Raw genomic sequence first — 60948 nt, forward strand, 5'->3', positions numbered from 1 at the left:
AAGGAAAGGGAGACGAAGATGGGAAATGACACTAGAAAACTTCAGTCCAGATAGCCAGTATCTTGGCTTTTCAGTGGGAACAGAAGTGGAGCTCTTCCCCGGAGTTCTCTCAGTAACTAAAATATCCATTCTTAGGTCTTACAGCCAGCCATACTTTCTACTTTACTAGGCTTTGCTGGTAATGATATTTAGATTTTAAAACCCCACACTCTTGGAGTCTGGACAAAAGTTGTCATGTGAAGCCTAGGAAAAGACAGCAAGACACTTGGTAATTCACCATTCTGGTAGCACTGGAAGCCTGACCCCAAATGTCCACAAAGTGGATCTTATCCCAAACCAAGGGAGCAGAAGTCTCAGAGAAGCAAAATATGAGCCTCCTAAGAACAGGCATTCCTAAGAATGCTTTTTAGCCAAAGCATTCTCCTTGTGTGGCAAACATCTGAGACAGGAAGTTGCAGCCTGTGGTTATGTGGTGGTAGAGAGAGGCCAGAGAGAAGGGCATATATACAGATGGGACAGCCAACCTGTGAGAAGAGAGGGGCTTCAGATTTGGTACCAAGGATATCCCTTAGCTCTCAGAGCCCAACACATGGAAGGGTCATGTATCTTAAGATATGATACTTCAGGACTGGAGGGATGACTGAGCAGTTAATAGCACTGGCCATTTTTCCTGAGGTTCTGAGTTCAATTCCCAACACCCACATGACAGCTCACAACTGTCTATAACTATAATTCCACGTGATCTGATGCCCTCTTCTGGTGTGCAGACATACAGACAAAATAGTCATACACAAATAAATAAGCTGTGTGTGTGTGTGTGTGTGTGTGTGTGTGTGTGTGTGTGTGTGTGTGTGTGTAGGTATACATATATAAGATACTTCTAGATTATTTATTAGAAGGAATCCCACCAAGAGCCCCCTAAGCATTCTTTTTGAGGTTTTTACTGGCATGTGTTATACATACTGATGGTTTTCATTATGACACATTCATGCATGTATAAAATGTACTGTGATCAGGTCCCCCCCCATGACCTTTTCTTGTCCACTTCCCCCTCCCTTTGCTCCCCTTCCTCAATTTGTCCCTTTCTGTTTTCCCATGTTTTTGTTTATTTTATGACAATGACACAATGTGTTTCATTAGAGCTGCTTATAGGAGTTATTTGTGGAAGCATGAACACTTTGCCATTGAAAGAAATGTCTCCCCCCTCCCCGGAAACTATCAGCTGCCTGTAGATCATCAGAGACATCGGAACTTATGAGTTCCTCCCTTCTCCATGACGGGATGTTGATGGCCCAGACACGCACAATCACAGCAGCTGTGGGTATGAGAATGCCATGGCCGGATCATGCCCAGAACACAACGCTCCTCCCCCTCCTCCAACTCTTACCTTCTTCCTACCCCATTGGCCGCAGTGTTCCCTGAGCCTTGAAGAGGGGCGCTCCAGATGTCCATTCAGGGCTGAGCATTCAACTGCCACTTATTCTCGGCATTTGGACCAATTATGAATCTCTGCGGTTTCCACTGCCCGCTGCACAAAGAAATTCCTCTGACCAAACTTGACAGGATCACCAATCTCTGGGAGTAAACTTAATAATTTATATGGCACAAATGTCAGGTGGGTCACTCAGAAGGAGAAATAAGGTGCCAGTAACAATCCTGGTTCCTAGTCAGAAGCTATTGTCACACTTCCAGGCCACCAACATGGGCAGTTAGGGCTCCTCAAGCTGATCCTGAAAGGGCACCTCTCCAGCTCCCCTTCCCTGCTGCAGACAGACGGCCCCCGCTAGCTCGCTCTCCATAAGCAGTGTCTACTGAGTCTCTTCTCCTGCCAGGAGCATTGTATGAGTCCTCCCTCAACCTAATGGAAAGGCATGATAATGATTCTACTTTTTCCATTAAGGATCAGGCGTCAAAGGGTCACCACTGTAGTGACTCAAGCTAGCATCACCAGGGCAGGATCTGAAATCAGCTCTGTCTGACTCTAGCAGACATTCTCTATCTTCCATCCGATGTAGCCACAAAAAAAACAGGTAATTATGCTTTGTTCTTCTCTTCTCTCCTCTTCCTCTCATCTCCCCTCCTCTCCTCTTCCCCTCCTCTTCTCTCCTTCTGCTCTCCCAGAGACACAGATAAGCTAGGATCACAAACTTTGATCTTGTGGGTATATGTATGTCTGCCAAAATCTGGAGTGCCCGGCGAAGCATAGCCTCCCAGGACTGCTTTTCCATCGTGACCTGCTAAGGATCACTTTGGCCTTTGCCAGAACCCTGTTTAAGAGGTGATAGTGACCTAGAGGATTCAAGTATCAACTGCAATCCCCAAAGCCAGAACGTGTAGGGCAGCAGAAAGAGAGAATTGAGAGATCTGTGACTATGTTCTTCTTAAAAAAAAAAAAAAAAAAAAAAAAAGTACATCCGGGCATTGAGCCAGAAGCAAGACAATTGTCCCCAATACCCACGCTGGGCCTCCAGGCCTAAGGAATTTCATGCTTCTGTGAAAGGGGCCAATCTGAATGAGAGATAAAACTTGGCAACTTGGTCAAAGCAATTCTCAACATGACCAGCCTCCTTTTAACTAAACTGGAACTCTTAAGAGGGCTGACTGAAAAAATACCAAGAGGCCGAAGCTGCCAAAAGCACGGTAGGGACATGTTAGCTCTGAGCTGTTCTGAAAGAATTACCTGGCAACAGGCATCATTTCTTTTCACCAGTCTGTAAGAAATTACAGACCAAGTGCACCTCCAGAGTCAGGAGAGCGCATTCGTCCGGGGACTTAAGACCCAGTTACAGTAATGTGTCAAGGCCAACAAGGACCCAACCACTTGAGGACCACCCCATGAAGAGCGGCACCAAAATGACAGCAACTGATGTGCAGGGTGGCTGGGTGCCCATGTGATGCAGGCACACGGTGGCATCTTAAAGGTCTTTGAAACGATGGACTGGAACCCAAAGCCCAGACGAGACACTGAGAACAATATGAGCTTTGACGGAAGATAACTGCATCATTGCCAAGTTAAATTTCAAAGAAATAAAGCTTGAGGAATAGCAGAAAGGCAGCATTTGGGAGTATCTACTGCTTGCATTTGAATAGAAATGTCTCCAGGGCAATCTGGCCATTTTGGAAGGAAGATTAAGAGAAGAAGAGATGGACACAGGGTGACCCCAGTGCCACCCCCGTGATAGCCTGCATTGGAATTCTGACTTCAGCATCATCTCCTAGCACCATCTCCATCGTCAAAGCGAGGCTTGTGGTTGACAGGTCACAGCTTGGGAGAGAAGCAAAGGAAACACACAGTCGTGGTCAGCAGGGATGGCAGGGGAGGCTGCAGGGAAAGAAGAAAAAACTCGCTAAACAAAGGAAGTTAAAAGACGCTTCAGTGGTAGACAGACAAGACAAGACCCAAAGGACCGAACTGCTATCAATCGGGCCCACAAATCAAAGGAACCCCTGCTGGCAGGTCCACTGTCATTTGTACCTGTGTCATTCAGCATTCAGGGGGATGGGGATGGGGCCACGATAGGACATGGCTATCGTTTATGTAACATTCTGTCAGCATAGAAGTGCATGAGTCACTAAACAAAAATACACACAAAGGTGTGTTCCTTGAGCTGAGATCTGCAAGCACTTCAGTTGCCTTCTGGCAGTCCGGTATGTGGTTTGGCCAGGGTTCGCCTACATTACTTACATATGTACAGTACTCACTCTCCAGAGGGCTCTGGTACATGTTGACCGCACCCCACAAGTAGGTCCTGGTGTCAAGAAACATCCACTGTTTCTAGTTCTCTGACTGCAGTTGAGCCCAGACTTCAGATAGACGTCCCTCTGAGTCGCTGATGAGGCTCAAGATGATAGATACCTTGTCTTCAGACAAGAGTCCTGTACACTGGGAGCTGAAAAGATTGCTCGGAGGTTAAGAGTGCTTGCCGCTCTTGCAGAGAACCCAGGTTCAATACCTAGTACTCCCATGATGGCCCCCAGCTATCTGTTGACTCCAGTTTCGGGGGATCCAACTCTCTCTTCTGACTATAGCAGGCACCAGACACACATGTGGTGCACATACACTCATGCAGGCAAAACAGTCACATGCATAAAATAAGCAGATCTAAATTTTTGATTAAAACTCTGTATATGTTTCTGTAAGAGAGAAGGATAAAGTAGAAAACCCAGGTGGCACTAAATTCAGCCATGACGACCCTGGCAAAACTCTCGAATTCTGAAGGTTTGGAGGACACCTCTAGAGCTCCGACGTCATCATTGCCAATGCCATCAGAAGTGCCCACCAAAAATTCTAACAAAAACTTTCCCCTTCACATGCATATGTCCCCAATAGCTAGCCAAAGGCATCATCCAGAGACATTGTGTTGAATGAACAGCCAAACCTCACGCTCCGTTCCAAAGGAAGTTGGAGTGGCTTTTGATGGGAACTCTGCTCTGGGTCAAGCTGATTTGACAGCAAGGCCTTTCCCCCACAGAGAGTTAACCAAAGCCTGAGAGTTGACTTAAGTTTTTTAAAGTAATTTTTATAATAATGTAGTTACATCATCTCTGTCTTTTTTTTTTTCTCCATCCAACCCCCTCAATGTACCTCCTCACCCTCTTTCAAATTCAGCCTCTTGTTCTATAATTGATGCTGGTGTGTGTGTGTGTGTGTGTGTGTGTGTGTGTGTGTGTGTGTGTGTGTGTGTGTGTGTGTATGTGTGCCTGTGTCTCTGTGTGTATGTGTGCATGTGTGTGTGCCTGTGCCTGTGCATGTGTGTGCATGTGTGTGCATGTGTGTTTGTGTGCATGTGTGTGTGTGCCTGTGCCTCTGTATGTATGTGTGCATGTGTGCATGTGTGGGTATGTGCATGTTCCTAAATTTATAAATACATTCAGCTCAGTTCCTATACTGTAATTTCCTAGCTGGCCATTTGGTGTTAGATAACCAATTGGCATCATCTTCCCTAGGGAAGACTATTTCCCCCTCTCTCTGTGTCCTTCAGTTGGAGGCTCAAGAATCACTTCAGAAGAAGGGACGAAAAGATTCCAAGACACAAAGGAACAGGATTGTGTCTCCTAGAAGTATCAGAGAAGCTGCACCCATGAAGCCTCGCTGACGTGACTGCCTAAGCATGACCCAGAACAATACCAATGGGCATCGAAGGATGGAAAGGAAAAACCTCCTCAGGTCTCAACCTTAGACAAAGAACCGACTTAATTTTTAAAGGAACTGACAAGTGAGACTTCTGGCTGTTACTGCCAGGCAGTGGCATATGACATGGCCTGTGGGCTGAGGAAAAAGAATGAGTGACAAGATGGCCGGGGCTTGGAAATGCACCCCAGAGAATTCAATGTACGTCTGACCTCCAGGGTCTCCAGCAGGCAGAATGGCAGTTACTAGGACTAAGATGTGGCTTGTGGGTTTATGATTTCAGACAGAAAGTCAAAAAAAACAGGGTAGTACAGAAACCAAGAGCAGAACCAAAGAGGGCCACGCTGCTCTGTTTATCGTTGTACCATATGCATGCCAGAAGAGGGCGTGAGATCCCCTGGAACTGGAGTTACAGACCTATGTGAGCCACTATGTGGGTGCGGGGAACTCAAGCAGACCCTCGGCAAGAATACAGCCAGGTGATCTTAACTGCTCTTAACCAGGCTTCACCCAGAATCTTTTACAATCTACACATGTCCACTTCCACCAGCGGATGCAGGGGCGCTCACTCTCATGCCTGTCCTAATTAGCTTCAGCTATCAATTTGACACAGCCTAGAGTCAACTGAGAAGGAAGTCTTGATTGAGGGAATGGTCAGATTTATTTTCGCCTATGGGCATTTCTACGGAGGAATGATTCTTAATCCTTCTCTTTCCTGCTCTATTATGTCCATGTCTAGAAATGAGCTGAATTAATGTTGAGAAAGGAAAGAAGTACCTATTCTCTCATTGATCCATTCATTGATTTAGGCAAAAGCTGATGTTTGGTTGCAGTTTGGGATTTGTTTGGTTTGGTTGGGTTTGGTTTGGTTTGGTTTGGTTTTTTTTGGTTTTTTTTTTTTTTTTAGAATGTGTTTCACTATGTAATCCAGGCTGGTCTCAAATTCATGATTTTCCTACATCTGCCTTCCAAGTACTAAGACAACATGAAGCACCATACCTGGCCCTCAAAAACTATTTACAAAGTGCCTACTGTTAACCAAGCACTTGTGGCAAGTATTGGAAAATAGGGAAGAAATAAAAGGAGTCCTGAGGCTTCCCTCTTGCTTGACTCTAAGCAAAGTATAGTATTGGACCATACAGCTCAACCAGTAGTTTATAACCAGTGGTGTTATAAACCAGCTCCTGGGCAGGATGGCTACTTTACAGCTTAAGTTGTTTTTTTTTTTTTGTTTGTTTGTTTGCTTGCTTGCTTGTTTATTATGTCTACTACTGCTGGAAGATACAGGGGAATTGCATCCTGTAAGGGAGGTTACCCATCATGCATTGCAGTAGATACAAACACTTAAGAGAACTGCTAGAGCCCCAGTCCTAGGTGTTAGGAAATGCAACCCCAGAAAAATCACATAGGTCAAGGAAACCATGAAGACTTAACAGACCAGGCTAAGTCAATCAATTCAAAGGAGCCAACTCTTCAAGCTATGCTGAATGGAGACACCACCCCTTTTTGCTCGAGTTAAATAAGACTTCATTTATATTTTAATATATGCTCATTTATAGTTAAGAAAAACATGCTAAAAGATTAAAGAGATGCTGTTTTCTCTTTATCTGATTTTTTAAGTAGGATAACAGCACACAGCACTGGCAGGAGTATGAGGAAGTGGGTCCCATCATACTTCGTTAACAAGATGTAAATTAATGCAATCCTGAGCTGTCAATCCTATACTCAGGTATAGGGCCCAGGGGCGCACAGAAGGGTGTTACAAGCCTGAGAGTTGCCTCTGGTGGCAACCTTGGCTAATCTGCAATGCATCCATGAGGGAGAGGCTTGGCGAAGCTCATTGCACTCTGAAAAGAGATGGTTAGAGGGGATTTCCGAAAATTGATTGGGTAAGATGTTGGAAGATCCTGTATTTAGGACTCTGAAATGGAGGGGAGTATAGAATTCTATTTCCACAAAAATGAAAAGAGACTTTGGCACAATTCAAGGATCTTCATGATAGGAGATATGATTGTGCAGAAAAGTGCATCCCATGATGATCAAATAGCCTTGGTCTGCAGTCTTACGGTATCTACAGAAAGATGAGCTCTGAGGGCTGCCTCACAGTCTGCAAAGTCTCTCTGGATTCCGAGGCAAATCTCATCTCCTCTCTTCTCTCCCTCCTCTCCTCTTCTTCCTCTTTTTCCTCTTCCTCCTCCTTTTCCTTCTTCCTTCTCTTCTTCTTCTTCCTTCTCTTCTTCTTCTTCCTTCTCTTCTTCTTCCTTCTCTTCTTCTTCTTCCTTCTCTTCTTCTTCTTCCTTCTTCTTCTTCCTTCTCTTCTTCTTCTTCCTTCTCTTCTTCTCCTTCTCTTCTCCCCCTCCTCCTCTTCCTCTTCCTCTTCTTCTTCTTCTTCTTCTTCTTCTTCTTCTTCTTCTTCTTCTTCTTCTTCTTCTTCTTCTTTTCTTCTTCTTCTTCTTCTTCTTCTTCTTCTTCTTCTTCTTCTTCTTCCCCCCCCCCTCTCTCCCTGTCACTCTCTGATATCAGGTTTCTCCTCCATTTGGAACTGTGGTCCTATCCTCCCCACCACTTACCTGATCATGTCCCATTGACCCAGAGCCTGGCTGCAGAGTAGATGTTTCACCTGCGTGTGTTAAATACACTAGTGAGAAATATGATGAGGTCAAGCAAAGACACTTGCATGCTAAGCCAACGAATCAGTGTCACACATTCTTAGCAATGTGAAAAAAAAATACCCAAACAGAGATGTGCCTATAAAGTCACTCTTCAGAAAAGAAAGGGCAACCCTAATTTGTTTGGTGTTCCGTTTTCTGTGGTATAAATACTCCACCATCGTGAAGCCAGCAATGTGTCTCTGAGTGAGGAGTTGGAAAGAGATGCATAAAATCATCCCTTGTGAGTCAATAGGAGGCAGCTCCCACAGTCTACTTGACCCTACTTTCCAATTTTGTAACGGTGGATTTTTTTTATGCATCAGTTTATTCTACAAATTCTATAGCTCGCAACAGATAATGCATGCTATAGATCTACCCTTGGAAAAGAAGAAAAAAGTGTGGTCGTGGTGCAGCCCACATACAGCTTTATCTCACCAGTCCTGACATGCTCTCCTAGAGCCCCAAGGTTCACGCTGGACCATGGGTCTAAGGGAATCAGGTAGGCCCTGGAAAGGGTAAAAACAGCTTGGTGCAACACCAGAAATCCTTCTCTTCCAGTGACATGTGCTCCCCTCCTGAGCCATCTCCTACACCTTCTGATGCTGCCACGGACCCCAGAAAGATATGGCTCCATGGGAGACCAGTAGCAAGCATTAGGAGGAGGAAGCCAATACAGAGAAGGAACACAATACAGATGTAGGTTTGCTTTCACACTTTAGTGGGAAAGACCTGTGTCTGGATGCTTCTCTAAGCAGGCTTTGTCACCCTCCAGGGAATAGTTCCCAATGCTGTTTTCTAGCTGTTAGCATCAACATTGCCTGGGAACTTCTTAGAAATACAAATTTTCGGGTCCCAGTCTGAACCTACCATATCAGGTTGGGACCAACAGACAGGGTTTGCACAAGTGTCCCAGGAACTTGTGACTCATGGTGAGATGTGCTGACCACTTCTTAGAGCAAGGGAACAGTCCTGCATGCAAGGATGCGAAACATCTAGAGCAAACATCCCATCTGCCTTCCAAACTTCTTGTTCTTGGGAGCGCAAGGGACTCCCCCGGTAAAATCCAGACATCAGCTCTCTAGATGGTTCTGACTTCAGTGGAGACTGAGAAGTGGTAACTTGGAGAGCAATTCTTAAGAGACAAGCAGACAGACTCCGGCCTCCTTGCAGGCTTCATTTAAGCCACAAAATTCTCCTTTCCTCTTGTGGCAAAAGAGGATTATAAAATCCTCTTTGGAAGATCCTGGGGAGATTTCTCACCTCACAGAGTGAGATTTGCTAATGGAGCCGCTTGTCCCTGAACAGTAAAAGGTTGCCAGGCCTTCTCAGCCATCCTGAGAACGAAACTTTCCCATTACTCATTTGTCTTTGGACAGTGCCTATTTATTTCACTGGTATAAATAGCAATACTCCGAGGGAGAATTAGTAATGTGTTTGCTTACAAGGTCTTTTCTCCACACCCTTGAGAAGTCTGGAGTTGCGCCCAGATATTGGGGCTCAGCAAAGAACTGCCCACCCCACCCCCGCTGTGGGGTGGGTTCTTCTACATGAATACCAGGATTACAGTGTTGATGTGGATGAATGATTGAGGTCTGGGTGGGTAGGCCACACACCTGTGGTACGTAGAGACTCATTTGACATGTCAATCATATGCAGAGAACAAACATTCTCAGCGAGGGAGGAAGCACATTACACCTCAACTCGTCTTCGGTACAGACATCTGGGAAGTTAGCATCAGGAATGGGGCTCCCACGCCTTGCAGGGTGAATATGGCACCCCGCATGCAGAGTAGAGTGGGGGCTGGGAAGAGAAGCTTTCAGACAAGATCAAGTTCTCCTAGAAGCGAGAGATAGGCCTAGAGGACCTCCTCCACAGTCTGTGGTCCACCTCAGCCAGACACTCAGGCTATAGAACCCCTTCTGCCGGTTCTCACTAGTCTCCCCAGAAGCGCTATCCCCCACCCAATGACAGGAAACCTGGGCCCTCTATATTCTTTACTAGTGTTATATGAGAGGTCCTCCCTAGACCCAGTCCTAGAAATTAGCAGTCCCTAAGGCCTGGTGACCAGATAGGAAAGACTGGACTTTTCTTCTCTGGTTTTAGAGCATTCTATTCTGGATTGCTGAACTGGCTAACTTGGGGCTTTGTGCCATTAAAGAAGGAGGCACCCCTGTAAATGTCCCACCATTAGCTCTACCACTCGCTAGGCATGTAGCCCAAAACTAGACACCTGGGGTCCCCATCTGAAAAGGCAAGTTCCAGAATAGACTATGCACTTGAACTCCTGTGAGCACAACTCAGATGAAGTGTCTTGAAACCCACACCATATACACACATGTATGCATGCATACAGGTTGAGACCTGAATTTTGGGTGAAAATGCTCCTCTTCATCCAATTTCACTTCAATACCTCTCTGTGTCTCTGTCTCTCTGTCTCTCTGTGTGTCTCTGTGTCTCTCTCTCTCTCTCTCTCTCTCTCTCTCTCTCTCTCTCTGCTTTATAGCGTAACAAGGAATTAACAAGGGATGTACACGCTCAACATATCACACATGTCCCAGGCTCCCCTCTCACCCTGCTCCTCTACTGGGTCAATGGCTAAAGAGAAAACCAAAAGGAAGATATGGGGAGAGCAGGAGACTCTCTAGGAAGCTACATCTGCACTGCTGTAAGGGGACTGACTGCTAAGGGGAAAGCAGCCAAGGGGCCCTGAGCCCTTGGTGGAAGGCAGTTGGTACACGAGTACACATCCCTCAGCCTCTAGTCCATCTGATTTGTCAGGCTGCTGCTGAGCAGAAGAACTGGGCTAGAGACCTAAGTGGCCTTTCCTAGCACTGCTTTCCTGAGATCTCTATTTGGGACTGGAGATAAGATGGCTAAGAGGCCTCTTGATAACAGTGCTGATAAAGGTGGCCTATTGCTCTTCCTGCTCGACCTCAATAAGCTTCTTCCATTTTCTTGCCACTTACCCTTCTCACAGTTCTTTGCAAGCTCGGAGTTACTCCCATAGAGACCCCTGACGAGCCTAATGCCAGACTCTGGAGCCTAATGCCACCCTGGACCTGCTGTGGCAGATGCAGATGAGCAGCCAGCAGCTCTCTGATCAGCAGTCTTCTTTCTTTGTTTTTCTCTGGCCAGGCACTGAGATATCAGCTTTTACTGAGAGAGTCCACAGGTTTGGGGCAAGGATTAATCCATCAGTTATCTGTCTTCGAAGTGGGTGTCAGTACTGAAGGCTGGACAGCCAACAGGTAGAGTTCTAGGGTAGCTGCTTGCCCAAGGCTACCTGGAGTGGAAAAAGAGTCTTCCCAGAAGAGGGACTCTTGTGACATTAAGAGCCATGATCCTAGAAAAGGGATTTGCAGATGGGTTACAAGAGGCAAATGTCCAGCCATGACAGTGGTTTTATGCCCAAAGCTTACGTTCACACACTGAGTGAACAGATTCGATACCACAAGCCACAGCACTGCCTGGTCAGAACAACTCTTCAGCAGCTATAGCGCCCCCTAGCTTATAAAACACAGGGTACTTGCATTTGAATTTTTTTTTGTTACTGCCCCCTCTTCTTAAAGATAATTCAGCTGTGTTCTTTGAGTCACCTCCAGGCTCTAACATTGCCTAAGCTGCAGTAGGACGTTTGCACAGCCCAAACACAGGGCCCTCTGGTCTCAGAGAAAGAAGCCCCAAAAGAACCTGTACAACAGTGAGGGGTAGAAGGTCAGAGAACCCATTTAGCCACTGTGGTGGTTGTTTTTCTCATTGCCATGACCAAACACCAGACAAGAACAACTTCAGCAAAGAAAGGTTTGTTTGTTCAGGGTCACAGTCCATGATGGCTAGGAAGGCGTGGGAGCAAGAACATGAGGTGACAAGTCACATGACACCCATAGCCAGGAAACACGGCAAGATGGATGCCGCTGCTCAGTTCCTTTTCTCCTTTTTATTCAGTCTGGGACTCCAGCCCAAGGTACAGGGCTGTCCAAATGCAGGATGCATCTTAATTAAACCTCAATGGAAACACACTCGCAGATGCCCCCAGGGCAATATCTCCTAGGAGATGCTAAATCCCATCAAACTGATCATCAAGATTAACCATTATGTCCTCTCACGCTTCAGAACCCAACGAGGAGCCATAAGTTCCTCAGGGGCATGAAGCAAGTTAATGACAGAGACAGGGCTGCTCTCTGGGCTCCTAACTCCTGCATATTGTTTACACAATACCATGATGAACCAATATTTCCTGCAAAAGAGCCAGGTAGCACGCCATACAGTCTCGGCACTGCAACAACTCAATTCTACCGTCACGGCCTAGAGCTGACACAGGCAATATTGAATTAAAGGCTATGGCCCTGTTCCCAGAAAACTTCATTAGCCAGAACCCACAACAGCAGCCTCTGAGAATCTGATATCATTTGTGATCCCTTGTTCTACAAAGTGCAATTAGTAAAGGTGAAAATTTCAGGTCCCTTAGAGCACAGTCTGATGTGGTGACAGAGGGTCGGGGCAGAGCATAGATACTCAGTTGTTACCCAGACAGATTCCAGAAGCTGGAACAGTGGGGTCTCTACTCCTCCCAGACACAGGCAAGACTGGAGAGACACCTGTGTGTTCTGAAATGATACACGGCTGCCCATGGGCCGCTCTTGATGCTCTTGAAGCTTAGGCTTGAAGAGTGGCTCCAAAAAGTGAACCAGCTGCCATTGCCATTGGATGGGGGTGGGGGGAATCAGAAGAGGAGCATTTGGTTGCCAATGTAGATGATCTTTAACCATCTCATTGAGCGTAAGTATTGTCACAGGGTTTGTATCCCAGCAACTGTGCAAAGCAGGTGTTGTTAGTCTGGAGGCTGAGATGTAGAGATTCACCAAACCCACACAGCTTGGGAATAGCAAGATTGGTATTCTCGCCCAGGGTTCCTCAAGCCAGAGCCACTGTTCTCTGTTGTGCCGTGTGGCTATTGTACATGTGATTCCTCACTGGAGCTAAGGAAGATAAAGTTACCTTTTTGTTCAAAAAAGCACACAACAGGGATATAAAGAACTTTCTAGCTAACCAACTGAAATCTTTGCGTTGGAATGTTAAATTTTACCAAACTCCCGAGGAGAATTGGTTGTGGCAGTGGTGGTTATTGGTGCTTTCCTTTAAGACAGGTTAGCCTTTGACTCACAATCCTCCCATCTGTCTCTCGGGTTTCGGTACTGTCTTAGTCGGGGTTTCTATTCCTGCACAAAACATCGTGACCAAGAAGCAAGCTGGGGAGGAAAGGGTGTATTCAGCTTACACTTCCACATTGCTATTCATCACTAAAGGAAGTCAGGACTGGAACTCACGCAGGGCAGGAAGCAGGAGCTGATGCAGAGACCATGGAGGGATGTTACTTGCTGGCTTGCTTCCCCTACCTTGCTCAGCTTACTCTCTTATAGAACCCAGGACTACCAGCCCAGGGATGGTACCACCCACCATGGGCCCTCCCACCCTTGATCACTAATTGAGAAAATGCCTTACAGCTGGGTATCACGGAGGCATTTCCTCAAGGGAGGCTCCTTTCTCTGTGATAACTCTATCATGTGTCAAGTTGACACACACAACCAGTCAGTACAGAGCTATAGGTCTGTTCCACCATGCCCAGCAAGAGAATTATTTTATTGCTAACAATTTTCTAGTTATAAGTTGAAAATACATAGTTTTAGTATATTATAGCTTCCTATGATACAGAAGAGAAAGAGAAACTCATTCAATATAATTTAGAGTCCACAAACCACCTCTGAGACATTGTGTCCAGCTCCTGGTCTTTCATGAAGTGTCACTCTTGGGCCAGATGAGCAATGTGGCCAACTGCCTCTCACCCCTAGAAGAGGAACTTTTCTCTGGGACACTGAATGCCAGAACCAGGACCAGACTAATGACCTTGGGGAGTATTGTGTCTTTGAAAATCATATCATCTCTTCCCTCAACCCCACTCCAGAAGGACCCCAAACACCAAATATGACCAAGTAATCATTACTTTACTGTGGCCCTGCCTATATTTCCTATAAACCAGGGCTATAGGCTTAAAGGCTTTGCTACGAGGACAGAGTTCCTCTGAGAAACTCATATGAGAAACACACTTGGAGGCTCTAGTAGGTCATCAATATTTCCCAAAGCCCACACCCAAGACCTTTTGACCCATCAATAAGAGAAACAGAATAGTCAGAATCACAGTCATCTTGGAGGTACTACCCAGACACGGAGGGCACTGGTCACTAGTTTATAGCAGGAAGCACATTCCAGGCCCTGGCCTGTGGAGCTTGGTTTTGTGTTTTTAAAACTTTAATAGGCATCTGGGTGGTCAGACAAGTCTTGGCGAGTTGCACTGACACCAGTGTAGAGACAAAGGGCTGGCTGGATTAGACAATATATTCTAGAGGAAAGGAGCCCAAAGAAGTCCCCCAAATGGGCTAGAAGCCTGGGACTCCCAGCCTATCAAGGACTCCCATGTAATTGTTCCTGCTCAGCTCTCAGCTACAACCTAAGGGATCTTCTCGCCCTGAGCCAAAATGAAAGGGTCCTCTTTAGTTTTTGTTTTGTGTTGTTGGTTTTTTTCTTCTTTTTCTTTTGAGAGAGCTATATTTCCAGGGACGTTTCAGCATCTTGGAGAAAATATCTCCATTCTTAGGAAACCAAAGGACAACGAAGGGGAAATATTTACTACCCTGAAATAATAACCCTCATGTGCTCGGAGAAATCATAAAGAGCTTAGAGACATGTTGGGCTTGGCCTAGAATCATTTGGCTCCCATTCTGCCCTGCTGGTTGCCTGTCCGTGAATATATCTTTCCTTCCCTCTGGGTCTTAGACTGCTCGTCTGTGAGATGGGAGAGGCTAGACACAATGGTCTGCCTGGAAGGCTCCTTCTGGTCTGGAGTCTGGGGCAGCTCAGAGCAAAAGCACTCTCTGTGGTTGTGAGAACATTCAGCTTCTGCACTGTGCCAATCAGTAGTGCTTGGGACAGGGAACACACAGCCACATGGGTGCTACTGAAAGAGAGGGGCCGATTTCTCCCTCTGTTTATTTAATTTTACATAGTTAAAAATTAAATGAGGCATGAGCAAGGTAGAGCTAGCAAACTGGACAAAACAGGTCAGGGTTCTAGAACCAAAGCTTTGGTGTATTCTATTATATAAGTGTCTTGAGCCAATCACGACAGAAGAAAGTTTGAGAGAGAAAGAGTCCTGGTTTGTGTGCAGTCACGACAAAATCCAACACAACAGATGCCCCTCTCCCTCAGCGCTGCAGCAAACGAAACTTTATCCATTTACCAACCAAGACCCGGCAGCATATTTGTGTCTCTGCCGTCAGACTAATGGCCTTATCTGCCAGGCAAGCATGCAGGATCATGTCTGGAGAGCCCCCAGGCCTCTATGGGAGCCAGGTTACATTTCATGATTTCTTGGCAAGGCTGGAGAACAGATACTTAATAAAAACTTCACTCAGCTCATTAAAGAAGACCTGTGTGTTCCGAGAGCAAGATCTCGTCTCTTTCCTCCTTCACCTGCCATGGGCAGTTCATTGCCAGCACGAGTCCCTCACAGGGCCTCTCACATTGAGCCCTTCCATTTTTTCCAGGGTTGCTTTGACTGCCTTCCTGAGGACCCTCTCAGTTTCTCCAAAGACAGATAGTGTATGACCCTGACTCTCAGCCATCCTGTCTATTCTCTTGGGTGAAAGGGTCTACAACACCACTCTAGTTAGGTCATCCTTGGGCCCAGATCCTGTAGCAGAGCTCTCAGGTTCTCTATGGACTCCTAAGAACCCCCACCCCACGGCCCATGGCTTCCTCCCTTTGAGTTATTTCTATCACCCAGGAACCTGCTGCTCCATCTAGCGGTCCTCCCAAATGGGAGCACTGCCTCTCTGAAGACCCCACGCTCAAATCCATGCCCTGTAGCTCCTGTTCCCCCAGCCCATCCCTAACATCATGGGGCAACAAGAAACCTTTTGGTACCCCCAGCCTACTTTCTCCCATCCCCAGCCTACTTCCCTCCAATCTGTACCAGTGTTTACTCCTTCCAGGTGGGAATTTGCATGGTGCTTGAAACAATGATGACCTACAGCTAGGCTTGGGTTCAAAACTTTTCCCTTGCCTGTAATCCTGGACAATAGATCTACTCCTATTCTGTGCCCTGACTTCCTGTGTCTAAAATGAACACAATGCCAATGCTTTATGAGGTTGTCATGGGAACTGCACCTGTTCGCTTACAGAGGATGCTCAGCAAATCAGGGCAGACGCATGCATAGTAAGTGCTTCGTAAGAGGCAGCACCAAGCCTGGTAATGTCGATGCAGGCATGTAATCTCAGCTACTGAGGAGACTGAACTAGGAGGATGACAAGTTCAAGGCCACCCTGAGCAATATAGTGAGACTTTGCTAAAAGGATTTTTGAAAGAAGGGGGTGGGGCTGGAGATGCATATAGTTCAACAACGGAGCACTTGCCTAAGATGCATGAAACCTTCCATGCAATCGCCAATGGAGCCAAAAAACAAGCGAGGTGGCATTCACTGTTGATGATTCTGCAATCACTCAGTCTCTGCTGAAGGGGTGGGGCTTCCCATGCTCTAATCTTAGCTCCCCACTCCAATTTTAAGTGTCTAGATGGTGAGGAGTACTTGCTTTTTTTTTTTTCTGGCATCCTCCACACCCAACTCTGGTTTGCAAACACTGAATACTCTGAATGTGAATTAATCAAACAGCTCCTAGTAATGGTGGGACTTGAGTTGGTCTTTAACCCCTCTGACCCTTGGTTTCCCAATTAGAAAGTAGAGGAAATAATGGTATCTTGTTTAGAGGTGTTGGTTGGTTGGTTGGTTGGTTGGTTGGTTGGTTTGGTTTGGTTTGGGGTTGCTTGTTTTGCAAGATTAGGTGAGATAAAAAGCAGTATTGGAGATCATCCTTTGGCATAACCAACTTCTAACACAGACCCAACACCCAGCAGCACTCCCTGAAAAACTATTGGATATATGATCATACCGTGCCAGCGAGGTGTGGCTAAAACTGTGCCAGTGAGGTGGATGAGGAGGTAAGTTTATTAGGATATCATTCTCAATTGCAGTTGTTTGACCTTGTTTTCTGGCATGACCATCTACCTCCCTTCTCTCTTTATTCTTTTATTACTTGGCTCTGGAGTGATTTCCTGGATTAAACAGATTTATAGCATTGTTTAGTAAATACCCGTTTGGGTCTTCTGAAACAGCAGGCGGAAGAGATAGCTCAGTGGTTAGGAGCACGTGCTGCCCTTCCAGGGGACCTGGGATGGGTTTCTAATACCTACATGGTGATTCCCAACCATCTATAATTCTAGTTCTATGAGGGAATCCAACATCTTCTGGCTCCCACAGGCAGCAGGCATGGTTGTGGTGCACTTACATACGAGGTAGGCAAAACACTTAACACACATAAAAATAACTGATATTTTTAAAAATAAGAGGCATAAGAATACAAAATACGGGCACTCTCTTCCTGAACCCAAATGAAGAGAGTTGGCTCGTGAACGCACCATCATGAGAAACAAAGAAATACGAACTTGCAGAGCCACTGAATTAAGCTTTATTTGCAGTTTAGCCAAAAACCCGTGCACTCTGAGAAAGCAGAGACAACCAGAAACGGCACCAAAGAGAACCTTCTGCCCAGGGAAACAGAGGAGGTAGCGTTGAAGCAATGTAACATCAGAACACGTTGCTAGTGTCCAGTTCCTGGTTCTGGTCAGGGCCAGCTAGGCTGGCCACACTCTTTTCTTGGTCTCAGGATTGTGGTCAGGCTTGGTGTGAAGAGGTACCAGGTCACAGGACTCGGGTCCCTCAGGGACCCACACACTGAGGGATGTTCAGAAGCTTCAGTAGCGGGTCTGTAGGCAGGGCGAACAAGGCACACAAACAGTGCGGGGCACACACACAGAGCGGGATACCCCAGGGGAGGGTGCACAAGGCTGGCAGGAGGGAGTAGAGCAAGGGTTACAGGGTAGCCTGGAAGAAAAAGTCACAATGGGGAAGAATTAGTGGAGGAGCCCAAGTCATAACATACCTTGACAATTCTGCCCTCGGGAGTCTCTCTAATGGTTCCACTCTACATCGCCTCCACTCAGCTTTCCTTATTTCAAACTCCCTTGCTTTGTCTGTGCTACCTCTGTGGCCTCCCAGCTGACCCCTACTCCCAACTCTACTCTTGCCTCTCCCTGTAACCCCTAGCTTATTGATGGCCAGAGGGGTCTCCAGTAGACGCAATTTAATCACGTCCCTCCCCTACCTAAGACTTAGTAGCTTCCATCTACTAAGACAACTACTGAGACAACCACCAGCCTCTTTAATAGACATGTGGGTCCTACGGCCACGCCTCACAGCTCTAATGTTGTCTGAGGTCCAGCCTTCTGCCAGTTCCTCCATGAGCTATGTAGCTCAGGCTGTCTCCTCTTTCTAGACCTCTCTTCTACAACCATTCTCTTAATCAATTCCTTCTCTTCTTTAAAAGCTCGACTCAACTGTCACATCACCTTTGAACCCTCCTATCTCCATGTTAAATATCTCAATGGCACCAGATAGCTCCTCCCACAGTGATAGCTAACTACACCACCCTAACTACTCCACTATGGTCTGTCTCCTGGTCCAGGCAGTTGAGATCCAAAGCTGTGTATGTTTGCCCTCTGTACACCTAGGGTGTACAGAGCAGGCAGTTCATAAAAATGTCTTGAATACGAGGAAATAATAACTGAATATAGAATGACTACACGGCAAAAGGAAACAAGATGACCTCAGAGGCGAACAGGCTAGGGCACCAAACCAGAAACAACACACTGGACACCGGACAGCAACCAAACAGCTCAGAGGCCCAATGTGTAGCCCGAGGGCCACATTCAGTCTTAGCTATTTAATGTGGCCAGCATCTTTTTTTTTCTCAATGTGTTAAATATATTTTAAAATTGGAAACTTTTAAAGCTCGGAAAAATACAAATCCCAGCTTTTCTTGGACTGGAAGACCAGCAGCACATGGGATCTGCATCCTATGTGGTAGAACTGACCATAAAGGGACAATGCTGCTGCCCTCTTTGGGCATAGCACAAGTTCGCTGGCTTCCACGGGCCTCAAAAACTTGACATCACATGTGGATGGTAACAGCCTGTCCCTGGCAAGCATGTGAGTTTACAACACTTGCCTTGGTGGGATAGGATTCTGAGTAACAGAAAAAACAAGATGAAATGTTGGACAAGAAATTGCTACAAGGGCTGGGGAGATGGCTCAGTGAGTAAAGGTTTTATACCTGATTGGATTCCCGGAATCTACATAAGATCAGGCACAGCATGTGTCTGTAGTCCTAGTAACCCTATGGTGAGAGGGTAGACAGAGGCAAGACCATGCTCAGAAGCTCATGGGCCAGCTAGAGTATGTCATGGTAAGCAGGAAACCCTGTCTCAAACAAACTAGGAACCTGAGGTTGTCCTCTGATTCACACCCCCCTCCATACACACAGACACACACACATTGCACACATACACATTCATAGAGAGAGACATTTACATATGCACACATGCATGCATGTGCACATACAGAAATTTTTGGAAGAGGAAGGAAGAGAAACAAAAGAAGGAAGAGAGGGAGGGAAGGGAAGCAGAGGGGAAGGAAAGAGAGAGGGGGGGAGAGAGAGAAAGAGAGAGAGAGATCCAAGAGCTATTAGCACACTATACCCAGAAGACCCCATCAGGTCCTGCTAACCCTGCTTGCATAACAATGGGGACAGATTCCTACAATGATCTCTTCTTTGCTCCTGAATATTGTCCCTGCCTGTTCCCCTCCCACTCAGCCCTTCTGGCTTCTCCCAGGACAATCTTCCCAAACAACAGCTTTGAGTTTTCTTTGATTCAGACAAGGGAACCAAATGTATCCTATTGTTTCTGCATTCCAGATGTTTATCAGCTAGCAGAAAGATGAGTGATTACTCTGACTCTACCACTCCCTCAAAACAGCAAAGGCCTCTGGTACCAGTGTGTCCTTTGTAGTTGTCTATGGTGAGCTTCAGCTGACCGGTCCTCCCCCACAACCCACCAGAAATCAATCACATTAAGCTTCCTCCTGTCTTCCCAATACCAAAACCCCTGCCCTCAGAATGACCTCCAGGGATCTGTCTGCCTGTGCCCTGACAATCTGAAGGCAAGTGATTCCTCATCATCTCTCTCAGTGTCTTCCAGGATGTCAGATGCGTGATGTAGGGTAGGCACTTGCTGTCAGCCAGGAATGAAGGATAGACTCCTCTGGGCTAGGTTCGGGATGGTGGCCTAAACATCATTGTCTGGCTTCCTTTAGAGCATGCCAGCTTTCTGGTGCCTCCTTAATCTTGTCAGACCCTAAGCTCATGTTCCTAGAGTACAGGCAGATAGATGGTCTTGCTTCCTAGGCCCACCTAGGTCCCTGGTGGGCACCCTACAGAGACTCTCCCCAGACACTCACTTGCTGTCCTCGCTCTCCAGCAGACCCCTGTACGTGTCAATCTCACACTCCAGCCGGGCCTTGACATCCAGCAACACCTTGTACTCTTGGTTCTGTCTCTCCAGGTCACAGCGGATGTCAGCCAGCTGAGACTCCACATTGGTGATCATGCATTGCATCTGGGACAGCTGGGAGGTGAAGCGGCCCTCCGTCTCCCCCAGCGTGTTTTCCAGAGAGTCTCTCTAAAGCAAGGGGAAGACATACCAGTGAAGAAGCAGCTGCTTTCTGTGGCCTGGTTCAGAGAGACACAAGAAGAGCCAAGTCTCTTGGCTCCTCTCTTCTAAGCCACTGTGAATACAGAAGTCCAGAAACAGATCAAGTCATCTGCTCCAGGTTAAGCGTCCAGTATGTGGTAGAACCAGAGTTTGAACCCAAGTCCTGAATCTGCTTCTACACAGTTTGTAGTTGGGAGGTCATCAAGTATTTTAATAGCTTTTCAGAAGGAGAGGCTAGGTACATAACAGACGTCTTAGGGAAACCATGTTTGACATCCAATATGGAATATATCCCTTTATCTCTGAGCTAGTTCTTGAGATAACCAAAAAAGTCAGCTAAAGGTACAAATCCATGTCTCAATATGATTCTCTTCCTACCTCCTAACATGCCTGTACCCTGTCCATACCCAGTGCTTTCCTAGATCCAGAGCTAAGAGGTGCCCACCAGCAGCACTTACCAGGCTATGCTGAGCCTGCAGTTCTATCTCCAGAGTGTTGACTGTTCGTCTCAGATCAATGATGTCTGACTGGTAACTCTGAAGCTGCTCAGAGCTTGTGGCCACCTGCTTGTTAAGCTCCTCCATCTGCAGTGAAGAGAAGGAGAAGGCTGGGAGTCCCTTCCTTGGGGTACTGAAGAGCCCAAGCTCTTGGGAGAGATATACCCACCTGCATATTGAACCATTCCTCCACATCCCTGTGGTTGGTTTGCACCATGGTCTCATACTGACATCTCATCTCTTCCAGCATCCTGGTTAGGTCCACAGGAGGTGCAGCATCTACCTCGATATTAAGGCGGTCCCCGAGCTGTTGTCGAAGGACACCAACTTCCTGAAAAGACACAAGACCCCAGGCAAGTATGAGAGATACATAAAATAAATAAGAGATGCAGAAGAGGACAAAAATGGTGGACAGGGCTTCAGGGACTAAAGAGCCTCAGTGATCTTCCAACTCCAGATGAAAACCCCTGGTGACATTTCCTGTCACTTGGGCAGAAGCCAAGTTCAAGGACATTTTTAATTCACTTGGACTAAGATTGGATACCCATGTACCCCCCCCCATTTCCTCATCATGCCACCAGCCCTAACCATCAAGGAAGGAGGGTCACAGAGCCTGACTTTACTTGGTCCAAGGTCCAAATGAGAACAGGTCCCTCCCCAGGCTTGCCTGCCAATGAGAGAAAGTTGTCATTGCAGCTGCCCAAGTATGTGATAATGCCTCATTAGTGACTTCTTGGTGCAGTTCCAAACTCTCTGCTTAAAGTTAGATGAGTCAGGTGCCCCCAGGCATTCAGGGAGTCCATGGCAACTGGTTGGTATTTTACATAAGAGTCTAAGAAAGCCTAGCCAGAATCCAGAGACACTTGTCCATTCAAATCCCAAGTGAATAGTTTGGGAGTCAACCCAGAGAAGGAAGACCAAAGCACCATAGAGCAAATGGTCCTTGCAGAACTTTGGTCCCTGTGAGAAATGGGGAAAGAAACAGTATCTATGACTCAAGTGTGCATATATATATATATATGGAAGAAACAAGAGATGGGCAAGAATGGGGATAGAACTAAGATGAAAAGCAGCACAAGCCAACCCTCAGAAGAGGAGGGTCTCACCCAGTAGGCAGCCTGACAAAGACAGACAGACTCCGTGTACATTCTACAATGTAAAGATCCAAGGGCCCCACTGTACCACTCTCCCTCTGGGATGAGGCCAAAAAAAGACAAATGTAGTCTCTGCTAGAGAAACTTGGCAGTCTTCAGGAGATACAGAAGAAAGAGATTCAGCAAGATGTAGGTGTTCCATGCCCAGGCGTTGGGTCATATCCATGTTCTATTTAGTATCATTAAATCCTCTCAATAACCCTACATGGTAGTTATCTCTATTTCATGGGAGTTGGGACTCAGAAAGTATACATGGTTCACATAAAGTCACAGAAAAGATATGTAGTCCCCCTGGCCATTTCAACTCAACATCTTTCTAACTCCAACCCTTTTGTTTTTCTCATGCTACATCCCAGACCCACTGCTGGTTCTCACCTCTTCATGGTTTCTCTTGAGGCACAGAAGTTCCTCCTTCAGGGACTCTACTTGAGCCTCCAGGTCAGCTTTATTCAGGGTCAACTCATCCAGGATCCTGCGTAGGCCATTGGTGTCTGCTTCTACCAGCTGTCTCAGGGCCAGCTCGGTCTCATACCTACAAAAAGGTCAGGGTCAGCAACCAAAGGGTAGAACTATACACAGAACTCAAGGAAGGCTTTAAAATGCTCGCAACGTCTAAACCTGTATGATACCAATAGAGAGCTAGCCCAAGAGTATATGAGGACTCCTTACTCCAAAGTCCCCTGCCAAACTCACTTGGTTCTGAAGTCATCTGCAGCCAGCTTGGCATTGTCGATGTGCACAATCATCCTTGCATTCTCTGCCTTAGTGCACAGAACCTGCCAACGAAGGCACACGGAGTAGGTGAGTGCAGGATGAAAAGAAGAAAAAGAACACAGTGAAAATGTCCTGGCTTCATTTCTGTTGCTGTGATAAAATAACCCCTACAAAAAACACCATAGACAAAGAATTTATTTGGCATAGAACTCCAATTATAGTCTACTATTGAAGGGAAGTCAAACAACTGGTCACATCACATCCACAGTCAAGACTAGAAAGAAATGGATGCATGATTATGTGTATGCTTGCTTGCTTGCTTGCTTGCTTGCTTGCTTGCTTGCTTGCTCTCCACTTTTATACAATTCGGTACCCCCTGCCTAGGGAATGGTGCCACTCATAGTGGTCTGCCTCTTCCCATATCTAGTAACACCACTTAGGATCATCTGGGAAGAGAGCTACAATGAGGTACTGTTTACATTGTGTTTGCCTGTGAGCTTGTCTTTGGAGGAATGTCTTCAGCTAATTGACATCTTCCAAATATCCCATTATAGATGCCATGAGCAATATATAAGGGAAGAACTCAACTCTGTCAGACACAGAAGGTCTTGATATTTACTGAAAACTCAACAGATACAGAGGCTATGCTAAACACGTGTGTTATTTACTGAATTCTCTTAAATATCCCTTTAAAGATGGATTATTACTCTATCTATTCTATAGATGAGGAAACTGAAGTCTAGAAAAGGAAAGGGGGCCTTCAAAGCTATATAATATGTCAATGATAAACCTGAAGGCAGGGCTCTTCCAGAATTATTAAGGACTCTGGCTGAGCGTTCAAGCTAGGAGATAATCCTATGCCCTAGGGATGTCTCTTTTCCCCCAGAGCATAGCTGAAAACATTAATGAGACTCGTATCTAGAGTACTGGCTTTTCTGGATGCTTCCCCCAGCTAGTCTGTTCACAACCCACCCTCACCTTTTGCTGCAGCTCTTCGATGGTCTGAAAGTAGGACTGGTAGTCAGGACACATGGTCAGCACCTGCGCCTGGTAGACATCTTGGATCTTGCCCTCCAGCTCTGCGTTCTCTTTCTCCAGCTGCCTCACCTTCTCCAGGTAGTTGGCCAGGCGATCATTCAGGACCTGCATGGTCTCCTTCTCATTGCCATTGAAGGCGCCCTCACAGAACAGGCCATAGGTACCCATGGAGCTGGAGATGCAACCAGTTGGCCGGCGGTTGCTGGGTTGGCAGGAGCTGGACAAGTAGGTCTTAGAAAGGCAACTGGCTGGCCTGTAGGTGGTAGGCATGCAGATGGAGGGCATGCACTGCAGGGGCTGACAGACATAACCCAGGCACAGCTCGGATCTGCTGCCCATGTTACTGGAACAGACGGAGGAAGGCCGTGCAGAGCTCTTGAGTGATGCTGAAGAGGTGTTGGTAATGCAACAGCTGGATGGCATGCTAGGGAGGTCCTTTCCCCCACAGCAGCTCCCTGGATCTCTACAGAGTCCATCCTGACCAGGCCTTTTTATACTCTTGGAGTAAAGGGGCTCGCACTAAAGTATTATCAGGGGGAGTGCTTATGTTTATACTTGGCCCTAGTGGAAGATGATAATTAATTTGTAATTTGGTTTCCAATAAGGAGTTCCTTTCCTCATAAAAGAGGCCAAACTTATCATTTGGCTAAAGCAGGACTCTAGGCTCTAGTCATTGGTCACCTGGGGGAGAGCATCAAGACACATCTTCAAAGGACCAGCCCCATACCTGGGCTCTCATTACCAGGGTGTGGCAGAAGGTGCTGCCACAACCTGTCCTGTGTTGCCACAAACCTTGCCCACTGCACCCCCGCCTGCACCTGCCCTAGGGAAGGCTGCAAGCCTACAGAAAGGTAGATGCCCCTTTAATGAAAGCATTTCGTGTGGGAAGAGGACTGGCCCCTTCGCAAGGAAATGTGTGGGTGACAGAAGCTGCCTCAATACCGTAGTATAAATCTGGAGAGATAGGAAAGAGATCAGACGCCTCAGATAGGTCTCATCCTCCCACCTATGGAAAGGACCTATCATGGAGGAGAATAGGAACCCAAGACAAAAACAGCTAAGCAGCTAAGATATTTTTTCAGTTGTATGCAAATGAGAAAGGGAGAGGTGAAGGCTCTTCTCCTTGGAAAAGCAGCTCATTGTCAGAAATCCCTCCAGAAGGCAGAGACTCTGTTTTGACTCTCTCCAGGTCCTCCACTTGAAAATGGCGGCCACCGTAGAATGTTCAACTGTTTCCTATTAAGGCTGAGGTTGAACAAGGTAGAGCTGGGTCTCCTTTTACTTTCTACGGTGATGCAAAGGGAGGGCTCAGTTTGGGACCCCAGTGAGTGGAAGCCCTGTAAATCAGGCCTTCGAAAAGGGGCATTCTATGCTGAGCTAGGAAACCGAGAGCAGATATACCTACTTATAATGCCTTGGGCATTCCTGAAGCAACAGTCTGAACTAATGCTATTCAGTTCCAGCTATGAGTGCTGTGGACTTCCCTGCACATATTGTATTGCTGCTTTTGCATTCACCCCTGTATTAGTTACTTCCCTTGTTGCTGTAACAAAATCCCTGAAAAAGGAAGGAAGGCTTGCAGCTGGAAGGACTACAGTTCATCATAGCAAGGAAGATATGGCAGCAGGAGCTTGAGGCAGCTGGTCACATTAATTCCAGTCAAGAAAGAGAGAGAAATGAATGCTGATGCTCCACTGGCTTTCTTTCTATTCCGTTCAGAACCCTAGACCATGGAATAGTGCTGCACATGTTCAAGGTGGGTCTTCTCGCCACACTCAAAACTCTCTAGGAACACCTTTGAAGACATGCCCAGAGGTGTGTCTCCTGGGTGATTCTAAATCCCATAAAGTTGTCGATCGAAATTGGCCATCACACTCTTTTCTCCATATAATGTGAGGATATAAGTCCTTGTTGTATCCTTCCAATTACTTCCTTCAGGCAAGAGGACAGGAAATGGGAAATAATACCTCCCAGTGCTCTCACTGTTTAAGGACGCAAACTAGAAACCCTGCCTTGTAATGTTTGCTGTAACCTTTAAATGTCACTTTGTCTCCCTGTGTCTTGGTTTCTTCATGAAAATGGACTTCGCTTAAATGTTTTCTCAAGAAATGAGGATATAGAGAAAGATAGATAAAGATATAGTGTTAGGTAGGTAGTTACATAGACAGACAGACAGACAGACAGACAGACAGACAGATAGAACAGTGTTACAGTGCACCCAAGCATGTGTGAGGGTATGAGTCTCATCCTACTCTCCTGATTCTTCCCTCCCCCTCAAAAACATCTTCCAGTTTGATCCCCTGGAGCAGCCATAATTCTAGTAGCTTCCTCTCAATGGACAGTTTAGAGAATCTGATGATGTCATATAGAGGGAAGCATGAGAGCAATGACAGCTACGTGAGATGAGACACCTCAGCCACCCTTCGACACCATAACCAGCACTTTCTGGAGATGAAATAAATGGAAGTCAAGCACAGCACTGACATTGGTTTCCTCACTTCATCCCTGTAGTCATCCTCTTTGCTGTGGTGAAATACCCTGATAAAAGCAACATAGGGAAGAGCTGACTTTGCTCCCCACCCCCATCTTGCAGCTGGAGGGATAGCCCATCATGACCGAGGAGTCATGGCAGTAGGAACTTGAGACTGCTGGTAACATTGCATCTGTAGTTAGGAAGCAGGAAGCAGAGAAGGTTGCCCTGAGCTCCCTGATTACAGGACCCTAAAGCCCTCTGACTAATGCACAGGCACTCAACCCTGGCTCTACATGAGCATTCCCAAACAGCTCTCAGACACCCAGAATTAGGCAAATCTCAGGTCAACTAAATCAGGGTTTCTGGGGCTTGAGGCAGGCAAGACTTGTTTTTTGTTTGGTTGTTTGGTTGGTTGATTGTTTGGTTTGGTTTGGTTTGGTTTGGTTTGGTTTTGTCACATTGTGATTTTTGTTTCTTGGGTTTTTATTTTTAAGCTTTCTGCGTCATCCCTGTGTTCAGACAAAGGTGAAAACATCTGGCTGCATGGAGAAAGGATTGTAAGTTAAAAAGCAAAAGCAAATGAGCTAAGAAAAGGTAGAGTTCCGTGTGAGCTGGTGAGCGTGCCATCCGTGTGGGAGCTGGGGTGGCTTAGAAGTGGCTTTAGACCCGAGGACACCAGGGAGAAGAGCGGGACTTCACTAGAGCCTGTGGTCAAGAAAGCGAAGTTTACTGCTAACCACCATGATCAGAGTAGACACTGACACTATCACATGCACTTTCTTGGCCCATTGTTTACTGTTATTTAGATTTTTTATTTATGTGTAATGGAGAGTATGCAGGTGGTGAGGTGCTCATGAAGGCCAGAGGGTACTGGAGCCCCTAGAACTGTACTTACAGGTGCTTCGTGAGCTGCCTGACATGGGTACTGGGATCCAAAATCAAATTCCAGTCCTCTCAAGAACAACAAAGTCTTTACTACTGAGTTATCTCTCCAGCCCCACAACTTCATACATACTTTGGCCGACCTGAGGTAACTCGGCACTGCTACCTGGAAATGCTGCCTGAAAAATGAAATTCCAGCAGAGAAGGGTAGATGCCCAACCTCAGAGCATCCAACTGGAAGGGCGAGCCAATGTTGGCCAGTTTCCAGACGCCAGCTGTATGCTCAGTGTAGCACTGGGGAGATTGCAGCATAGCAAGTAAGTGTTACCTGCTCTGTTTACCTCAGGGGAAAACTGAGACTGAGAAAGGGACTGTAACCTGCCAACACTCTCCCACAGTGGTGAGGCTGGGATTTGAACCCAGATACCTCTGACTCTACATTCCAGTTCTGCATTTCTTACATTAATGAGACAGCCTCCTCCCATCACTAAAATAGATAGATAATAGATAGATAGAATAGATAAATGATAAATTAGATAGATAATAGATAGATGATAGAAGATAATGATAGATAGTCATACATACATGATTGATAGATAGATAGATAGATAATAGATAGATAGATAGATAGATAGATAGATAGATAGATAGATAGACAGATAGATGATAGGAGATGATGATAGATACTCATACATACATGATAGAATAGATAGATAGATAGATAGATAGATAGATAGATAGATGATAGGAGATAATGATAGATACTCATAATACATGATAGATAGATAGATAGATAGATAGATAGATAGATAGATAGATAGATAGATAGATAGATAGATAGACAGATAGACAGATAGACAGATAGATAGACAGATAGACAGATAGACAGATAGATAGATGTAGTAAGTAGAAGTGGTGGTCTTTCCTGTGCCACACCAAGACCTTTCTCCCATGTAGACCAATCCCTGCCCATGACACCTAGTACCCTGCCTGGCACATCTTGGTGCTCAGTAAGGGTTGAATAAAGAGAATGAGGCAGATGCGTGAGCCTCAGCAACCACCGCCATTGTGTTCCAAGAAGACAGGCCACCTAGAGTTAGGTAGGTTGCTAGCAGATACCAAAGACCCCAAGGTCCCGTTTTAGGGGGTTGAAATAAGGCAATTCTGCAGCCAAAACAGAGCGAACTGTTCTGATACCCAGAAGGGGTAGCTCTGGCCCAGATCAGCCCAGTTCACTGTTCTGCTCTTTACCTTGGGCCATGATCACCCTCTCAACATCACGTGGTCCTCAGCGGGTACCTTTGTCATCTTTGAGGAACACATGTCCCTCTGGAGATGATCTGACTTCTTGACCAGCTTAGGAAGTGTAGCACCACCCTTGTCCCTTTCCCATTAGAATTGGGAGAACTTGGTGCTTTGTTTGATCCTTTGAAGGAAGACATTCTGTCCACAAATGACAGACTTCGGGAGGAGATGCTGGGGTTCCTGCATCTGAGCCTCAACCCCTCTTTAGGTGCCAGGAGCACACAGGAGCCTCCCAGGTCACCAGCCTGCTTACAAATGGAAGTCCCAACTCAGGTTCAATCTCTGTTACCTGCGTGTAGTGGAATTGTGGACTATTATGAGATTTCCTGAACTGAAAGGGTTTCACCAAAGAGCTGCAAGGGAAGAGGGGAATTAGTATGAATAAACCCTAAAATTCCCCCGAATGTGGGGCACACGCCACTGCTCTGTGAGGAGCATACACATGCTAATAAAGTGGCTTATCTCAGCTTCATCAGGCCTATGCTGGAGCCCCAAGGGTTACTCTGCCTACCAAGAGGGAAAGTAGATAACAATTGTCACCACACTGGGACCTTGCAGAAAGGGAAGCCAAGCAAAAATCCGCACAGCCAGGCCTTCAGTGAGCAAAGTGACTGCATTGCAACATCCTGAGTTCAATACTCGGCACCTACTTGTTTTTTTGTTGTTGGGTGTTTTGTTTGTTTGTTTGTTTGCTTGCTTGCTTGCTTGTTTAAAGCCAAGCATGGTGGCACATGCTTATAATGCCTGTGCTTGGGAAAGCAAAACCAGGCAGATCCCTGGAGCTCGCTCACCTAGCCCAGCCTACATGGCAAGGTCCAGAGTAATGAGAGATCTTGTCTTGGGGTGGGGGTAGGGGTAGATAAAGCCTGAAGAACAATTCCGAAGGCTATCCCAGACATGGACAAGCATTTTAAAAAGCTCCATTGAAATCCTCTAATCACCCTCAATGACCCTGTTATTTTCAGGGTCACTTTAGGTCAAACATCCCTCAGGTATCCGCCCAGCAGTCAATCTGAACCCAACACAGACACAAACCAACACGCAAATGATGTGAGCCAGTCATTGGGAACCAGAGCAAATGGCTTTATTGCCCCACCCTCGGATACACTGTACTGAATTTCAGAACCTAGGAAAACACACTCAGAAAGAAAGGAGCAGGCCCAGAAGAGAGACCCCGGAGCCCACTGAAATGATGACGAGTCAAGGCCGGAAAGGCACCCCGCCTTAGCTGACAGGGTCAAAGAAACTTCAAGTCGTTTATTTGCAAAGAACCCTCTCAGAGTCGGGGTCTGGGCCCAGCATGAACGAGAGATTTGTGCTGTGCTGTAAGAGTTGCATTGACTGGAGGCCCTGTCGGAGCCCTGGAGCCAACAGTCTTGACCCTCTGGATATGTTGCTCTCAGAACCGGCCCCCTGGGCAGGGCACACAGACAGGGCGGGGGCTGCAGGTTGTACGAGCTGCACCCGTGCTGCAGGAGACCGCAGGAAGGCAGGGGAGACAGGACTTGGAGGGTGAGTAGTCAGGAGCACATGGGTTGCAGGGAAGCCTGGGAGACAGAAGAGAGTCAGGTTACCATCATACGCCAATGGCTGTTTTCAAGAACACTGACAGATCTGAGAATATACACGCAGGAAGGTGGCTTTTAGATCCTGTCTCCTTGTTTTACCCAAAGGGAAACAGGTACCCAGAGAGAAACAGAACCAGTCAGAGCAGCAGAATGAGTTTGTCCCATGACCAGAGGTTAAAACCCCTCAAGTTCCTACATCAGGATACCATGCTCTTCCTGGGTACCGTATGTTCTCCCAAGACCTTGGCAAAGGTAAGAGTATGCAGCCACACTTACTTGCTGTCCTCGCTCTCCAGGAGACCCCTGTACGTATTGATCTCACACTCCAGCCGGGCCCGGACATCCAGCAGCACCTGGTACTCCTGGTTCTGACGCTCCAGGTCAGCCCGGATCTCACCAAGCTGAGACTCCACACTGCCAATCAGGCACTGCATCTGGGCCAGCTGAGAGCTGTAGCGGGCTTCTGTCTCGGCCAGGGTGGAGTCCAAAGCGTCTCTCTGGGAGGGCAAAGGTTACGGGAAGAGGAAGAAGTTACAGGCCAGAGAACTATCGATGAAGATCCACCTGGGTCTCAATGGGACTTCGGAACACAAGAATGGAACACAAGAGTCACTGAGCTAGGAGAAACTACACCCAGACTCCAGCGAGGATGAACCAACCCAACTCCTACAGGGACCATTGATCCAGACAGCATGTCCTTCTTAATGGCACCTCTGAGTGATAATTACACAGAAAGTGATCTTATGCAGAGGAGTTATACCAGGGCATGTTAAGTACTAACAGCCTTTTGTCTTTCACAAGGGCAGTCGTAACATCCATCTGCTTTCACACTTTCTTCTCTGCCCAGAGAAGCCCTGAGCTACGAATTTGAACTCTTGGAGTCCGTTAGTATGGCCAAAGTATGGGACCCAAGGTTGTGTGCCTCCATGCTTGCTCTAGCAGACGCTCTACCTCATCCCGGTGCTTACCATGCTCTGCTGGGCCTGCAGCTCTATCTCCAGGGAGTTGACAGTGCGTCTCAGCTCAATGATGTCCGACTGGCAGGACTGCAGCTGCTCTGAGCTGGTCACGACCTGCTGGTTCAGTTCCTCAGTCTGAAATACACACACACACACACACACACACACACACACACACACACACACGCAATCTAATCAGGAACCCTGAGATCTCGGCTTCCAAGAGTATGTAGATCACTTGGAATCACGAGGGTGAGTCAAGGAAGACCTTCTGGATTACCCATCCGCCTCTGCCGCACTGACCTGGGTGTCATACCAGTCTTCTGCGTCCCTCCGGTTATTCTCCACCAAGGTCTCATACTGGCACCTCATCTCATCCAGAACACGGTTCAGATCAACGGGTGGAGCAGCGTCCACCTCGACGTTGAGACGATCGCCCAGCTGGCAGCGCAGCGAATTCACCTCCTGTGGCACAGATGCGGTTCCAGGTGGCCGCCTCACCTGTACTCACCTCTTTCTTCCCATTCTCACCTACCCTCTTTATGTTCACCTCCCTCCCCTTGCCCATCTCTCCCCCCCATGCTCACCTCCTCCCCCACGCTCACCTCCTCATGGTTCTTCTTAAGGCAGAGCAATTCTTCCTTCAGGGACTCCACCTGAGCTTCCAGGTCAGCCTTGCACAGAGTCAGATCATCCAGGATCCTGCGCAGGCCGTTGATGTCAGCCTCCACCAGCTGCCGCAGAGAAACCTCCGTCTCATACCTGCAGACACAGAGAAAGGCACCCAAACCTGTGATCCCATTTGTATCGAAGTCAAGCCCCCTCCCCCTACAGACTGGCCTGGTGCTGTAAGCCCTTCCCTCATGCCTCACTACTGGATGCAGCTTAAACCCGCCCCCCCCTCCCGAGTCCAACCAACCATCAGCAGCCTCCAGCTGTACCAGCCCCAATCCAGGAACAAGCAGGACAACTCACTTGGTCCTGAAGTCATCGGCCGCCAGCTTGGCATTGTCGATCTGCACCACCAATCTGGCGTTCTCTGCCTTACTGCAAAGAGTCTGGGGACATAAAGACATGATTTCCACGTGTGAAAGGATGTTCTGCTGATAGGAACTTCCCCCAAGCCCTGCATCTGACAAGAGTCACCCGTGGAAGGGGATAGATTGCCACCACCCTGGAATCTCAACACTTTGGAGCTTTACGAGGGATGAGGGCTTGTATCAGACAACAGAACTGCAAGAGCTCTTTCTTGCAATGTGCTGAAAATGTGTAGCCAAGGGCCAGAGAAAGGCATGCTACAGGAAACACTGGAGTGTAAGGGAATGCCTTCCCATCCCCCAGGCCTGCCGTGGGCCCAAGGCAGGTCACTGCCATCAACCACCCTCTGGTTCTCTGGTCACAAATGCTCTCCCTTAGGATCTAGCTAAGTCTTTTCAGGAATGAGGACGGACAAAGGTGTTTTCTCTGCTTTACAGATGTGGAACCTAAGCTTCACTAAATCCACCAAACCCATCCAACTTGCCTCTTGAAAACAAGGACATTAAATTTCAGAAAGATGGACGGTGGCATCAAAAGTCACCCACCCAGTTAGTTAATTCAGCCCATGTTGAAGTTCTGAGTCTACTAACTGCCATCCTGACTTTGTCCTCATCTGATAGATTGAGCTAACATTATTGCAAAGGCTAGAAGAGGCCACAGAGGTGAATAAGTTTTGTTCCCTCCAAAAGTTCCCTGTGGAAGTTGGGCTACTATCACACATGTTCTAGCTTCTGGACCTGAAGCCACTCTGAACCGCTCACCTTCTTCTGGAGCTCCTCCATGGTCCGGAAGTAGGACTGGTAATCGGGGCACATATATGGCACCTGCTGCTCACACCACTCCCGAATTCGGCTCTCCAGGCTAGCATTCTCCTGTTCCAACTGACGCACCTTCTCCAGGTAGCTGGCCAGGCGGTCATTAAGGGACTGCATGGTCTCCTTCTCATTGCCAGTGAGGATGCCTTCCCCAAACCAACCTCCACCCATACTGTAGCCGGTGGCAAAGCCTCCTGTTGGGAGGCAGAGAGCTGGGAGGCAGCTGGATAGCCTGTAATTGCCTCTACCCAGGCCGGCAGAACACACAGAGAAACTCCGGGCTCCCCGGGAAGGACTGGGCAGCTTGCAAGAGCTACTGGAGTACATCCTAGACATGCGAGTGGATCCCCCTCCAGCTTTGCCTGGGCTCTTCAGAGATCCTGAGGAGAAGCTGGCCTTGAAGCATTTGGAAGCCATGACCACAGCAGCCCAGACGTAAGCAGTAGATCTCCGAGAGTAGACACCCCGACACAGAGAAGTGGCTCCCTAGCCTGACTTTATACCTCTGCCCCAGTGGGCGTTGGTTGGCCCTTACAAAGTGTTTTCTCCTCGTTAAAGTTAATTCCACTTTCTATCAAAACCTCTCATTAGTCTGTTATTTAGCTTCCCGTGAACATATCCCGGCCTCATAAAACAGAAGCCCCGTTGGACGAGTGGGCCCCACAGCCCAACATCCTGGGAAGACCCAGTCTGCACTAACTCTTCAAAGGGGTCTGTCATCAGAACCCAGACCTCAGCCTCCTTGTTAAGCAGGTGTGGGAGTCTCATCACTGTCTTGCCTTCTCCAGCTTTGTCTCCTTTGATGGACAGTCAGGGGTAGGGAGGGGTGAAGTAGGCAAGCCTGAAAGTGACTAGAAGGCAAGGGTTTTGTAACTTGGGCAAACATAAAAGACTCTTGAATAGGCCCAGAAGATTTAGCCATGCTGACAAATCATTTCAGATTCCTCTGGACTGCTGTGGTTTTCATGTGATACGAGGAGCCTTTTGTCCTGGACAAAATAAGACATTAGTAGCTCTCAACCCAACAGAGCCTTGACAGGCACACCCCAACTTCCTTGCTTGGAGCTCCGTTCTGATTATATAGCTTCAGCTCTAGCCAAAATAACCGGAAGTCAGTTCCTGGTGACAGCTAGAGCCATGTTTAGGAGGACATGCCTTTTCAAGCCCAAGGAGAAATGGAGAAGACTTTGCTCCTAGCTGCCTGAATCGTTGGAGGGGAAGGTGAGTATCAGATTCATACATCTCCTAAGTGGGTATAAGAAACCTCAGGCTCACAAGCTCATCTCTACAATGGCTGACCCAATGCCTAGAGCATTTGATGAAACACCTGACTAGTCCAGTATGTAGACAAGAGAGACCTGGAACCAGGGCTGAGGAGAGATGCCAATGGGAATAGAATCACACCAGGTGAGAACCTATGGAACCTGTCTTCTGAGCCATTCTGAAGTTTGGGGTTCTGTTACTCTTTTTTAAGTTATTATATATCAGTACACTATAGCTCTCTTCAGACACATCAGAAAAGGGCATCAGATCCCATTACAGATGGTTGTAAGCCTTCATGTGGTTGCTGGGATTTGAACTCGGCACCTCTGGAAGAGCAGTCAGAGCTCTTATCCACTGAGCCATCTTTCCAGCTCTCAGTTACTCTTCTAAGAACACTTCCTAATAGGCAGCAACAATGAGCTGAGACAGTCATGAACCTGGCCTAGCGCTCAGCACCTTCCCACCAGTGCTGTCTACAGACCTGAGCTCATAGTCCCCATCCTGTAGGTGAAGGTGTCAAAGCTTGGCTACAAGAGCTTGCCCAGTACCACCATCTTGACACAACAAAGAATTCTGTCCCAGGCTGCAAGATAGGATGAAGTCTATGGAAAACAGAAAAGAGAGAAGTGAAGTAGAATACACAAGGGATCCCAGGAAAAAGCAACCTGACCTCATGGTAACGTCTGAACTCGTGGGCCCAAATCTCCATCCCACTGTGAACCACCTGACTTCACCTCTCAGAGTGTCCCTCTGTTTCTCCTTCTGTGGTGAGAACAAATATTAATGCCTGCACCCTGAGTTGCCTTAAGCATTAAGTGAACCTTGAAGAAGCCCAGACAGCAATTGCTCATGGCAAGGGCTCCTAGTAACAGCTGCTAGTCCCTCCACAACTGCGGTCCTGTAGGACCAGAACTCGGTAATACCTAGCAGCTGTCATTTGGGAGTGGAGACAGATTCTAAGCACACAGTTCACTGTCCCATGAGCCAGGTGCATAGTTTATGAGCCTCAGCTATAGAACTCCCATGATTCACTGCACCGTTTCCATACCCTGGGATCCAGTGTGATCAGCCCCACCCAGCATAATCCTAGGGTGCCAATGGCTACCTCAGCTTCTCCTCCCTGGAACTGCACGCCTCAGTGCAAAGATGAAGCTGAGCTGAAAGCCTGGTAGAACTTCCCAGGGTGTTTGTATTTCCCACCCATCCCCCTCCTAAGGCACAGCCTCCTGGGTAGGTTCTCTAGGCTCATCAGGGCTACTCTAAAGCCATGTGGACCGGAGAAGTCACAGCAAAACGTTCTGGGAATCCCATATTATCTGCTCAACCTTGAAGGTCACATGGTGGGGCATTACCCCTGGGCAGCCCAGATAGGACCAAGTGCTATTGGCAGCCTCGGATAATCTGCAGAATTACCTCATTAATGGCAACTGTGGCAGGGTCCCCAGCACCCACTGAGCACTCAGGTCCCATGCTCAGTCTTTCTACACATTCCCTCACTCAGTCCTCACAACACACACACACACACACACACACACACACACACACACACACACCACCTATACACTGCATGGATAGAAGGGGCCAACTCCCACAGGAAACTGATGGTTGGGGCAGTCAATACTTTATGCAAGGTCCACACAGGCTCTACCAGGAGACTACATACAGCCCTGCTCTTTCGGTGACTCCAGTCCTCAGACCTGTCCCGCTGCCTCTGGGGCCTCAGTCCCAGCCATCCCTTCTCACTGGGGCTCATACTCCTCTCCAAGCCTGCTGTGCCCACCCAACACTTAGAAGCAATGGCAGAGATCAGGAGAGGATCCCTTTGTTCTCCTTGAACTATTACCCTCTGTCTTGTGTTTCTCCCCTTCATTTCCCCCAAGGGACTAAACTACCATGGGGGCTAACAATGTCCAATATACTGCTATGCTTCTAGATGTCTCCAAGTGAGTGTGAGTGTGAGTGTGTGTGAGTACGAGTGAGTGTGTGAGTGCATGAGTGTGAGTGTGTGTGAGTGCATGTGTGAGTGTGAGTGTAAGTATGTGAGTGTGAGTGTGTGAGTGCATGTGTGAGTGTGTGAGTGTGAGTGCATGTGTGAGTGTGAGTGTGTGAGTGCATGTGTGAGTGTGAGTGTATGTGAGTGTGAGTGTGTGAGTGTGAGTGTGTGAGTAAGTGTGTGAGTGTGAGTGCATGTGTGAGTGTGAGTGTGAGTATGTGAGTGTGAGTGTGTGAGTGTGAGTGTGTGAGTGAGTGTGTGAGTGTGAGTGTGAGTATGTGAGTGTGAGTGTGTGAGTGTGTGAGTGTGAGTGCATGTGTGAGTGTATGTGAGTGTGAGTGTGTGAGTGTGAGTGCATGTGTGAGTGTGAGTATGTGAATGTGAGTGTGAGTGTGTGAGTGTGAGTGTGAGTGTGAGTGTGTGAGTGCATGTGTGAGTGTGAGTGAGTGTGTGAGTGTGAGTACACGTGTGAGTGTGAGTGAGTATGTGAGTGTGAGTATGTGAGTGCCTGTGTGAGTGTGAGTGTGAGTATGTGAGTGTGAGTGTGTGAGTGTGAGTGTGTGAGTAAGTGTGTGAGTGTGAGTGCATGTGTGAGTGTGAGTGTGAGTATGTGAGTGTGAGTGTGTGAGTGTGAGTGTGTGAGTGAGTGTGAGTGTGTGAGTAAGTGTGTGAGTGTGAGTGCATGTGTGAGTGTGAGTGTGAGTATGTGAGTGTGAGTGTGTGAGTGTGAGTGTGTGAGTGAGTGTGTGAGTGTGAGTGCATGTGTGAGTGTGAGTGTGAGTATGTGAGTGTGAGTGTGTGAGTGTGTGAGTGTGAGTGCATGTGTGAGTGTGAGTATGTGAATGTGAGTGTGAGTGTGTGAGTGTGAGTGTGAGTGTGTGAGTGCATGTGTGAGTGTGAGTGAGTGTGTGAGTGTGAGTACACGTGTGAGTGTGAGTGAGTATGTGAGTGTGAGTATGTGAGTGCATGTGTGAGTGTGTGTGTGTGAGTGCGAGAGTGAGTGTGAGTGTGTGAGTGCATGTGTGAGTGTGAGTGTGAGTATGTGAATGTGAGTGTGTGAGTGTGAGTGCATGTGTGAGTGTGAGTGTGAGTATGTGAGTGTGAGTGTGTGAGTGTGAGTGCATGTGTGAGTGTGAGTGAGTATGTGAGTGGGAGTGTTTTGAGTGTGTGTGTGTGAGTGCGAGAGTGAGTGTGAGTGGGTGTGGAATACGTTACATAAGGAAATAAAGGGTTTTGAGAAGAAGAGGTCATAGAAAGGAGAAGAGAAGGAAGAATGATGGACTAGGAGAAGAGAAAAGGCATCCTTCTGCTAGTCCCAGCCTTAGAGATAAGGAGGCAGAAGCCCCAAGACAGGAACCAACAGCACCTGTCCCAACAAGCCAGGTCCCCTAACAGAAAACAGAAGCCATCTGCTCAAGGGAGACAAGTCCCGTGAACCAACTCAAAGGTGTGGCTGAAAATCCTGATAAGATGTTTTTAGATAATTTGATTTTTAAAAAACAAGTAAGTAACGTTTCAGGGGTGTGAAATAGCTATGAATTGTGAAGCCCCTTTTTTATTCCTTAGAACTCCTTTTAAAAAAATAAAATAAAATAAAATGCCCAGAACCCCATATCCACAAGAACTAACAATGTTTAGCAAGCATCCTGATAACCAGAACATGGCACGGACCTACTCAGCCACACTCTAAACTACCTTCTACCTTCCCTCCTTCTTTCTGCCCATCCTTGAAGGCTTCTACCAAATCCAAATCTTCCCTGGACCCTTCCCTGATCACTCCAACACTCCACAAGCTTTCCCCATGCTCACATCTCAAAGCCCTACCCAGCCCTAGCTCATCCGGGCAATGAGAGAAGAAGGTTTTCAACTGGAGGGTTGCTTCATAGGAGCCATGCCTGTTTGTCCACTGTTGATGCAGCTAATTCCACATCCGTGCTCCGCCCTGACTGAGCCCTGGTGTGCGTTAGCACAGGATATGCTAGATGATCATCATGCATTAGCTTCTAGCTTATTCATTGAAGCATGAGTAACTGTGATCGAGGACCAAACAGTGTATCCAGAAAGCAGAGAATAAACTGACCGCCTTGAATGTAAGTGTATCTTCTCATCCCTCCCCTGATGTCATGGAAAGAGCAGTGAGAGAGGAGTCCAGGAGGCTGGCACTTCCTAGGACTTCCAATTGCTATGCAGTGTAGTGTTGCAGTCTTTTCATTACTAACCTCAGTTAAGGGTGCGTGGGTGAGGTTGAGCGTAGGAGGGGTTCCCACACTAACCCAAGCGCTTTGAAAGATTAAGAATTGAAGCAATGCTATGTAAACAAAGCAAATGCTCACAATCACACAGGGCTGATTGAGTGTGGCCCAAAGAGTCTGCCTTTTTTATTCAGACAACTCTGGTAAGCACAGTCTGAGTGCTGAGGACCCAACCTCCCATCAGAGAGCTCCCAGTGGCTCCAACTCACAGAAAAACCATCGAGACTAAAGGAGTCTCTGGGCAAGCCCAGGCACATGCCATAGAGTGGCAGAGTGACCCCAGCCAAATGCTTCATTCTGCCTGTGAACATCTCCTAGGGCTTACCTAGGCCCTTCTTTTGAGCCTCTGGCTTCCTCGTGTTTGGCTTAGTCACCAAATAATGGTGGCTGGCGTTGACAGTGCGCTTGGCATCAAGAGGCCAGAGGCCAAGGTAGCTGGGTATTGCCAGTTCCTCACTGCTCTATGGTCTGGGGTAAGTCCCTGCTAGGTTTGTGTTCGGAACTGAAAGTGGGTGAGACCGTTGACTTCTCATAGGCACTGCTTCTGTGATCATCCTGGTGTCCAGAGCCTAACCCAATTAAAAGCCACACAGAGATCAGATCAGATCAGCCGGGAGAATCCAAGCACCCTGAGCTCCACTTCACATAGCACAATGGCAGTCTCATGCACGGCGCTGTCCCTGCCATTGTATGCATCCTGTAAATGGGATACAGAAATTCACTGCTGCCTATCACCACAAAGGCCGATGAGCAGAAATGAGAATGAAATTTATATTGTACTTTATTAGGAGAGATGGCGATCTGGAAAGGTAATGGGTTGCTATCACTTTAAAAAAATACTGCTTTTTGTTTCATCTTCAGCCAGAAACGTCATAGAACATGGGACTGGGTGAGGGAACAAAGGCTGTCAATCATTCTGGAGTTCAGGCTCACCTCTGCATTCCTGAGACTTGTGATGTCTGTGCCAATACCATTCCTGCAATCCTCCCTCATTCTGTGGCTGTCTGTGCTCAAGGACTTCCTGAAATTCTAAGTCTAATGAGCATCCATCATCATCAACCTTGTGCTCCACCCAGGGCATCTGAGCTGGGGTTTACTAGAGCAGACAAACCATTAACGATGCATACATGCTAAGCTCCTAACAACATCTGTGTACTGACTCCATTCTACAATACGGAGGGCAAATGTATCTTTAGAACACAGGACTTTAAAGTGCCCCTATCTGTCCCTCTAGGGTCCTCTACCATCCCCAAGTCCCCATGCTACGAACATGGACTTGCCTGACTCCTGTCTTCACCTTCCAGTTCACCCTAACTCCTCTCCATGGTGTAGTAGGCTCACCCTGGGTTACCAGAGATTGGTCCTCTCCAGTTAGCCCTGGGACTCGTCCCTATTGAACTGACCCATGTTGGGAAGCAGGGAGACAGGAGCTGGGCAAGGGAGAAGGTAGGAAGGAATGAGAGGTGAACACTGCTCCCATCGGGACTGCTGAAGATTGGAGTGGGAGTCTTTATATTTTTTCCCTGGCTACTTTAGGGTAGATACCCACAGGGAAGGCTGATCACGGAACAGTGAGATTGAGATGAAGGTCAGTGACTAGAATCTGAACTATCTCCAATACTAAAAAATTTTAATCACTCTGCAACTTTACTGTATCCCATGTCCAAACACTCCAGGACACTGGCCATTCGAGAATCCACAGAATCAATTAGGGTCAGATTTGCTATGCCAAGAGAACACTTTATTGGGAATATTTCCAGGGGAACCTGGCTTTGCATGGCGGGAAAAAGCACAGTTAAGACCAAAAACAATAGATGAATTTTAGTAGAAAAACCTGCTAAGCAAGGAGGGCCCTAGGGAAGTGTGAGATCATTTAGCTGCCAAGAGCCACAAGGCGTCCTCCTTCCTGTGGCCTCGGCCCCACTGGTGGATGTTCACACTGCACGGGGCACCACGTGCTCCCTGGAGGAGATCACTCTTCCATCCCTGATCTCCTCAGTGATGGTGCGGATCTGGGTGCTGACTTGAGAAGCTGGGGTGCAGGGCCCAGCTGGGGTGCAGGGTACAGCCGGGGTGCAGGATGTAGAAGGGACGAAAGGAACTCTTACAGGAGGCTTGCAATCGGTGGAACAAGGGTGGGCAGGAAGCCTGGGAAATGGAATCACACGATGTACTTGGCATTGGAGCCTTGGACTGGGGGGAGGGGGTGTCCGGCAGCAATGACAGTGAGTGGTATCAGAACATTTCAATGATTCTGAGACCTCAAGGACTGGAGGTTGGGTCTGCAGGAAGGAAGGCTAGGAGCCTCCACCAAAACAAGGCCGAAGATGGGCTTGTCCCTTGGCTTAGCTTGCCCTCTTAAACATTACCAGAGACCTGGACCAGAAGGCATCTTCAATGGCTTTAGCTCAGTTATTTTCATCTTTGTTAAAGCCACTCAGCTCTGAAAGTATGTCAAGCCCTTCTCCCAGCCCAGTTCTGGTGGGGGGTCCCAGGATCACTCACTTGCAGTCCTCGCCCTCCAGCAGGCGGCGGTAGGTAGCAATCTCTGACTCAAGCCGGGCCTTAACATCCAGTAACACCTGATATTCATGGTTCTGCCGTTCCAGGTCACAACGAATCTCAGCCAGCTGGGACTCCACGTTTGTGATCAGGCACTGCATCTGGCCCAGCTGGGAGCTATAGCGAGCCTCTGTCTCAGCCAAGGTAGATTCCAGAGAATTCCTCTAGAGTGGGGAAGAAAAGCTATTGAGGGGAAGAAATTCCACCCTAAATTCCCACTGTCCTGGTATCTGCACACAGTTGTGGTGTAGGCCCTGTGATAACATGATGTGGAGCACACAGGTAAGTCAGAGAGCCTTTAACGGGCAGAGACCACCCACCATGCTATGTTGAGCCTGCAGCTCGATCTCCAGGGCGTTGACTGTGCGTCTCAGCTCAATGATCTCCGTCTGGCAGCACTGCAGCTGCTCCGAGCTGGACACCACCTGCTGGTTCAACTCCTCAGTCTACAGAGAAAGAAAGAATGCAGAACAGGGGCAGACGTAGTATCTCTCCTTTATCCCATCCCAGAGCCTCCTGGATTGCCAGCCTCACCTGAGTGTTGAACCAAGCCTCCACATCTCTACGGTTATTTTCCACCAGGGTCTCATACTGGCATCGCATGTCATCCAGTATCTTGTTGAGATCCACGGGAGGAGCAGCATCCACTTCCACATTCAGTCTATCCCCAAGCTGGGAACGGAGTGCATTGACTTCCTGCAGAGGCAAAGTTAAGATAGCATGAGGCTGTGGAAAGGTTGCTGGCTTGGTAGATTCAATGACCTGGGTTCAAACTTTCATCCCTCTCTTGGGTACCATGAGATAGAAGAGCTGACCTCTTTGAACATGGCATCTCCCCACTCCCCAACTCCATTGGTCTGTCTATACTAACCCCTCCTGAGGATTTGGAGGATGACACAGCACCAAGCAAATAGAATTATTATCAGACATCGTCATCCAAATAGAGTTGTAGCATCATGGGTGAGGATGTACGGTGTGACTGTAGGCAAATGACTTCACATCTTTATGACCATCTTCCTCGGCTATAAAATGGAGCTTACGATGAGAGCTAACTTGTAGAATCATTGTGAAGGTGAGACAAGATGTAAAGTGTCTCACATGCTTCCTACCGTAGAATAAACTCAAAGGCCAGCAGGGATTCCTCAGCTGGCTGGGAACCTTGGGAATCATGTGACAGCAACCTCACCTCTTCGTGGTTCCTCTTGAGACACAGCAGCTCCTCCTTCAGGGACTCCACCTGAGCCTCCAGGTCAGCCTTACACAAGGTCAGCTCATCCAAGATCCGGCGCAGACCATTGATGTCAGCCTCCACCATCTGCCTCAGGGACAACTCCGTCTCATACCTACACACACAGAACCCTGTCAAGCCTGTGGCCAGGGAAGCCCTGTGCCATAGCTAACTTGAAGTCAGAAACACAGTGGCCCTTTTTCATGTCCCAGGAGGGATCCAGGGCCTCTGCCCGTGTCTTCCCATTTACAATTGTATCTGGCTTTCTTCCCACCTTTATCCCAAAGGTAGGTGTCAGATACAGAGCAGATATCTCCTGGTTGGGCCACTCACTTGGTCCTGAAGTCATCTGCAGCCAGCTTGGCGTTGTCAATTTGTAATATCAGCCTGGCATTCTCAGACTTGGTCAACAGGATCTGAAAAACAAGAGGTTTTTCTCTGAACTGGAGAAGACTCGGCAATGTGACAGGTGTAGGGTGGAGAACGGAGCTCACAGATGCCTCTGAAAACAGGCAGTCTCCAAATATCCAGGCATGGAGGGAGAGCAGGGCCCAGGAAGGACACCACACCACTGGCCCATCAGTCCTGGCTTCTGCAACCTCCAAGCTGGCCCAATAGGCTATATCGGAGTGAGGCTATATCGGAGTTGGTATCTCATTCTGGATCCCACATTCAAGTTGTATGATCTTGGACAAGTTGCTAAGTCTCTCAAAATTCAACCTCCTTATGTTACATGAGCGTAGTAATACCCTTATCTCCAGAATGAAGAATAAGTAAGCCAAGAACCAAGAAGGTGTCAGATCCAGTACAACACCAAGTGGGGACAAAGGGCATGATCCTTCCATCCCTAGGCTAAGACAATGAAACCATGAAGCAAATAGAAGAATGGCTGGTAACAGGGTACACAAACCAGCAGAGAATCCTGGGTCCCCAGAAAACCAAGTCCCAGAGAGTAGAGCTCTCCTTCCAGAAGAATTCTCCATGAGCTTCAGTCTCCTCTGGCTGAGTCTTAGAGTGGAGAGCCTCCTGGAGTTGTGTAGCCAGCTGGAAGGACCTGGCCTATTACCTTCTGCTGCAAATCCTCAGCGGTCTTGAAGTAGGACTGGTAGTCCGGGCAGATGTATGGGATCTGAGACTCATACCACTCTCGGATGCGGCACTCCAGCTGCGCGTTCTCCTGCTCCAGCTGCCGCACCTTCTCCAGGTAGTTGGCCAGTCGGTCATTCAAGACCTGCATGGTGGCCTTCTCGTTGCCATTGAAGGCGCCCTCGCAGAACCAGCCCCCGCTCCCAGCAAAGCCAGAAGAGGACAGGTAGGAGCCCGGCAAGCAGCTCCCAAGGCCAGAGAAGCCTGTCCTGAAGGAGGACACGGACCCCACAGTGCCAACCAAGCTGGGAGCCCTGCAGGAGCCCATGGAGTGGATGGAAGATATCCGAGAGAAGCTTCCTGTGGTGCCACAGAGGCCCTTAGCAGACCCAGCAGAGAAAGTCGGAGTGCAGATCTGGGCCATGATGCTAGCAAGGAGGCTTGTAGACTAGGTAGGATCGCAGGTTGTGGATTCTCCAGGCCTCTCTGGAGTGCTTATATACAATCTTCATAGGGTGTTGCCATGATCCAGGTCTTTAGCGCTTGGGAAAGCCCTTTCCGATCCCAGAAAGCCTATCTCATTACAATGTCATTTTTGCTATCCATCAGAATTTCTTTCCTTGTAAAAGAAAAAAAAATGTTGAATTGGGTTTGCTAAGTCAGGACTCTCAGCCATCATTTCCTAGCAGACTGAATTTTATTGCCACTTCAAAGAGTCTTTGCCCAAGATCTCATAAACTGGGAGTGGCCTTGCATGTGACATTTGGTTTCTGTCCTCCCTACCTGCCTTCCCCTGAGGAATCCGTCCTCTCCATCACCCACTCCCACAGCTGCTCATCTGTGTCTGGGTCACCGGAGCAATGAAAAGGGAGTGAAGGATTCACGATGGAATATTATTCCACCACAAAAAAAAACCAAAAATATGGATTTTGCAGGGAAATAAACAGAACTGGAAAGTATTGTGTTGAGTGGGGAAGCTGACAAATCCCACGTGTTCTCTACCAGATATGAATCCTTGCTTCTACCTGAGTGTTTGTGTCAGAGTATGTGTAAAGGCCAGACAAGGAACCCCTAAAAGAGACTTTAAAGGCAGGGGATGAAGAGGGTAATAGAACGTGTGGTGGGAATATAGAAAGGTCAACATGGGGTACAAAGGGTCTGTGAGAATGGGGACAGGGAGATGGGGGAAGAAAGGAAAGCAGAGTCGAGCAAAATGAATAAATATCTATTACATAAATACATTCCACAAAGAACCCGATACCTCATAAGCTCATTTTAGAAAGTAAAATAAGGGTCAGCAAGATGACCCAGTGGGCAGAAGCGCTTGCCTGACAACCTTGGTTTCATCCCTGGGTCCCAAGGGAGAAGAAAAGACCTCATTTATTCAGGATGTCCTCTGACCTCCTCACACACACAGTACACACACACAACACACATACAGCACAACACACACAACACACATACATAGCACAACACACACAACACACATACACATCACAACACACACAGAGCAAACACACAACACAACACACACAATACACACAACACACATACACAGCAAAACACAACTCAGATACACAACACAACACGCACAGTACAACACACACACAGCAAACACACAACACAACACACACAATACACACAACACACACAACACACATACACAGCAAAACACAACTCAGATACACAACACAACACTCACAGTACAACACACACACAGCAAACACACAACACAACACACACACAACACAACACACATATAATATATACACACAACACACACTGTGGCATGGGCATGTCTGCATTCACACACACCTATCATGAACACATGCATATAATAATAATTAACAATAATAATAACAATTTTCTGAATAAAATTTTAAGAGAGAGAAAGTGTGCTAGGCCAGTGGTATGCCTTGCTGAGTAAAGGTGCTTGCAGCCAAGCCTAAGGAGCTAAATTCAATCCCCAGGCCCACGTGATAGAAGGAAAGGCCCCATTACAACAACAAGTTTCCCTTTGGTCTTCACACATGCACCCGTGCACACACATACACACAAAATAAATAATATTTTAAGTTAAGAAAATTGGAAGAGACCCAATATGTGGTTGTGGACCCATGGTGTTCGGGGTTGTAACTCTTCCAGTTTGAATCATAACAATCATGGAACACAGTTGACCATGACCAGAAAACTTCAACCAACTGCGGTCCACTGCTTACACACTCACTCATGGTGATCCAGGGTGAGTGGCCATTTTTAAATCTGAAACCAGGGCTCTTAGACCCCAACTCAGGGTATCTAGAATTTAGGGGCAAGAGATGAACATTCAAGTCCTATTGTCCAGGCAGATGTATGGGATCTGCCCATATTGGCTCTGTCAATCATTTTCCCTATGACGCTGGGCATGTTACGTCTCTGGGATCCTTGGTGGTCTGGTGGTAACACTGTAGACCACTGTGCTATTTCACCTATGTCACACGGATACAAGGAGGATCCAAAGACAGCTACAGATGTGCTTTGAAAGCCCCTACATGCTTTGGAAGTTAGTCAAAAAGACAGTCTTTGGTGGTGATTTGAGGTAAGGACAGCAAAGCCTCATGGGTATAAACACTCTGCTGGAGCTCCTGAGGTCTCTGTGCTCCCTAGGCACATTTATGGTGTCACTGGGGGGAGGAGGTACCCCATAACCATTCCTTCAGACACTTCGGGATCTGGTCTTCATGGAATCCATCTATCTGGAGCCCTGGGCAGGGCCGGAGAACAACTTCCTTTGTGGTCTTTGTCTTCCCTGAATCTAAACCATTTTGACCTCCCTGGTCACTAAGCACATCCCAGGTATGACCAGTGGCTGAGAAGGAATAAAAAGAACAAAACCAAATACTACCAGACTCCTAAACAAATCAGGAGAGGAGACTCTGGAAATTGTGGACCAAAGACAAAGATGGTTCCTCCACTTCAAAGCCTGGACTTTCCCAAGAATAGGAGATGGCCCTGCTTGCTCTTCTCCTCCAGAGTCATTTTGCAAAGCCAGCATTTATGGGAGCATTTATGGTGCTTCTGAAGCTGTGGTTCTCAACCTCTTAAAACACTTTATACGCTTCTCTCTGAGATTACTCAAGGAGGGTGATTGGCTGTGGGGAACACGCCCAGTAGGGTAGACACCTCCACAGATGCCTGAGAGCAGCTCCATGCAGCTCTTCTTCATAGCGAGAGCCGAGGCTAATCAGCCTCTGCCCCCACAGCTCCGGGTACCCCAACAACAACTTTCACATGGCTACCTATCTCCCAGCTCTCCCTCGAGGCTAAGACTACCCTATCCTGGGGCTTCTTGATTCAGCAGTATAGACACTGTGGGTTCTTCAGGGGTACTACTCTGTATACTGTAAAGTTTCTGTGACTTTTCTCATCCCCACTACCCAATGCCACTCTCTTCTCTGGCTCCCTATCTCCCCTCCTTCCATGCCAAGGGCCCTGGGTTTCTGGGTAGGAGGGAACTCGCCTTAATTCCCCGATCCCTTTACAAAGGGGTGGGAGGCTACAGTGGCACAGGAAGCTTTCCCAGGCTGGCTGGGCCTGCTCATGCATTCATTTATTCACTCAGTGAGTATTCTTTGGGACCTACATTGCACCAAGCTTGTTCTGGGTGTTGGAGAGATGTTGAAAAAGATCACACAGAGAGCATTACTTCTTGGTCTACTTGGTCTACTTACAATGACTAAATTGCCAATGGGCATTAGCTATGTCTCCTGGGAAGAGGAGGGTGGTGATACCATACCCATTTGACAACTGTTTGACAACAAATGTTGTCCCCCATTTTGTCTTCTGGGGAAACTATGGCAGAGTCTGCTGTCTGTTTACCCGCCCAGGCAAACCCTTAATATACATAAACCCAATTTGTCTTGTTAACCACATAGTTTATCATGCAAAGTAGGTAAGATAGCAGCCCTTGGCAAACTCTCTACATGGTTTTTCTAATATCAATCCAATATATTCTGTCCTAAGGAATAGGAGACTTGGACTCTGGGTCTAACTCTGGCCCAGTTCCCTGAATGAGCCCTGTGTACTGTGTACCTCAGCTCACCCATCTGAACAGGGAATGGGCCTGGACAATGACCTGACCTCCACCCACCTCAGATATCCTGTAGTTAGCTGTCTGCAAGCATTCCATGGGGACTGAGAGTTGGTAGGATATGGCTATGGTTTATTCTCTATGTTCTAATGCCCCTGTCCCTGTCACTCACCCTCAGAATAAAGAGGAGTTACAGAGGTTCAAATGCATGACACCATGGAGGTTAATTTTCTTTCAAAACATCTGCAAATTTCGGGGTTTCCCTTTGCCTCCAGCACACTTACCACAAAAAAATGACAGAGGATCCCTACCTACCTACCTACCTACCTACCTACCTACCTTCCACTCTGTGAGCAGTGGAAGTGTTGGCCCACCTCTCCAGGCTGTCCCTGAGAAGGGCTCCTTCAGAGGTCAATGTCACTGAACACCAAGCAGACATCCCAGCATGTCAAGGCTAAAATGACACCTATGGTCAAAATAGCTGGAGACCTCACCGTACAGAAAAAGTTTAGAGAACACAGGGGAGCTCACTGCCTCTGAGCCTCAGTCTTACCAACAGGTGAATGGATCTCCTGCCAGTCACAGAATAGTGAAAGCTATCCCAAAGAAGGCTTGATAAGTTAAAAACTACGTCATTGGTTTCAAAAATCAAAGAACCGAAGTCAAATGGTTCCTTTCCAAGGAACCGGGCCACTTAAGGAAGTGCTGTCTTTTGCAACTCAACCAAATTGTTCAAGAAGAAACAACAGCCAAGCAGGCAGTATCTTCCTGCTTCCAGAGTATACCAATCCCTTTGACCAGGATTCTCTATTCAGTCTCTGACCCTTATCCTAGAGCTATGTTTCTCACCCTTCCTAATGCTGTGATCCTTTAGTACAGGTTCTCATACCGCAGTGACCACCCCCCCAACCATAAAATTATTTCCATTGCTATTCCATAATGGTAATTTTGCTACTTTTATGGATCGCAATGTAAGGTTCTGCATTTTCTGATGGTTTTAGGCAACCCCTGAGAAAGAGTCATTCAATCCCCAAAGGGATCGTGACTCACGGGCTGATAACCTCTACCCTAGAAGTTCCAGGCACCAACTGCAGTCTCAGAGAATGCTCTCTGACTACCATGACTCTGTTTTCAGGAACAGGAAGAAGAGGAAAATTGCTGCTGAGGGAACAGAAAAGATCCTTTTTCTCAAGCCCATCTTGGAGCACCATCAACCTCAAGGTCAATAGCCAGGTAAATGTCTTTGTTGAGAAGAAGTCTCTACCTTCAACTACAAGCTGAAGTTCTGCCTAGATAAAGCCTGATTGTCCTACTGGACTCTGAGCAGTCACTCCCATTCCGAGAGAATACGAGGACGGAGTGCTGAGATGTATCCAAGGAGTAAATGAACTCTCTCAGCAAGTATCTCCTACCGTCCACCCCAACCCCTGCTTCTCCAGGCTGTGGTCAAATATGTGGACCACCACACCACCATAGAACCCCAAAGGTAGCAGAGAAATCAGGTCAAATAATAGCCAGTGGGACAGCCACCTGCCCACGAACATCAATGAGAACAAGGTCACTCAAGATAGCCAATGGCTGTCCCTCTTTGAGCCGCCTGCTGGCTCAGGCTTGATTTTCCAAGTTTCCTCATCTCGCCTGTTTTCATCCTGAGGTCCACACACAGGTCCTAGAGAATTCCCTACCATAAAAGACACCTGAAAATCGGTTCTTTCTCCTAACTTCTTCAGACCCCATCTGGGACCCCACCCACAGCCAATCCTCATGCCCCATCCCCATACAACTGTTCTTTCCTTATAACAAGAAATCTGTTCAAACATGAAACCCCTGAGATATTTGGCCCCTCCCCATGAGAAGCCTGGTTACGATATACTCTGCTTTAAACAACCATTTCCACAGTTCCTGCCAGATGTGCTTCTGGCTGATGTCAGATGCTAGTACTAATATTCAGGAGCTGGTATCCAATGGTGGAGAAAGCATGGTGGGAAGTAAAAATACTTAAAACAGAGACATTTCTAACCATTCAGTTAATTTTTCAAAAGGATCCAGGAAGCGTCTCACTGGGTTTTGATGGTGAAAGACTCAGAGTCATTCATAGATCTAGGAAGGACCCGGGTTACCAGATTCAGTGAGCAAAATCATACTCAATATTTGGAATATGGTTATACTAAAATGTTATTGTCTATCTGCAAAGCCAATCCAGCTGGACAGCCAGGGCTCTGCGTGGAAGTCTTCTGTAGGAATGTATCACTATAAGGACCTTGACCAAGCAAGACGTTACTGTTCCTTCCCTTCCTGACACCATGACAGGGACAGGTCAATCAGACTTCCCCTTGGAAAACCAGGACATTTGATTCCTTTATGTCCTGTCTCGGTAGCTGCTGTGTATACCTTCCCACCCTCCATAAGCAATACTCAGAGGTCTGGGGGGTAAGTTGTCTTGCCCCTAAACTTGACCACATCAGTGACATTCTACCCTGATCCTTCCACTAAGTGACTCAACCTGGGCAAGATTCTCAAGTCTCCTCTGCTCCGTTTCTAATCTCTAAGGAGCTCAAACTTCTGTGTATCTCCATGACCACTACACTGCATTGGAACTCAGAATACTCTGAACACAAACCAGCTGACCAATGAGTTCACTCACCCACTCCCTGGTTAACCTTCAGTGGAGGTCATCAGGAGAGCCGATGAAGAACGACAGTAGCCTTGAACAGGGGTTCCTCTCAAGACTCTAGGGGTTCAAATCTCCAAGACCCTGATAGGGTCTTTTAATTCCCATTGGATCTACCTTACCCTGACTAGGTCTTGAAATTCCCTCTTTATCAAGCCCAGAATGCTCTAGAATATCATCTCACTCAAAATCCAAAAACAAAATAAAAATCCTCTCCCCCAAGAGTGATTTTGGTTGTTGCCCCAGGCTTTGAAAGCCTGCCCAGAATGAGCAGTGTGTGTTGCCATAGTGAGTGTCCAGGGAGCCACTGGGCCCAGCGGTAAGCCATACCTCTCCAGTCCTCTTGGGGCCATGCTCTGCCTTCAAGTTTCAGGGCCCAAGGGCCAGCTCTTCCTGCACAAGCACGCTGGCCATCAGCTCCCATCTGGAGAATGTGAGCTTCTGCTCTGAGGTACCAAGTCCTTACCCCACTCACTCAGCTTTTATGGTCTGAGAATTCCACAGCATTGCTTTTTTCTCCCCAGTATGTTTGAGAACCTGTGGTTTGTGGGAGATGCCCTGTCAGGCACACTGGGACAAGGACTTCAGTGTCCAAGTCCACTCCTTTCAAGTATCACTTAACTGAACCACAAAGTGAATCCCCCCCCCAACAAAACACCCCATTGGATTGGCTCATCAGTCAGCATTTACAGATGCTGTGTTGTCCACATACCAACGCCCCTCCTGCTAACAACAGCATGTCTGTGGCCAGGCCCGGGGCTCCAGGCTGTCATTAACTATCCTGCATTCTGCAGACTTACTTTCAAGCTTCTCTGAGATGCTCAGATGAAAGCGGCCACATGGCTATTACAGCCGATCATGAAAGTTGGCCAGAGAATTCGTGCCAGACACCTGCCAGCTTTCCCGAAGGCCTATCCCCCAACAGGTGCCTGAATGAGTCTCAGCAGCCAACCAGCCCCTCCCAAACTCCACGAGGGGACACAGTGCACCCAGCTCTCCCAGAGTCCCCAAAGAGCTGCTCGCAAGAACATAGCTCATGTATCCTGCTCCCCAAACACCAACAGCCTCAAGAGTACCATCCAAAAGGACATAGGCCCCCCGATATATGAGAACCCAAAAATGAAAAGGGGAAATGGGTTCCAATAGAGACATGGGGGACTCTGGGATAAGATATCATCAGGGCCTATTGTCTACAACCTTGCAATGGCATTCCTTTTCAGCCTTACTGCAGGCTTCCCTAGGGTGGAACAGTGGGATTTCCCCTTCCAGGAAGTCTAGGGAAGTCTCATACCTCCATTTGGGTGGTCACAGTTGCCACCCAAAATGGATGAGCCAAGAACCAGAGGAGTCTCGTCATGGAACTCCGCCCTCGGCCTCCCCTTGTTCCTCAAACGCCTTGCTGCCACACCCAATGCAGAGAGACAGAACCTCCCGTTGGGACCGGATCTAAGGCCCTGCCCTTCTACTACCTTGGATCCCAACAGGTGGCCAGGGACCCTGGTCTGCTTTCTGGCATGAGTCTGCCCTCTGCAGGGCAGATAGCCCCATAGGATAGGCAGACATGTCCTGGTCCATTAACTAAGGGTGGAGCCTTGAGGATAGGGCAGTTCCTTTTGCTCAAGGTGAGAAGCCAAAAGCTTCTGAAGAATCGTAGCATTGAACCACCATGGTAGCTTACCTGCCATGGGTCAGTCTTTCTGCCAATCCGCCAATGCCCACCTGGGAAACTGACCTAGTGCTGACACTCCTGGATATCACAGGAATGTACCCTGGTTGACTCTTTTGTTCCATGAGCACTGGGGTCTGGAGTCTTGTTCCTCCCCCACACTTCTAGAAGTGAACACATGACCCTTAACAAAGTACTAACCAGCTTCTCAGGACATATTTTGGAACTGTGGCTCCCTTCCTGTGCACTAGTCTGCTCCCTTAGAGGGTCTGACTTGGTCTTCCTGCATGTAAAGCATACTGGACGGTGACAGCTCTTGGGATGACGTAATGTAAAGCTGAGGGACTGGGAAGAACATGCACTGTGCAGTGTGCTGGCCTTTTCCGGCTAGGGTCTCCTGCCTGACATACACTCATTCACAGATGTGAGTCAGATGCCACTGGGTCATGGCTGTTTGCTCACTACTGCAGCTCTGGGAAGCAGCCACTGAGCCTGAGGTAGCCTGAGCACCTAGGACAAGCCCATAGGGAGGGGCAGTGTTGACCCAGCCATTCTCTCCTCCCTTAAGTGTCACCCCACTAGGTGACTAAACTGACAGATGGAGTCCAAGGCAGAAAGACAGGATCTCCACCCCACCCCTCCTACTTCCTAGATCAGAGACCTGGGTCGGCCTTCTTCCCAGATCAGAAAGGCTGTTGGGTAGCCTGATAGAAACACTGCCTCTGACACGTCCCAGCCAACTTCCCTGAAGTACCTGATGGGGCCACAGAGATTGGGATTCTCACAGTCCTTCCTGGAATCTAGGTGAAAGGCTCCCAGGCCAGACAGAGTTCCCTCCAGACTTAGAGATGTAACTCCTGTCATTGCTCCACCTGAATGACTCCCCTCATATACTATGGAGCATGTCAATACCAAGACAGGAAGGAAGCCTTGACCTCAACGATCAGAATGAGCCAATGGAGCTCAGCTTTGAAAACTCCTATCCTTGACTGGGGTAAGGGCCCCATTCCTTCCTGCCCTTGGTATCACACGTTTGCTACAGCTTCCATTTCCCATAATCCCTTCCCCTACATCTAGTTCATCTTTTGGGTCCTATAAATACACTAGATATGAGGATGTGGGTGACCTTGAAACTGTTTCTATCTCAAAGGAAGTCACAGAACCAGAAAGGTCATGACCAGAAGCATTATTTGGTAAGGTCTTACTAACCATGTGTCAGATCATTCTGAGTCCTCAGCTTTAATAACTCACAGGGGAGGTAGCAATTAGCAGGAGAGGAAGTGCTCTTACCTAGTTCCTGTTTGTCTGAGAACGCCTTTAAAGATGAAGATTCTCCAGAATTGATCCAGTGTTAAGAATGCAATGGCGCTAGACAGGTAGCTACAGCCTCAACCAAAAATCAAAAATGCTTGGGGGGCAAAGGGGATGGCCTGGTTTTCTGTAATGCTTTAGCTCCTAGCAGAGTTCTGGACAGTGAACTTGACCTGAGCCCCCACCTCCTTCTACAGTAGAGAATAGAATGGGCTCTGGATAAGTGGAGAACGGACGCTGTCTCTGCTTCAGCGAGCCCAGGCATGCCCAAGTGAATCCCGTGTGCCTAAGCCACATGCATGTGGCCTGCAAGTGAGAAGAATATAAGGTACACCAGGGTAGCGTGGGGACTCAGAGGAGAGTCAAGAAGGGGAGAAAAAGGCCAGAGAAAGGGGTCAGGTGGCAAAGGTGCCAGAGACCCTCCAACCCTCTGGCCAAAAATTCTGTGACCAAATCCAAATGTCACCTCAGAGGCAGGTCCTCCATTCATTCATTCCTCTCTTCTTTCAATAAGCACTTAAGTAAACCCTCCCCAAGATGAAAAGACACAGCCCTGATGAAGAAATTTTTAATCCCAATCCAGGATTTCCCTGCCTTTGACATATATAAAGACATATATAATCTTCAGATTTAAAATATGACACAAAATGACATATTTACAAATAACACAAGAGTTGGGCAGATATCTACCCTCTGTGTGATATCTACCTCCTGTGTTATTAGAATCTACTCTCCTATCAATAGCCTCCAGTTAGTGCTTACTATGTTTTATCTGTGTTCCTCTCAACTTGAATTAACCAGACCTCAGGGCCACATTTTTATGACTCACCTAACCCATGGCTGCTTCTTTCTCGTCCTCTGTCTTTCTCTCCCTCCAATCCCCCAAGTCTGGGAACCCTAAATCCCACTTATGTCTCCTTTGCCCAGCTATTGGCTGTTGGCATCTTTATCAATCAGAAATAACTTGGGGGCAAGGTCACATAGTGTCTACATGTGGGACTCTCTCCTCTCTGGGACAACCAGGTCTGGAGGAAATGCTGTTAGCATTGAAATATAAGCAGCATCAGGCCAACTCACTACACAGCCCGTAGGACCACACTGTCAACATGAGTGTAGAGGGGTACACTCCGAGGAGCACCCAGGGGCATGCCACACCATCCACCTGTCAAGGAGAAGGGTTATCCATCTCAATGTGCATTTTAAGAAGAGCTTGTAGAACACAGATGTGCTCTGGAGAGAACAGGAGGGAGTGTGACTGAGGTCGGCCTGTAGAATAGGGCTCTGCAGATGTGCAAACATATACCAGCTTCACAAGAGCATGTTGAGATCCCAGGACCTTGGAGTTCACCGTGGAGGCTCTTATAGGAGCTGGGACTGGAAAGAGGCAGGAAGAGGTCAGATCCTGGCCTTCCCTTGGTGGCCATAGAGATCTCCGAGGCATCTCTAAGGTATAGAAGGACTTTAATTTTTTTCAATCCATTACTCCAGCTTGAATGAAGGGCAAGGCCAAACTGGAGGTGGAGAGGTCAGTGAAGCTGTTATAGTAGCACGTCATGATAGTTAGAATCAGGGAAGACATTGGAACATAAACACAGTCCCTGGAAGGACTTATGGAAGAAGAGAAAAGAGAGAGAGAGAGAGAGAGAGAGAGAGAGAGAGAGAGAGAGAGAGAGAGAGAGAGAAAGCCAGAGAGAAAGAGATAAAGATAGACAGGAATAAAGATAGGCAGAGACCAAGAGACAGAGACAGAGATAGACAGACAGAGACAGAGAGAGCTACTTTGGATCTCCAGGTCCCTGAGAAATCTGAGAGGGTGGCCCCTGTAGATCTTTAGTCTAGAAAAGACTGCACAGTGGGGCAGGTAAGTCTGGAGCTGGAGAGGCAGAGGTAGGGATGAATAATTTAAGCTCACACACGTCCAGGATGGTCCAAGGGGAGCGTGAAGAACAGAGAGAAAACCATTTGTGCAGTCACCTTGTGCAGGATGAGCACAGCCAGAGGAGGCTATGACTTTGGGCCAGGGCTCCAGAGAGGCAGGAGAGAACTAGGGGACAAAGACAGGACAGCCAGAGGGCAGCACAGGCTGAGGTGCTGAGTGAGTCATGGGTTGGTCCACTGAGAAGTTTAGAGTTGTCAGACTTTGGCATGTGCCAAGGAAAACAGAAAGGAAGGCTATCCTAGGCCAAAATGGAGTCATCAGCTTGGAAGGCAGCAGGTTAGGGCAGGGACACCTGTCCTGGGCCACTATTTCCCCAAGGCCCCATTTTGAATGGCCTAGAAAGCCTCCTCCACATTCCCTCATCCAATGTCTACAGATGACCCCAGCCTCCATTACTGGCCATCCTACGGGGAGGGATACTGAACTAATTCCCTGGCCCCTGCTTCCTATCTGTTGAGTCCCATTCACTCATGTCTGATGCTTACGAATACCTGGGTACCATTGTGCCTTCCATGTCTTCGGTCATTGCACCAGTGGGCTCAGTGGCCCATGGGCCTCATAGCCGTCTCACATGGGAAGACCCTGGTCCCATCAGTGTCTGAGTTCTGCTCAGCCCAACTGTGCCAACCTCACCCATAACCCGAATCAGGCCTCAGCAGAGGCCACCCTCAGAAACCAGGCCAGAAACAAAGACATTTGCAGAAAATCAAGAAACTTTATTGAATCATCTATTCTTTGTAGTAGAGACATTGAGAAACCAAAGAATAGAAAGAACAGGGTAGGGAGGAAGAGGATTCCAATCAAGAGAGATGGGGGAGGGTCCACCCTCAGGGGGGACAAGAGGACTGGGCTTCACATCCTTCAGTCCTCTCATCCTACAGGTGCCATCAGCTCTCCTCCTGAAGGCCAGGGAAGGGACGCCAGGCTGAGTTAATACTTTCGGAAATCCGGGCGACCAGAAGTGGAGGGGGAGGTGGATGTGTTGGAGGTGGTAGTGCTATTTCCTGAGACAGAGAGAAGACAAGGCACTCAGGCTGGAGAACCCCCCACCTCAGGCTGAACCAAGACCCCCTAGAAGGCTCACAAGCTCCTAGGTTGTCAAGAAGTATGTGGATGGGGACTCTATTATTGTTCCCAACAGTGGCTTTCTCCAACTCTACGGGGCAGAGATATCTATTTTGAAAGCAAAATCAATAAGCTGACAATCCAGAAACTGTTCCCAATTCCCTCTACCCTTGTACTCGGGAGCCCATCTTCCCCCAAGCTCAGTTCAAACCACCTCCCACCCAGCTGCCTCCTTACCTCCAGTGTTGAAGCCAGTCATCCTGGAAGAGAGGAGAGATGCAGCCATGAGTAGAGGGCAACTGAGGACAGGACCCGTGTTTCCTGTTCCTCTGATAGAGTGACTCTGCCACCTCCCAGAGCCTTCACTTGGAATCTTTCCCAACATGGTCTCCAGCCCAGAACCTTCTTTTCCTCTGAGGTATCTACCAGGCTTGTCTGCCTGTCTACCTGTCTTGCCAATCTGTCTGTCTGATAACCCTCAAAAGGAGATACTATGGGTCCTAAGATTTGGGGTGTCGGGTTCACTCAGTTCCCTGCCATCCGCTTTCCCCTAAGCCCACCGGATGCCTTGGTCTCTGTAAGTTGTATGAAAGCAATTAAATCATCATCTTCTCTCCTCCGTGCAGGAGACATAGCCAAGCAGGCACTCTCATACAAATATCCCAAACCTCTATCTTAACAGCCTCATTTGGCTGAAGTCACATCCCCACAGCTTTCCTGGATTAAATGTTCCTTCCACGTCCCTTTTCCTGTCTATCCACAAACAGAGGCCTGAACCAGGAAACACAAAGGTACTAATCCTGTTAGCCTGCTGCTGAGCAGTTCCTCTGTCTAACCAGGGAGATGAGGAGGGGGCTCTGCCCCCAACTCTTTTGCTATACTATTTAAGCCGAGACAGAAGCTGTCCCCTCTCTGACAAGTCGGGGGGGAGGGTGATCTCTAAGACCCTGCCTGCTCTGCCACTTTCCCAAGGCAGCAAGTGCCAGGAACCTACTTAGCATCCTGGCCCTCTAGCAGGCTGCGGTAGGTGGCGATCTCCTGCTCCAGCCGTGTTTTGATGTCCAGCAGCATCTTGTATTCCTGGTTCTGGCACTCCATCTCGCTGCGGAGCTCGCTCAGCTGGGCCTCGATGCTGCTGATGAGAGCCTGGATCTGTTGCAGCTGCAGGGCGTAGCGGCACTCCGTCTCTGCCAAGGTACTTTCCAGGCCGGCTTTCTGATGGGGCAACGGGAAAGAAGTTATGGGGGGAAGCCAGTCCAGAGGGAGACTTGGTAGTGAGGGTCACAGGGCGAGGGCAGCACAGGGTACCATGCTCAGCTGGGATTGCAGCTCAATCTCCAGACCCTGGAGTGTGCGCCGGAGCTCTGTGATCTCTGTCTTGCTGGTCTGAATCATGGCAGCATTGGAGGATACTTCCTTGTTCAGTTCTGCACTCTGAAAGTCAAGTAGAAAGAAGGGGGTAGTAAGTCTTTGCAAGAAGCCCAACTAAAGGCCATGCCCCCCTAGCACCACCTGGCTATGCGGGCTAGGAATACCAGATACCTTGGCCTGGAACCATGCCTCGGCATCCCTCCGATTCTTCTCTGCCAGGGCTTCATACTGTTCCCTCATCTCAGCCAGCACACGGGTCAGATCAATGCCAGGGGTGGCGTCCATCTCCACATTGACTTGGCCTACTGCCTGGTTGCTGAATTCCTTCATCTCCTGTGGAGTAGGGAAGAAAGATGTCAGAGACTCTCCCTTCTTATCTCTGAGTGCTAGCAGAATGTTCCGGAAGACTCTTCAGAATCCCTCAGTCAGTAGCAACATCAGCCTGCAACAGAGGGCTCTCCTTGCTCATCAGAGGCCACTTGGCCCATGGCAGGCACGTCATCCCCTTACCTCTTCGTGGTTCTTCTTCAGGTAAGCCAGTTCTTCATTCAAGCTCTCAATCTGCATCTCCAGGTCAGTCTTAGCCAGGGTCAGCTCGTCCAGCACCCTGCGCAGACCGTTGATGTCCGCCTCCACGCTCTGGCGCAAGGCCAGCTCGTTTTCATACCTGGAATGTTTTTTAAAAAATTAAAGCAAAACATAAATGACACCAGACACATCCCACCTCCAAGGCCTTTGCTCCAGGGTGCTCCAGTATCCCCCATCAAATGGCCATTCCTTTAAACATTAGAGTCTTTTGGGAGAGACTCGTGAGAAAAATGAACTCACTTGAGCCTGAAGTCATCTGCAGCCAGCCTGGCATTGTCGATCTCCAGGACGATCCGGTTGTTGTCGGTGGTGGCTTCCAGAATCTACAAAACATGGAAGGGACGCTCTAAAGCTGTGCCTGGAAAGTAAAATTCAGCTTCTTACCTTTGCCTAAGTAGGGACGAAGCACTCTGTGAAGCAGGAGGCAAGGCCAGCTCTCTCCTCTGTCTCTTGAATATTCCCCATCAAACCAGAGTGGGAGAGACCAATGATGGACATTCCAAAGGACCCACCCACTCAGAACATCTTCCGGGAGTCACATCTCAGAGCTGCCACCCCCTCTAAGCCACTGTCTTGACATCCTTCCCCTTCAGGTCAGAAGAGGTTCGGTGTGACTCCATATGTATTCTGGCCATGTCCCCGGAGCTGGCCTCCCAGATGAGCAAAGAGAAGCCCATCTGCTGGGGACAGCATACCAGGACAGGGACTGCCCACAGCGCCCATCCATTTGAAGTTCTTGATCTCAGACATCCACTTGAATGCCTGAACATTTACAGTGTGAGCATTTAAAGCTTGCCCTGCATAACTGGAGCCTGACCCAGGTTAGTGGATTTCTGCTCTAACAAGTCGGTGTCCCAGTGTGACTGACAGGCCACGCTGAGGGCTTCTAGGCTCTGTACCAGCCTGAGCCTCTGTCTCTTTACACCCTCTGAGTCATCGCCCACTGAGAATAAGTCTACATGAGGTTTCTCCAAACTAAACAGTGAACAGAGATGTCTTTTCTCTGTCGGTTTTAGCCGTTCACAGTGACTTTTTTTAAAATGTCATGTTTCCGAGTAAGTCAGTAGTAGGTTATAGCAACTGAGTCACAAGTAACAGTTCCAGGAGCCATTAAAAAAAAAATGACAGGAGTCATGACACCAATAAACGTGAAATACGGGAGAGAATGCGTTTGGGTCACAGCATAAGAAAATTTCAGTAGCAGAGACTCTCGGTAGTATAGTTAGAATATTCCTCTTGCAAGAAGAGTGTCAATTCCATCCACACCTGGTCCTCTGTGACACTGCATGGCCTGGCCTTTGAGGCTCTGCCTTGTCCTGAGGAAACCTTGGCATCAGAGGCCTCACCTTGATCCGGAGCTCCTCTATGGTCTTATAGTAAGCACTGTAGTCCCGCTCTGGACTGGTTGGGCTCTGCTTCAGATGCCAGTCACGAATCTTCACCTCCAAGTCGGCATTGGCTGCCTCCAAGGCGCGCACCTTTTCCAGGTAGCTGGCCAGGCGGTCATTGAGGTTCTGCATGGTAATCTTCTCATTGCCAGAGAGGAGGCCACCGTCGACACTTCCAAAGTCACCAAAGCCACCGCCAAAACCCCCGCCACAGCTACCTCCAAAGCCACCTCCAAAGCCACCTCCATAACCACCACCAGCCCCTCCACCAAAGCCACAGCTCATGCCACCTCCGTAGCCTCCAGATGATCCTCCAGTGACAAACCGAGAAGAACAGGTAGAGATATTCCGGCCTCCTCCAAGCTGGCAAGAACCAGCCCCAAAACCACCTCCATAGCTCATGGAGGAACTCTGAAAGCGACAGCTCATGGTGGGAGCAAGAGGGTGAGAGAGAGCAGACAGGAGCTGAACTTGACCAAGGCCAAGAGAGGACTATGACACTTCCCTGCTGTGCATGCCTTTTATGCGTCCTCCGTGGGGGTGGGACATCCTCACTCCTCCCTTCCCCACCCTCTGACCTGGTGCCAGCTGCTCCCCGTTTCCCACAAACCCAGTTACCTCCACTCTCTAGGGTGGGTTATGTCTTTAGGGGTGGCTTTTTTCTTTCTAATCCTTAACAAAAGGGATGATTCAGAAGGAGCAGTGTTCTGCTTCAGACTTCTTTTGACAACCAAATTCCACTTCACCTTTCCAGGTAAGAAGTTCCATCCCAGCCCTGCCCAGTATTAGGACAGGGACTGAACAGCAAGGGTCTGCCAGAGAGCCTCCTGGGGAGGGAGACCAGGCTGCAAAGTGGTCCTGTGCTGGGTGAAATCCCCATAGCCCTCACTACCCTTCTTTTCTGCCTCTAAAACAGCTGGCTGGAATGTTCTGGAATGTTCTGGAAGCCCTTTAGCTCCTCATCTATGCCAATGCTCCCAACAAGTCTGATGGCAAACTTCGTTGATCATAAAGAACCAACCACATTGGACACCTTTAGCCTGAGAAAGAAATGGATCTAGGGTCTGGAGAGTTGGCTACAAGGTTAAAATTATTTGCTGTTCTGGGCAAGAACCTGAGTTCTCTTCCCGACACCCATATGAGAGCTCACAACCATCTGTAACTCCTGTTCCAGGGGATCTCATTCCCTCTTCTGGACTTTGTAGGCACCAGAAACACTCATGATGCACAAAACACATGCAGTCAAATAATCAGGACCAGTAGTTAAAGATAGATATTAAAATAAAGAAGAAGAAAACTGGTTCTAAAGAGCAACACTAGTAAGAGACGCTATGGGACCCTGGAAAGCACGCCTAGCTGAGGAAACCAAGACACAGCAGGAAACAGTAACCCCACTAAGATCCTTAGAGCCTAAGTATTTTACACACAATTTCTAGATGTATGTATTTATTGTGTGCACAAGGGGAACGCCACAGTACACTGTGGAGATCAGAGGACAAGTGTCAGGAGTGAGTTCTCTCCTACTGTGTGCGTCCCCGGAATGAAACTCA

The 60948-nt window shown here is 48.0% G+C and overlaps 4 protein-coding genes across 6 annotated transcripts; all 4 read right to left on the reverse strand.

Annotated features, from left to right (window-relative positions):
- Positions 1-17345: 17345 nt before the first annotated feature.
- Krt32 (keratin 32) lies at positions 17346-24373 on the reverse strand. 2 transcript variants are annotated; one of them, NM_001395759.1, is made up of 7 exons: positions 23847-24373; positions 22848-22930; positions 22530-22686; positions 21170-21331; positions 20962-21087; positions 20250-20470; positions 17346-17777 (listed from the first exon to the last, which is right to left on the reverse strand). In NM_001395759.1, exons 1-7 carry the CDS (start codon positions 24327-24329, stop codon positions 17648-17650), a joined length of 1362 nt encoding a protein of 453 aa, NP_001382688.1. In that variant the 5' UTR covers positions 24330-24373; the 3' UTR covers positions 17346-17647. The 2 variants fall into 2 exon arrangements, with proteins under 2 accessions (NP_001382688.1, XP_063125646.1); XM_063269576.1 differs by lacking the exon at positions 17346-17777 and adding an exon at positions 18531-19038 and having other exon boundaries at positions 20249-20470; positions 23847-24329.
- A 5592-nt stretch (positions 24374-29965) lies between these two features.
- Krt35 (keratin 35) lies at positions 29966-33363 on the reverse strand. Its single transcript, NM_001008820.1, has 7 exons — positions 32893-33363; positions 32069-32151; positions 31699-31855; positions 31397-31558; positions 31103-31228; positions 30411-30631; positions 29966-30113 (listed from the first exon to the last, which is right to left on the reverse strand). The coding sequence occupies exons 1-7, from the start codon at positions 33361-33363 to the stop codon at positions 29966-29968; spliced, it is 1368 nt and encodes a 455-aa protein (NP_001008820.1).
- A 6810-nt stretch (positions 33364-40173) lies between these two features.
- Positions 40174-43798, reverse strand: Krt36 (keratin 36). Its single transcript, NM_001008759.2, has 7 exons — positions 43311-43798; positions 42578-42660; positions 42203-42359; positions 41551-41712; positions 41337-41462; positions 40960-41180; positions 40174-40602 (listed from the first exon to the last, which is right to left on the reverse strand). Exons 1-7 carry the CDS (start codon positions 43752-43754, stop codon positions 40389-40391), a joined length of 1407 nt encoding a protein of 468 aa, NP_001008759.1. The 5' UTR covers positions 43755-43798; the 3' UTR covers positions 40174-40388.
- An 11883-nt stretch (positions 43799-55681) lies between these two features.
- Krt13 (keratin 13) lies at positions 55682-59894 on the reverse strand. Of its 2 annotated transcripts, XM_063268732.1 has the most exons (9): positions 59689-59888; positions 59357-59628; positions 58251-58333; positions 57933-58089; positions 57594-57755; positions 57360-57485; positions 57046-57266; positions 56289-56311; positions 55682-55990 (listed from the first exon to the last, which is right to left on the reverse strand). In XM_063268732.1, the coding sequence occupies exons 1-9, from the start codon at positions 59825-59827 to the stop codon at positions 55917-55919; spliced, it is 1257 nt and encodes a 418-aa protein (XP_063124802.1). In that variant the 5' UTR covers positions 59828-59888; the 3' UTR covers positions 55682-55916. The 2 variants fall into 2 exon arrangements, with proteins under 2 accessions (XP_063124802.1, NP_001004021.1); NM_001004021.2 differs by having other exon boundaries at positions 59357-59894.
- Positions 59895-60948: the final 1054 nt, after the last annotated feature.

This window comes from Rattus norvegicus, chromosome 10 (assembly GCF_036323735.1).
Source record: "Rattus norvegicus strain BN/NHsdMcwi chromosome 10, GRCr8, whole genome shotgun sequence".
In the NCBI taxonomy this organism is placed as follows: domain Eukaryota; kingdom Metazoa; phylum Chordata; class Mammalia; order Rodentia; family Muridae; genus Rattus; species Rattus norvegicus.

Excerpts from the sequence above, each read along its gene's own strand:
- Krt32 (XM_063269576.1), bottom strand. The coding sequence starts at position 24,329 with ATGCCATCCAGCTGTTGCATTACCAACACCTCTTCAGCATCACTCAAG. Across the intron at positions 21,332-22,529 it reads TCAAGAGAAACCATGAAGAG|GAAGTTGGTGTCCTTCGACA; the intron begins GTGAGAACCAGC and ends GTGTCTTTTCAG. Across the intron at positions 19,039-20,248 it reads TGGAGAGCGAGGACAGCAAG|CTCCCCAGCCCTTGTAGCAA; the intron begins TGAGTGTCTGGG and ends TCACTGAGCCAT.
- Krt35 (NM_001008820.1), bottom strand. The coding sequence starts at position 33,363 with ATGGCTTCCAAATGCTTCAAGGCCAGCTTCTCCTCAGGATCTCTGAAG. Across the intron at positions 31,559-31,698 it reads TTAAGAAGAACCATGAGGAG|GAGGTGAATTCGCTGCGCTG; the intron begins GTGAGCGTGGGG and ends TCTGTGCCACAG. Across the intron at positions 30,632-31,102 it reads TGCAGGCCCAGCAGAGCATG|AGAGACGCTTTGGACTCCAC; the intron begins GTAAGCACCGGG and ends TTGCCCTCCCAG.
- Krt36 (NM_001008759.2), bottom strand. The coding sequence starts at position 43,754 with ATGGCCCAGATCTGCACTCCGACTTTCTCTGCTGGGTCTGCTAAGGGC. Across the intron at positions 42,661-43,310 it reads CTGAGGATTTGCAGCAGAAG|ATCCTGTTGACCAAGTCTGA; the intron begins GTAATAGGCCAG and ends CTTGTTTTTCAG. Across the intron at positions 41,713-42,202 it reads TCAAGAGGAACCACGAAGAG|GAAGTCAATGCACTCCGTTC; the intron begins GTGAGGTTGCTG and ends TTGCCTCTGCAG.
- Krt13 (NM_001004021.2), bottom strand. The coding sequence starts at position 59,827 with ATGAGCTGTCGCTTTCAGAGTTCCTCCATGAGCTATGGAGGTGGTTTT. Across the intron at positions 58,090-58,250 it reads GCAGATGACTTCAGGCTCAA|GTATGAAAACGAGCTGGCCT; the intron begins GTGAGTTCATTT and ends AAAACATTCCAG. Across the intron at positions 55,991-56,288 it reads GACTGGCTTCAACACTGGAG|GAAATAGCACTACCACCTCC; the intron begins GTAAGGAGGCAG and ends TCTCTGTCTCAG.